The following is a 72,089-nucleotide window of genomic DNA, read 5'->3' on the forward strand; positions in this document are numbered from 1 at the left end:
GGGTTAGGGGTAGGGGTTAATGTAGTGTGTCTGCAGGGTTGGGAGGGTTACTTTTTAAATGTATTCCACTACAGTTTACAGAATACATGCTGTAAAATGTCATTTGTAACGTATTCCATTAGATTACTCAAGGTCAGTAACGTATTCTAAATACTTTGGATTACTTCTTCAGCAGTGGTAGATTTTTTCACTTGTTTTGACTATAAAAACTCTGCCAGTACAGTAAGACAAAATACACATGTTAAAAATACATTCTCTGAAAAACCTAAATATCTTATGCATTGTTGTTTCTAAAACAAGATAAATCTAATTGATCTTGTTTTAAGGATACAATACGAAAATTATAATCAAGAATATGATTTTTGCCCTAATATCAAAGGTCTTACTAGAAAATAAAAGAAATTATGATCTAACGTGAATTTTCTTGATAAAAAAAAATATGATCGTGCCTGGTAAAGTGCATGTAAAATGGCTAGAAATAGCATTTTAGTTTAGTGTAAAACTGACAATTTACACAAGGTTTATTTCTATTTCTTCTGCTCCAAACTTACTTCAGACTTACTTCTTTGTCTGCTCATATGAATGTAACACATCATAAGAAAGTGTTTCACCGCTGTTCAAATGAACTTTGGATCATCATTTATATGTATACATGTTTTCCATCTGAAAGGACTAAATATTAAATGAAACAAATGACATTAAAATGCAAAGTAATCTCGTCAGTAATCAAAATACTTTTTGAATGTAACTGTATTCTAATTTTGTATTTTAAATACGTAATCCCGTTACATATATTCCGTTATTCCCCAACCCTGTGTGTCTGTGGGACTCTAAATAAACACAATAAACACACTGCTGTGATGCCCATAATGTATGTTAGTATTTAAATATGGGTGCAAATAGTATCTGACACTATGTGCACCAGGGTGCAATTAGTATCTACCATTATTTGCACCAGGGTGCAAATAGCACCTGTCTTACTGTATAATTTTCACTTGTCTCCTGTTGTCTAAGACCAAACTTTCACTTTGCCCTATTTTTCCGATCCAGTCAAGCTCACACAAGCTTACTGCACAAATAACTGCGCTAGTGCACTAATAATGTAACGTTGCTCTTTTTTTTTCAGATTTTCTCCCCTTTTTCTACCCAATCTGGAATGCCCAATTCCCAATGTGCTCTAAGTCCTCGTAGTGGCGTAGAGACTCACCTCAATCCGGGTGGTGGAGGACGAATCTCAGTTGCCTCCGTATCTGAGATTGTCAATCCGCGCATCTTATCACGTGGCTTGTTGAGCGCGTTACCGCAGAGACGTAGCGCAAGTGGAGGCTTTACGCTATTCTCTGTGGCATCCACACACAACTCACCATGCACGAGACCCACACATTATAGCGACCACGAGGAGGCTACCCAATATGACTCTACCCTCCCTAGCAACCGGGCCAATTTGGTTGCTTAGGAGACCTGGCTGGAGTCACTCAGTATGCCCTGGATTTGAACTTGTGACTCCAGGGGTGGTAGTCAGCATCAATACTCGCTGAGCTACCCAAGTCCCTGCAACGTTGCTGTTAATTACATTAGGAAATCGATTTAGCTCTTCAAAGATCTTGGACTGTTTCTAAGAAGTTAGTAGAGTAAAAAGAACGTATGTGTGTGTGAGAGAGAGAGAGAAAAAGGAGAGAGAGTCAGCGACTGATTGTGTGTTATTACCTGTATCATTGGCAATTCTCAACAATGATCAACAGTAATGCTGAAGCATTTAACTCTATTTCTCAGCTGTAGTGTTGTAGTACTCCACTTGTACCTCCCACTACAAAAGTCATAACTACGAGTATGTCACTCACGTTCAAGTGTTTTGTTGACAGAGAGAACATGAAACATGGAGGATGCCAGGATCATTGTTGCATATTTCTTGGGGAACTCTGACACTGTAATAGACTGTTTGATATTCAGCTTACTAAAGATAATGGCTGTGTCCGAAACCAAAGGTAGCTGTCTTGTTGCCTCGCTGCCCTATCAGTCAATGACTCAACAGACAGCGTTTGCATATGAAGTTACCTCCAGAAACTGGTTTTGGACAGGCTACTGAGGTAGCATAATGTCCTTGTTAGAACACCAGCAATTGACTATCACCATTTGGTGTCCACTAAAGGGGCTTTATTCAGTTAAACCGAACCACAATGGTCTAATAGCCTAGAACAAAATCAAGAGAGTTTTGGTTATACCCAAGTGCATATTTCAGAACAACAATGCTACTTTTGCGCTAGATATGGAATCAAAGTGGGAAAAACATAAATTTATACACAAATTGTTTATCAATTGACATAGCCGCCATTTTTTTCTTCAGCTCAACCGTGGTGGATCCGCACGCACAGGATTGTGGGATTTCATAGGCAGTGAAGGATACATCTATGCTGCCTTCAAAAATCGATCAGATGAAGATATCTCAGTAGACAGGAAGTGAAACGAACATTGGATTCGGATGTGCCTTGGTCCCTTCCTACCTCCGTATACAGTCTCCGGAGGCAGCGTTTTCCTGGTTTAAGTTTAGCTTTTTTTCTTTCCAAGTAACAGTGCAAATGATTGTATTGGACTACAACACATTAACACTGGCTGGAAGAACATTAAGAAAAAAAGAAATAAGTTCCCCAAGGGAACACCAATCACCATAATGGTGACTTTAAAGAAAACAGCTATTTACGAATAATAATAATAATAATAATAATAATAATAAAAAAATTAAATAATAAAAAAAAAACGAAATAGTGCTAAGAACTCTATTAATTCTGAATTAAAACTTCTGTACATGTCCCCATAAAATCCTGATGCAATCCAAGCATATAGTACTTATTCAAGCGCAAGGCCTGATCTGTATTTCACAATTTTAGGATCCCACAATGCAGGGCAGTTCTGTTATTTTACATTTATACAAGTGAAGAATGAGGGTGACAGGTTTGGATGCAGCATTGTTTTTATGTGTCAACAGTGTGAACACTGACAATAAGCCACAGATCTGTATTTCACTTTGTGTTTTAAAATATATGGTTCAAAATGTTACTAGCTTTCACCAAGATGGCACTAGGATTTTTAATGTTCATCTTCCCAAATTTCTTTGCAAATAACAGCTTTTTACCATTAAACTCACTTCACAATGAGCCAGAGATCTTATAGTACTGAGATTACAACCTTTGTGTTTCTATCATTGTAGAGAGCATAACGATCAACTAGCATTTTATGACAGATTGCTGATGCTATACAAATGAATGGAGAGAGCTGTAAACTGACAACTTCCGGTTGTAAAATAGTCTGTTACTGCTCTTATAAAACAGCTATTTTTTCATAGTAAACTCCACACTTAGCTCACTCCAAAAGGGTTCTTTATTATGAAACATTTTGAAGATTAGTGGACAGGCAGTTAATTCATTAAATGATGAGCTGTTTCCTCACAAAAGCAGTTTATTCAGCATTGTGAAGCATCTCCTCCACAGACATCCATAAAAAATAAGATGACCAGATTTCTGAAATGAAAAACTGGAACATTACTAATTCAGTGGTAAATATGTCATTGAAATTTCACACGTTACTTATCTATTAATTTAAGAAGGGGGACAGTTCGGATGTTATATATTTTGACCATGGTGAATGTAGTAATGCCATGAACTATAGTATATCATACTCTGTTGAATATGTCTCAATGAAATTCCGATTCTGAGGAAAACTTGATAGTTTTTTAATGTTTTCTGTTACATATGAGTTCATTATTTTCTGCACTGTATACAGTAGATAACATTGTAGCATAAAAGTGAACTTTTCATTTATAAATAATAAATGAATAAAGGAACTATTGCAGCTGACAGCACAGCACAGGGACACCTGCCCTTGGTCACACTCTTTACATCACTCCTCTTACTGTTCTAAAATTCATTCTCACGTCCTCTTTTCCTTCACCTTTACCTGGCATTTCCTAAAAGTAAGACGGTAGGCAACTAATTTGCTTGCTGGCAAACTGGCAGAGGAATTTCAAAAGAAATTAGCTCACTTGACTACCATTTCCCTCAGCATTACAACTGAAATCAAATGAAACACATAATATGGACAATATCAGGGCCTGAAATTCATTTCTGAAGGGGGGATTGCCCCAGTTATATCAGTTATCTCATATGGACCTGTTTTTCTTAATTATACTTTTTATTTTGATCAACTTATGCATTATGATGCTTCTTTTCAGTCACTTATTTCCCAGCAAGGCGCAATGTAATCTATGCTGCAATAATGTGATGACTTCAATTTATTGTTGTTCTTTGCAGATACTTTATTATTAGGGTGGCCAGACGTCCTGTTTTTCCTGGGACAGTCTGGTATTCAAGCACTTTTTCTAGTGTCCTGACTTATTCTGAAAAAAATCGTGTTTTGTCCCGTATTTCCCCTCTCCTAAAATTTCTCTATCACCTATGTGGTTTTCTCAGTCACGTGAGTATTCTAATCAAAGGTTGCTAAGTATACGGCTTGTAAAACCAATAAAATCACACTGTTTTATTTGAAGTACATGATTGGATTAAACTATCCAATTACAATCCCCTATCAATAGACGTCCAGTTAGTGAACTGATTGAAAAGTCAGTTTTAAAGAGCACACAGATTAAATTTGGCTGGAAAAATGTCAAGGAAGCGTGCATGAACATTTAATGAGGATCTCCAAAAAGAATTTAAATTTCAAAAAAAAAAAAAAAAAGTTACAGACAGAGCCTAGTAAAGTGAGGTGTGAGATTTGTGGAGCTCACTTTTCCATCGCCCATGGAAGCTGCACTAACATCGTGCAGCATGTTCATACAAAAAAGCATGTGGATGCTGCTAGAAGTGTGCCACACCAAGTGTTAGTGATTTTTTTTTTGTGTGTGAACAAAGCTCTGAATCTGACAAGGTGCACATGAGTGAAGGACTTTTTGCTTATTCTGTTGTGCACGGCCATAGTTTTGCACATTCATGACCTGAGAAAAGTCTTGCAGGCTAGGCTGGAGGAATCATTCATACCCTCTGACATTAAAAAGCAGTTGGATGCCCTGGTTCAAGCTGGTGACATGCGAGCGGATGATTTCTTTTGTGCAGTAAGAAACTTTTATTCAGCATCGGTGGATTACCTCTGAAATTGGAGCCACTCATTGGAGAACACAGAAAAATTTGAGTGGGCCCTAGGAGACATCCTAGAGTGGAAAGACATTCAGAGCAGCCTCGAACTCTTCTAATCCAGAATCCCCACTCTCAGTTTGATTGATTAAACCATGCTTTTTGATGAGTAGGCTTGTGTGAAAAACATTGTCACTTGTCGCATCACTGAGTGGAACATGAACAAGACGGACGTGTCTGAGAGATGGACAGACATTTTCGTGAGCTGGAGAGCAAGACCTCAACTTGAGTCTTGGCCAAGGTCGTGGAGTTTGTTTTATGCCTGCCTGGGACATCTGTATCTGTGGAGCATGTGTTCTCATTAATGAACGCAACATGGACACCGGATAAATCTCGACTCAGTGTAACAGTCATGAGGGCAATGCTTTTCGTACATCTTAATTTTGGACTGGACTGCTCTGCACTTTATGATAAACTCTTGAAAGACAAGTGCACACTGAGAAAAATTGCTGCCAGCGAAAAGTACAATGTGACAACAGTTACAGATGCACCCTCTAATTCGCATTGATCTGGCCTAGGCAAGAATACGTCAATTTAATTTTTGCTGGAATGGGGCTGTCCCGTTTTCCACAAGCAGTAATCTGGTCACCCTATTTATTATACATTTAATTTATTTTTTCCATGTTATTAATGTTGTATACTTACTTTAAATGCATTTATTTTATATAATATATAACAATACAACTTCTTTTTAACATAACTAGTCTGTGCATCACCTCGAAGTTGATGATTATTCTTTTGCTCCCTGTTTCAGTTTTAATGACAAAACAGGCACGAACAAGTAATCAGTAAAGGAAGACGAATGACTTAAAGCTGCTATAGCGAGCAGCCCTCTCTGTTGGTCAAAATAAACAGCAAACAGTTAACCTTGTTGCCAGTAGTCTTCAAGAAATCAGAAAAACCATGCAGCCCTAATTACATCTGTAAGGTGTCATTTATATAGTAAATCTTTATATATTACTTAAACTAAAAAGTCTTACTAAATTTTGTCTCAGCCACAGATATGTTTCTACTTCCTTAAATACAAATTTTAATTGCAATTCTACACCCTACTAGCTACCTCAATTCAAATTCAACTGAATGGTGCATAATTCTGCTTTATCCATCCACTAAAAATCACCTTAGGACCGGTTATTTGAAAATAACTGCAAAAATCACTCATAACTATGAAGTAAGTTCTGAGAATGCAATTTAATTCAAACATTTTTAAGCATGTCATACAATCGCTCCTTAGAATAAATCAGTTGTTGTATTTGTAAGATGCTTTGGATAATAGAGTCAGCAAAATGAATACATGTAAATGTCCAAAAGAGTCCAAATACATTTTGGGGACACCGTACATCTTTTATTATGCACAAATCTAAGAAATCTATATTAGAAAAAGGAAAGTCTCAGCCAACATTTAAACAGTTATTTAAAAAAATCAAAGAATTTAAGTGATTACCTGTCTGCTTCCTTTTCACTTTATTTAAAAAACATGTTTTTGTGAAAAAAATAAAATAAAAAAAATAATAATCAAGCAGATCATGTTTATTATGTATTTTCAGGAGATGCTGCAGAGGCCTCCTCCACTGCTCCTCTGTGATCTCAGACTGTTGATCTCCATCTGCAGGCGTGAAGCCTCCTGCTGGAAGCCCTGCTGTAGAAGAGCCTCCTGTTCCTGCAGTACAATAGAAAAAAAACACTATTGAATAAAATAGCTGACACAGATCCAAACTCTAACTTTGAAGAGGGAATTGCTCACATGTTCACTGAAATGACGAAGGCCGTGTTTGGAAAGGAATACTACCATACTACTCTTACTATTTCTGACTGGGCCCATTTCACAAAAAAATCTTAAGGCTAAAAGCAGCTCCTAAAGCAGAAATGTAGGAGCAACTCCTAATTTTAAGACTCGTAAAATGCATTTTAATGCTAAAAGTAGGTCCTAAACCCACAACAGAGGACTTCTAAATCCCTAAGAGTGACTTACAAATGATCCAAAGCATGTCTTCTGTCATCAATCCACATTAAAAAATAATGTATTAAAATATTATGACATAAACCTTTTAAAAATGTATCGCCTGGATCGTAATTGAGTGGATGTATTTTAATAATATAACTTTATAATAATATAAACATTATTATATTGACATTGACCTTTAAAATAGGTATCGTAATAGCGGTGATTTCATTAATGCAAAGTTAGAAATGCAGTTAACTCTCCAACGAACCGAAACAACCCAGTTACACCAGAGATAAATTGACAGCTTTGTGCTCTCTGGCCACAGGCAAAATTAAACCGTGTAGTGCGGATGAATTAGAAATTTCTGTTATCCTTCTGCAAAATCATCTATCATCTATCAAACTAAACATGTTCTATCCAGACCACACATTATATTTGATATATATTTTCCACTATCTGTCTATCTTATATTATATATTATATATATTCTGCTATCTGTCTATGAAGAATCTGCTGACAAATAGTGCTTCCCTGTCTACCAATCACTTCAGGCAATTTTAAAGAGCGTACTCATAAAATGTGACTTCATCCACAGCAATAAGGTCAACTCCGCCTAACTAATTTCTTTAGTAAAACTTGCTCTTAGCAGTTCTGTGAATAGCTTTTAAGCAAAAACTCTTAGCTTGGAACTCTTTGCAGAACTCCAAGTGATAAGATAAAAATCTTTGTGAATACGGGCCCTGATATGGAAGCAGTAAGGCCGTGTCCACCCAAGCATTTTTTCCCTGAGGCTGGAATATTTTTTCAGTTGTTTGCAATGGGAGCGCCACGTATTTAAAAAAGCCAGCAGCGTGACAAGGCTTACGCCCATACAATAATTCAAATGGGGAGAACCCCATGGAGGTTTACGGGACTTCTCGAACTATGAATAACAGGGGTTCAAGCCACTTATCCAAATTCCGAGCATCTTCGTGCACAAACTTACAAATCGTGTTTTTAAGGGTTTTATTAACACGTTCGACCAAGTCGTCCATTTGCAGATGATACACGCGTGTCCGAATCGATTTAATACCCAATAATTTGTACAGCTCGCGTATTGTATGTGACATAAAAGTAGTGCCTTGATCAGTTAGGATTTCTTTCGGAATACCTACTCGGGAGATAATTCTGAAGAGTGCCTCCAGCACTACGTGCTGAGATGTTGCGCAAAAGGCACTGCTTTCGGATATCATGTTGCGTAGTCCACCAGAACCAAAACAAAGAGATTCCCGCATTCCGTCCGCTCTAATGGCCCGACGAGGTCCATACCAATTCTTTCAAAGAGGACCTCGATCAAAGGAAGTGGTCACAAAAGCGCTCTTGGGGTGGCCGGCGGATTCACCAGCTGACATTCACTGCATGTCGCACACCAAGCCTCGTCTTGAACCAGGCATTGATAGATGGAGGTTTGCTGAAACCCGAATCCACCAAGCCAAGGAGTCGGTTTGGGAGGGGCTTCTCCCCGTTTCCGGGGAGGAGGAACAGGACGAAAAGCAGGGGGAGGAGGGGAGACAAGAGAATGAGTAAGAGAGAGAGAAAGGATCTAGGGGATCCCGTTTAGAGCGTCGCCAGGCGGTGGCGGTGGCACTGACCCCCTCCCCCACTCAAAAAGCTCCAGGAAGGCATCCAGATCATCTTGGTGGCCCATCTTGACTAGCGGAACCTGGGGCTGTGCGGTCAAGGGGTCGTGGCGTCAGCACCCTCCTAGTGCAGCAAGCTCCGGAACATCTGCCGGTCCTCTGCTTGGGCTTGGAGGAGCGCAATGAATTGCTGCTCCTGTTCTGTGTGCAGCTCGAGGAGGGCCTGATGTTGTGTCTGGTGGATGCTGGTGAGGGTCTTGACAGCGTCCTCCAGAGGTGAGGGATCCATGGCGGCGTTCTTCCTCCCTTATTCCCAGGTTATGGCACCAGTGTAACAGTGTTCACAGTTAGGGGAAAGGAGGAAGTTGAACCATATATTTTAAAACCCAAAGTGTAGTATAGATCTGTGGCTTATTGTCAGTGTTCACACTGCTCACATAAAAACAATACTGGATCCAACCCGGTCACCCTCATTCTTCACTTGTCTAAATGCAATTTTAAAAAGTACAGTTAAACCTTTAAAGAATACTGTATAAATGTAAAATAACAGTGTTGCACTGCATTGTGGGATCCTAAAATTGTGAAATACAGATCAGGCCATGCGCTTGAATAAGTACGATATGCTTGGGTTGCATCAGGATTTATGGGGACATTATTTTTATTATTATTATTAATTTTTTATCCTAAATATTTGTTGTTTTATTATCCTAAATAGTAGTTTTATTTAAAGTCTCCATTATGGTTGTCATGTATATTGTGTATATGCTTATGTTGCAGTATTGGAGTGAACCTGTGAGGCGCTACTTCATTACTGTATTGATATAGACAGACACAGAAATAAAGCAGTTCAGTTCAATCATCAACGGTCTCGTCATTATATACATTACATGGTGTCAGAAGGGACAAAACTTGGAGTTTTGCACTAACACTAAATTATGGAGCAGTTGAAACCCCCGGGAGCTCCGAGCCTAGAAGGCAATCGAGCCGAGAACTGGAGAGGTTGGATCCAAAGATTTGAGTTGTATCTTATTGCGAGGATGTTTGTTGTAGTGATGGGTCATTCATGAATGATTCGTTCATTTTGAATGAATCTTTAATGTGACTCAGAAGAACTAGTAGTCTCAGAGAGTGATTCGTTTATTTTGTGTTGACCGCGCATGTGCATTGCGCAACCTTCGTTTATTACGTGACAGCCGTATACACTATGTATTGCTCACACAGGAAACAGAAATGATTAGTTCACCTCTCGAGTCTTCTGGTCTGAGTCGTTCGTTCTTTTGTCATGTGACATAAGAACAAACGATTCGGACAAGATTATTCAATCCAGAGGTGAACTAATCATTTGTTTCTCAAAATTTGGCCTTGGCTACATTATAAATGTTTCCTTATTGGGACTATAATCAAAGGTTGCATAAGTAGACGTATTGGGGGGATTTGGCTATTGAAAATGTAACATTTAATTCTGCTCAAATGAACAACATGAACTAAATGACTTGAAAAAAGATTTGTTCATTTTGCTGAACGAGACTCAAAGATTCAAGTCTGTAAAATGATCTGATCTTCCCATTACTAGTTTGTGGGCTGTCCATCAAGCAAAATGCGGACATAACTATCACACACCCCTTAACAGACAGGTCGGTGTCTCCATCAATGATATTTTAACTGCGGTGTTCTCGCAGATGGTATCTGCTATCACGCCGATGATTTTGGCATATGACTTGTCATTTGCGTATGTCATGTTGATCTCAACACTGTTTATTTTCATGAGTTGCAACATGGGTTTAAATTTAGTGAAGGCGAGCTCTTCTTCGGCGATGGTGTAGGCGGTGTTAAATTTCACGTTCAGCTCTGCCAATTGAACGGAACATCCGGCAGCATCCCGATGATTAAAAGCTTCAACAATCGAACCTGATCCTGAATTCTTTGTCACACACTTGTCCCGGCATTTCTTGTACTTGGCGCTCTCCCCATGTTTAATCAAGCTCTCGTGCTTAAACTGTGGATTCAGTGGTAAACGCAGTGTTACAAGCAACCTCTGTCCCACAGGCTTTACAGTGAACGCAGTGCATTAAGCCATTTTCATAGCGGAGCCACTCAAAGTCTTTCAGCCACTCTCTCCGAAAACTGTAAGCCTTCTTTTCCACTGGTGGATCCACATTCACCACATGATCGCCATCACCAACTCCAGGAGTTACATTATCTGTAACTTTAGGCGGCTTACAAAAGAAATCTCTGTGTTCTTTTCATCTTCTCTCTTCAGCTCTTTACATTTCACGCGCTAGTTAGCTCCCTGACACTTGACAACGGAGCGCGGTGAAAGGGAGTGATTGACGGCTAATATTAACCAATTTAAAATCTGCATTAAAGGAATGTAAAGATGAAGTTTAATTGGTTATGTAATGTTGAATAGAACGGTGAACCGGTCACTGTATCAGCTCACAGCAGGCACATAGTGCAGTAATTAGCGAACGTTTTGTAGAGAAATGAAAACAGGTCGCACCACAACAATTATTTGCATGCGTGCAAACGCTCCCAAATATATTTTGAGGTCACAGATTAAATTTTGGGAGCATATGCGACCAAAATGGTCGCAATTTCGAGCCTTGTCTAAGAGATCTGGATGCTTTGAAGCAGAAATGAAATGTGTAAGTCATGATGCAAACTAGTGAAGTATTCAGGCCACAAGATGTCGCCATTGGGTCAGCAATGCCTTGAATGCCATTACAAAGACAAGGATTACACTCTGGAATTTCAAGTCATAGAGCAAAATGCATGTGCAATTCTGGGCAGAGAATCATGCAACATCTTGGGTTTAATAAAAAGGATTTATGAAATAAAAGAAAACATAACAGACATTCAGTCAATTTGAGGATTTATTCACAGGACTGGGTTGTCTTCCTGGAGTCCACCACATTCAGATAAATCCTGAGGTCACGCCAGTGATTCATCCTCCCAGGAAAGTGCCAGTGGCCCTGAAAAAAAAACGTTGAAAAAGAACTGAAACGAATGGAAATCTGGGTGTCATCAAAAACAAACCGAGCCCACAGAATGGGTGAATAGCATGGTGACAATTGTAAAACCCAACAAGAAGATTAGGATCTGCATAGACCCTCAAGATCTAAACAAAGCAATAAGAAGGGAAAACTACCCTCTAAAATCAATTGAGGAAGTTGTTGCAGAAATGCCGAAAGCCAAGATATTTTCAGTGGTAGATGCCAATCAAGGATTTTGGCAGATTCGGCTGGATGATGACAGTGCTAAACTATGTACCTTTAACACGTCTTTAGGGAGGTACAGTTTTACAAGACATTTGTACAAATGTTTGGCATTTCATTGGCTCCAGAAGTGTTTCAAAGGTGCTTGTTCCAGCATCTGGATGGATTGGAAGGAGTAGTAAATGTAATGGATGACATTCTCATGTGGGGAGAAGATAAAAACTCATATGACAGGAGACTGAGAAAGCTGTTAGAAAGTGAACTGAAACTGAACAAAGACAAATGTAGGTTTGGTTTGAGTGAAATCAGCTACTTAGGGCATGTGCTGAGCAAAGATGGATTGAAACCGGACAAAGAAAAAGTAAGAGCTATACTTGAGATGCCTGAGCCACAGGACAAAACTTAGGTTCTTAGGCATGTTACAGTACTTGGCAAAGTTCATCCCAAATCTCTCAGAAGTGACTGCACCACTCAGGAAGCTGCTGGAAGGAGAAACACAGTGGCATTGGGAGAGTGAACAGAAAAATAGTTTCAATCGCCTGAAAGTGCTAGTGAGTACAGCACCAGTGTTGAAATATTATGATGTGAACAAGCCAGTTACCCTGTCAGTAGATGCCAGTTCACAAGGTCTGGGAGCGGTGTCCTTCAAGAGGGACTATGGCTCAAGAGCACTAACAGACTGTGAACAAAATTATGCGCAAATTGAGAGAGTTGTTGGCAGTTGTGCATGGATGTGAGAAATTTCACCAATACCTGTGTGGACGCTGTGTTCAGGTTGAGTCAGACCACAAGCCATTGGAGATAATATTTAAGAAGTCCCTCCATAATGCTCCATCCAGACTACAGAAAATGCTAATGAGACTACAAAGGTATAGCCTTAGATGTTTCCATGTTGCTGGAAAGACATTGCACATTGCAGATGCATTGAGCAGAGCTTACCTGCAAGAGCGTTTGATGTGAGTTTTATAGTGCACCAGCTCCTTGTTTCAGAGAAGAAATAAAAGAACAATTTCAGTCAGCAACTGCAGATGTCGAGGAACTGAGTTTAGTCATAGAAGCAGTTCAAAAAGGATGGCCAAACTCAAGGAGCCAAGTACAAAAACCCATTCAGCAGTACTGGACATTTAGAGAGGAACTGACTTATACAGATGGATTGTTGTTCAAAAATGAAAAACTGATAGTATCAAACAAAATGAAAAGTGAAATGCTAGAAAGAATCCATGAAGCACACATGGGTATCGTAAAGTGCAAGGAACGCGCTAGAGATGTCTTGTTCTGGTCTGGAATGGCAAAGCAAATTGAGAATGTTGTGAGTACATGTGACGTCTGCAATAAGTACAGAAACAGCAATCCCAGAGAACCTCGTGTCACATCCTGTTCCTGAAAGAGCATGGTCAAAGGTAGGAGTGGATTTATTTCACTACAGAGATGCTGAATATCTTCTCTGTGTGGACTATTATTCCAAGTACCCTGAAATTGCAATGTTAAGTGATATTGACGAGTAAGCAAGTAATTGCCGTTCTAAAGTCAATGTTTGCCAGACATGGAGTGCCAGCTGAGCTCTTTTCAGACAATGGTAGACAACTTGTAAGTGCTGAAATGAAAGCATTTGCAGCCAGCTGGTAGTTCATACATACCACCTCAAGCCCTGGATTTCTGCAGTCAAATGGTCAAGCAGAGAGAGCAGTACAAACTGTAAAAAATTTGTTGAAGAAAGCACATGATAGTGGCAGAGATCCGTACATTGCTCTTTTGGAGTACAGAAATATGCCGTTGGATGGAGTAGGCCTTTCCCCTGCACAGTTACTCATGGGAAGAAGACTGAAGTCAAAGATACCAGTGTCAAGTAAACTACTGATGCCAAGAGTTTTCAAACAGGTGCGTAGCAGACTGAGAAAGAGACAAGTCAAACAAAAACACTATTTTGATCGTGGGACAAGAAAGCTACCTGGAATGAAGAAAGGACAAAGAGTGAGAATTAGACAGGATAACAAGTGGCAACCTGCAGTGATTCTTGACAAACATGAACAGTCAAGGTCGTACCTTGATCAAACACCAGACAAGCACATCTTCAGAAGGAACCGAAGAGACTTGCTGAAAACAGAGGAGACAATGTGTCCTTCAACTCAGACTGAAACTGTTTAGGACCTACCTGTTGTTTCATCAGGGGTAGAGTTGAATTCAGAGCAAGAAAACAATGTGGACAGTAATGCCAGTGCAAGCTCATCAGCTTCTGTGAATGCAAATAATTTGCCAGTGAGAAATGGACAGTTTTTCACAAGTAATGAGAGAGTGTCAACATTTGGTAGACCTATCAGAGTGCCTAGTAGGTACCGGGAGTAAAATAGAGTAAATTATCGACTAAATGAAAATGTCAATGATGTCGACTGTAAATGAGTCTTGAGAGTAACTGAAGTTTATTTTTTTATGTTATGTACAAGTTATATTGTAATTATTTACTAGTTTCTAGTAGTGTTAAAAAAAAAAAAAAAAAGGGGGGGGGGGGCGGATGTCATGTATATTGTGTATATGCTTATGCTGCAGTATTGGAGTGAACATTGTGAGGTGCTACTGCATTACTGTATTGATATAGACTGACAGAAGTAAAGCAGTTCAGTTCAACCATATGCGGTCTCGTCATTATATACATTACAGTGGTGATTGGTGTTCCCTTGGGCTGGGACCTTATTTATTTTTTCTTAATGTTCTTCCTGCCAGTGTTAATGTGTTGTAGTTCAAAACAGTCATTTGCACTGTGTTACTATTGAATGAAAAAAGCTAAACTTAAGGTCAGACTATTAGTCTGATCATAACTTGCAAATGCCCCTAAATGAGGCAATAGTATTATGTCATTATACAATACAGAAGTAATTGAACTATATGCATTCAAAGAGATTTCTACAATGCTGATTTTTATACTGAGTCTCTACTGTTAATGGTGATTTTGTGAATTGTCAAGAGATATCAACAGCATACAAAACTCAACAATGGTGACAATCAACAATCATACTTTTAGATAAAAAGTAGAACCTGAACCTTAAAAAACAAGCAACTAAAACTGCGACAAAAACAACAGCAAAATAAACCATTTAATAGTAAAAAAGAAATTCATGTAATTTCTTCATGTCGCAGTGCATGCTGGGAACTGAAGCGACAACATAGTACTGTAGAACTGCACTGTAATTACTTTGAGTGAGAAATATTCCTCAGATGGAACAATGTGACCTTTTTATGCTGTTGCTTACTTATATGCTTTGTTTGTTTTCGGCACTGTCTTGAGCACAAAATGTACTTGACAAGAATGTACTTCTGTAAGCGAGAGGAAACAGCCCCATATGAAGACTGAGAAAGTTCAAGGTAATGGGTGTAACCAGCCTTGTGTGACAAGAACCATATAAAACCCTTGCTTGTTTTTAATAAATCGAAGAGCTGCTTGTGACATTCTGTTTCCGTGTTTTTCTTCCCACTGGTGAATTCATCTCCTGATCGAAGAGTGACTGAGAGGAAGCCAGAATAAAGCATCTGAATCATATTTTACTAACAGTCCTGGTGTCTGAAAGTGGGGTATCTCCGGACAGGTAAGATCTTTTTATAATTTATCTCCCTGTCTGTGAGATATCTATTAAACATTGTTATAGAATGATTAAACTAAAACTCCTTGTATCTCTTCGATGGTCAGAATCCGTCTGTGTCACAACTGCAGTATGTGTCACTAGTCGTAGAACGAACAATTCCAGTTAAACTCCTTGTATCTCTGCGATGGTCAGGATCCGTCTGTGACACAACTGCGGTACGTGTCACTAGTTGCAGTACGATAATTCAGATCTCACGAGAGGTGAGGATCTTTGTTGTTGAAGACAGTTTAAAAGGATGAAGTGGATGATGTTCATACCAAAAATCAAAACAAGATACATTTTTGTTGTTTGAACAAAATGGGACAAACGAAAAGTAGACCAATAAGAGGCAAAACACCTGTACATTGGATTTTTAGAAATAACAAATGTTTTGGAACCGAACCGTTTGTCAGTAACCTGGCCGGATGGTCAGAGGGAAAAACGCAATTCGATCCTTTTCCACGAGAGGGGTCGTTCAAAAAGATAGATTTAGACAATGCCAATTCAATGGTGAACAAAGGATGGGGCAACCCAGAATGGGATTATAACTATATGAAAAATCATTTGAGGTGACCGAGAAAGAATTATTTGACGAAGTCCCCGAATTGGCTAGCACACACGATCTACCGGAAATAAAATTTAAAGCAGCCAAATCCACGAAATTAAGATCACAAGAAAAAGGGAAAGACGGTAAGATAATGTTAAAACGAACACTAGATTTTAAATGGGTTAACCCACAGGTGTTCAGACATATGACAGAATTTCTAATCAAATTATCAGGCTGTAAACAAGATCTTTTGCCTGATTTGTTCAAAATGCATGCTTTTGTAATCACACCAGACTCTCCATTTTGTTTACTGGGCCGAGATCTATAGCATAAAATAGGTGCAAAAAAATAGTTTTTGATAATGCTTCTCTGGAACTCATGTTTCCTGCTCTGTATTCAGTCACTGTGCCTACAGGAGGTGTGGGGGAGAAAGTGAGCGGAATGCAACAATAAGCAATAATTAACCCCAGACTATGGGCTCAGCACAAAGTCGAAGCTGGCCTTATAGATGGAAACCATATACAGCTAAATTAGCTGTAACCACTCCAGTATACTGTAAGCAAAATCCACTATCAATTGAAAAGAAAGAAGGTATTAGGCCAATCACTGAGCAATTGATTGAACAAGGTATTCTAATACCAACACACTCTCCATACAATACTCCAATAAATCCTGTGAGAAAGGCTAACGGAACTTGGAGATTGACACAAGAATGATTTAATTGAACCACATTATCCAATAGTCCCAGATGTATAAACAATTATTAATTCAATACCATCAACACATGGTCATTTTACTGTAATTGATTTATGTTCTGCCTTTTTCAGTGTATCTGTTTCACTTGTGACCCAGCCATTGTTCACATTCACCTATGGGGGCCAACAATATAAATGGAGAAGGGTAAAGAGATTCTCCGGCTGTCTTCTCAACTGTTCTGCACTGTACATTACAGGATGTGAAACTGCCACCTGACACATGCCTGTTGCAGTATGCCGACAACATCATGGTTACTGCTGAAACATCAGAGGATTGCAGAAAAGCATCAGTTATTAATTGAAGCTACAGTGGGTCAAACAAAAGGTTGAATACCTTGGACATGTGCTAACAAAGGGGACTGTATGCATGTCTGCAGATCGAATCAAGACAATTTCGCAACACTGAACAATGATGATGCAATCCAATGGACTACGGAAATGGACTTGGCATTTAAACATCTGAATTAATGCCTTGGGAAACCACCAGCGCTTGGTCTTCCAGACTACAGCAGGCATTTCCATCTGTACGTGCACGAGGCTGGGGGGACTGCTACAGCAATCCTTGTCCAGGAACACAGGGTTCTTACCGCCTGGTGGTGTATTTATCTAAAACTCTCGATTCAGTTGCAAAGGGCTTCCCTGGTTGTCTGTGAGCAGTGGCTGCAACAGCGATGATGGTACAGGATGCAGAACGAGTTGTGCTTTCACATCCTCTGACTGTGCGCACACAACTCACTATATTTCAACATAATACATGACTGCACAAAAACGGTCTGGTTGTGAAGCTATTTTAACATCTATTGCTAATTTGACTCTAAAACCAACCAGTGTGGTCCATGGACCAGTGATTCATTTACATGATTTGTTGGTTCAGGGCACTTTCGAGCATGACTCACATGATTGAACGGAGAGAATACAGGTTTCCACTGCATGCAGTGTTGTTTCTGCATCCGCTCTTCAAGAGGGGAGACACTGGTATGTAGATGGCTCATGCTATAAACCAAATGAAAATGTGTACTGGTGTGGTTACACAATTAAAGAGCTACCCAATCAAATTATTGAAGCATATTCATTACCATACAAATAAGCACAAGCTGTTGAACTAGTAGCGTTAACAAGAGCCTGTCAATTGGCAAAAGACCAATGCATAAATATATATACAGATTCAAAGTATGCATATAGGGTAGTGCATGATTTAGCAAAATTATTGGAAGAAATTATAAAACTTCAGATGGAAAACCAGTATCACGTCACAATGTGGTAGCTGATTTGATTAAAACAGCACAGCTGCCTTCCAAATTAGCAGTAATCAAAGTGGCAGGCCATACCACTGGTGACTCAGAAGAAGCAAAGGGAAACAGGCTTGCAGATGAAGTAGCAAAGTGGGCAGCAAAAGAAGTAATTCATAGCCCACACATAGGTGAATGAGATACCAAAGTGAGCATCGTACCAATGATGCATTCCACTTTCACTAGTGATCTAGACATCAAAATTTTGCAAGCCAACTGTAAAGAGGAGGCGAGAAGCAGCTTTTCCTGGTTCAGGTAAGCGTTTATTTTCCTCACTGCAGCAAATACAGTCCTTCAAGGCTTTTACGCTGTTCAATAACTCAGTCTAAAAAGTCCACAAGCTACTTCACAAAATAACTCAACTTTGCAACAATAAACTCTTGGCTTCACAATCAGTGCCCAGGCTCTCTCTCTCGTCTACTTGCGGTCTGGCTCTATTTATGCCGCTCTCCCCGTACTCAGACAGAGACAGGTGTTAGACATAATCTAGCTCAGGTGTAAGCGCCCTTACCGCTTTCTCTCTCCGGAGAGATGCTTGACCATGCCCCCGCTGCCACATATCCCCACCGCCCGACTCAGGCCGGGGCGGCATCCGGCCTGCCTACCACTCCCCCCCATTCCTGGAAAGGAAGTCGGCGACAGCCATCTGCGCCCCCGGTCTGTGGACCACCTTGAACTTAAACGGCTGAAGAGCCAGATACCAACGGGTGATCCGGGCGTTAGTATCTTTCATGTGGTGGAGCCACTGGAGTGGGGCGTGATCCGAGCAGAGGGTGAATGCCCGCCCCAGCAGGTAGTATCAGAGAGTGAGGACCGCCCACTTGATGGCGAGACACTCCTTTTCCACGGTGCTGTACTTAGTTTCCCTTAACGAGAGCTTATGGCTAATGTACAGCACCGGGCGCTCCTCCCCCTCCACCACCTGCGAGAGTACGGCCCCCAGCCCCCTGTCTGAAGCGTCTGTCTGTAAAAAAAAAGGGAGAGAGAAGTCAGGTGAATGTAAAAGCGGCCCCCCGCAAAGTGCGGCTTTAACTTGCGTGAATGCCCGTTGACACTGCTCCGTCCACTGGACCGGATCTGGAGCTCCCTTTTTAGTGAGATCAGTCAGCGGGCTGGTGACGTCCAAATAATTAGGCACGAACCTTCTATAATAGCCAGCCAGCCCCAGGAACAGTCTCACCCCCTTTTTGGTCTTGGGTCTCGGGCAGGTCGCAATCACCGCTGTCTTGTCAATTTGGGGACGCACCTGCCCGTGGCCCAAGTGGAACCCCAGATACCGTACCTCCACCCGTCCAATCGCGCACTTCTTCGGATTCGCTGTGAGTCCCGCTTGGCGCAGCGATCTCAGAACCGCCCTCAGATGTTGCATATGCCGCTGCCAATCATTGCTATAAATGATGATGTCATCTAAATAGGCAGCGGCGTAAGCTGAATGCGGTCTGAGTATTCGGTCCACGAGACGCTGAAACGTAGCCGGGGCTCCAAACAAACCGAACGGAAGTGTCACAAATTGATGTAATCCAAACGGTGTGGAGAAGGCGGTTTTCTCACGGGAAATTGGTGTCAAGGGGATCTGCCAATAACCCTTCGTCAAATCCAATGTCGAATAAAAACGAGCAGTGCCCAACCGATCAAGCAACTCATCAACGCGAGGCATTGGATATGCATCAAATTTAGACACCGCGTTGACTTTCCTATAATCCACACAGAATCACACAGACCCGTCGCTCTTAGGCACTAGAACAACTGGACTGGACCAATCACTGTGGGATTCTTCTATTACCCCCATATCAAGCATCGCATCCAATTCTTCCCGAACAATTTTCTTTTTGTGTTCGGGTAGTCGGTAGGGGCGGCTATGTACCACGACCCCCGGCTTGGTCTCATTGTGGTGATGGATGAGGTTTGTACGTCCCGGTAGAGGGGAGAACACATCTGCAAACTCCTGTTGCAACCTAGCAACCTCCACGAGTTGGCTCGGTGAGAGGTGGTCTCCGCAAGTGACCGGGGTGAACTGTTTATGTTTTGAACTCACCTCCGGTCCGAGCTCCGCCTTCTCGGGAACTACCGTAGCCAACGTCACGGGAACTGCCTCCCTCCACAATTTCAGGAGATTGAGGTGGTATATTTGACGTGCATCCCCTCTATCGGTTCGTTTAACCTCATAATCGAGATCTCCCACTCGTCGTGTGACCTCAAAGGGTCCTTGCCACTTGGCGAGTAATTTAGAGCTCGATGTGGGAAGCAATACAAGCACTTTATCTCCTGGTGCAAATTCCCTTAGCTGAGTTCCCATGTCATACAGACGGTGCTGTCGTTCTTGAGCTTGGAGCAAATTTTCTTGTGTTAGTTGCCCCAAGGTGTGGAGTTTTGCTCTAAGATCAAGAACGTACTGAATTTCATTTTTACTGTTTGAAGGTCCTTCCTCCCAGGCCTCTCGCATTACATCAAGCACGCCGCGTGGGCGTCGCCCATACAGCAGCTCGAATGGGGAGAAGCCAGTGGAGGCTTGCGGGACCTCTCGTACTGCAAATAACAGGGGGTCGTGCCATTTATCCCAATTTCTAGAATCATCGTGCAAGAATTTACGAATCATGTTTTTGAGGGTTTTATTAAATCGTTCCACCAGGCCATCCATTTGAGGATGGTATACACTGGTGCGAATTGATTTAATATTTAATAACTCGTACAGTTCGCGTAGTGTTCGTGACATAAATGTTGTGCCTTGATCGGTGAGGATTTCTTTCGGAATCCCCACCCGGGAGATAATTTTGAAGAGTGCCTCCGCAAAACTGCGTGCCGAGATGTTGCGAAGAGGCACTGCTTCCGGATATCACTGCTTCCGGATATCGCGTTGCATAGTCCACTAGGACCAATACAAAGTGATGTCCGCGTGCTGACCGTTCTAATGGCCCGACGAGGTCCATTCCAATTCTCTCAAAGGGGACCTCGATCAGAGGGAGAGGGCGCAATGGCGCTTTTGGGGTGGCCGGTGGGTTAACCAGCTGGCATTCACAGCATGCCGCACACCACCTGCGGACATCGCCGCCAATGCCCGGCCAATAGAAACGGGGTATTAGACGGTTCAGTGTTTTCCTTTCTCCTAGGTGATCTGCCATGGGATTATAATGAGCCGCCTGGAATACCATTTCCTGACGGCTCCTTGGAATCAACAGTTGGGTTGTATCCTCTTTGGTCCGAGTGTCCTGTGTCACTCGATACAACCGCTCATTTATAATTGCAAAATAGGGGTATGAAAGTGTGATGTCAGGCTGGAGTCATTGACCATCGATGACTCTCACTTGGTCAAAGGCGTGTTTGAGGGTTTTGTCTCGCGATTGCTCCAAAGGGAAATCCCCGTCAGGAAATCCCCGAGAAGGGGAGGGGCTGCAGCCTCTCCCCCTCTCTCGTCATCATGACATGGAGCTGTCGAGGATGGCCCCGGCTCCGCCTCCCCTGCCAGAGCATCGCACATCACACATCTCCCTATTTTCATACAGGACCCACGCTCTGGCCCAGTCGGGGGCAGCCTGTGGGAGGTCAGAGACCCGTACCACTGTCCCCAGCTCCATCAGAGGGCACTGATCTCGGAAGTGGCCCGGGTCTCCGCACCTCCGGCAGGCCGGCCCAGGCGCTACGCCCGCACTTGCGTCGGCGGGCGCCCCCCCCCCGAGAGGGAGAGCGGCGGGGCATTGGTATAGGGGAAGGTGTCGCCTCCCACACCCGGGGAACTGGTCTCCGTGGCTGAAGTCCTCCTCGTCTGCGTGGGGCAGGAACGGGACCTGGAGAGAGAGCAGAATGAGAGGAGATAGGGGACTGCACATGTAAAAGACAGAACATAAGGTAAACAGGATGTGACTTTTGAATAGCCATCTGAGGCACTTGTCTCTTCGAGACAAAAGAGGGCAATGTGAGAAAAAGGCCTCAGATGGAACAATGTGACCTTTTTATGCTGATGCTTGCTTATCTGCTTTGTATGTTTTCGGCACTGTCTTGAGCACAAAATGTACTTGACAAGAATGTACTTCTGTAAGCGAGAGGAAACAACCCCATATATGGAGGACTGAGAAAGTTCAAGGTAATGGGTGTAACCAGAACTTGTGTGACAAGAACCATATAAAACCCTTGCTTGCTTTTTATAAATCGAAGAACTGCTTGTGACATTCTGTGTCCATGTATTTCTTCCCACCGGTGAATTCACCTCCTGATCGAAGAGTGACTGCAAGGAAGGCAGAATAAAGCATCCGAATTGTATTTTACTTGCACTTCGAAAAACAGTAGCTGTCAGTATTTGATTAATACAGTAAAAAGCTGCATTTGAGCTTTACATTAAGTGTGCAGTATATTTGCAGTAAATTGCTGGTGAAATTGCTGCCAGTATTTTACTGTTAATCTAAGAGGACATTTTTTACAGTGTACTTGACATATTTGTTCTGTGTTCTAAAAGAATAAAAATCAGATTAACCACAATATATATATTTTTAATCAACAGTGTTTCCTTTATATTTTAGGAGGGGTTTCCCTCACAAGGGGAACATAAAATTTGAAACCCATATGCTAGGCTGAGATAGATTTTCTAGTGTTTGATGGAAACAGTTTATTAGCAAAAACGATGATGACATTTTGACCATATGGGCATGGGTGTGGCCCAATGAAAGTCTGAATTTGGCACATAGTGTTATAAAACACTAAACTGCATTTTTGGAAATACTTCCCTGAGATGTTAACAAAGATGTGTTGCAGGGTGACTACATTTTAATGTCTCTAACCAGGACCATCATTTTTTTTTATTTTTAGGGGGGTGTTAGGGTTTCATGAAGACAGACAGACAACGTGTTCCCACTACTTACCTTAAGTTTAGCATCCATCACTCGTTCATTGTCTCGCCTCGTTCTCTCCTGTTCTTTCTCCATCCTCTCCATGAGCTGCTTCACATGCTCATCATAGGTTCTTTGCATGTCATAAAGCATCTGATGCAGTAACTTGTTTTGTTCCTCTAGACCTTTTTGCATCTGTTCTAAAACATCCTTCTGTAAACTTGCAACTATAGAGACAGACAGACAGAGAGGAAATGAAGGAAATCAAGCTGTTGGATGATCAAGTCAAATTCCAACATTTCAACCTCACTGAGATGCTGTGCTCTGGTGAGAACTTGGAGAGCTGTGCATCAATGAAACCAACAAGAGTGTTGTAATAAAGAGTGGGTTAAAAATTAATTATAATAGTAATAAGGGAATTTCCTACTATCAGAGCAATTCAAGCTTAAAGAGCAGCAGAGAATGAGTATGAAGCTGTTCACACAGGATGTTTTTGCATTCAAAACAGCTAGATCGCAACAGATTGGAACTGAACGCAGGGGTCTCAAGATTTTTTATCTCCGATTTTATTTTCCTAACTAAAATTTTTACGCTAATTCGAATTTTCCTAATATTCAGAATTTTCATAAAATCTACTTTTTCAAACTCCTAGATTTGTGTCCAACTCACACAAACTTGGTATAAACAATCTACAGGCCCATATGCATCTTCTTAACAAAAAAACAAACAAAAAAAGGTTTGACATAGCACTTCAGAGTTATAAGCCAAATAAAATGATTGGGTTTGGCCCATTTTCAAACTTTATCTTCAAAATGCAAAGTCAAAACTTAACTAATCTAGGTAAACTTTGTCAAAGACATTTTAAGAATGCATGCTAAATTTCATCCAATTCTGCCCATAGTGGGCACTTAAAGTAAAAGACTACAGAACTCTGCAACCGTTTCCTCAAAGAAGCTGGAATGTGGATTTGAAAAATCAACACAAATTGGCCACCAGGAGCCAATCTAAAAATGTCAATTTCAGCAGCTAATAAGTTGCATTGTAAATAGCCATTTATGAAAATTGGTATCCAATTACAGGTTTCCAAAATTTTTATTGCATTTAAAAGCCATGATCTGCATGCGTACATAGAAAAATATTGTAGATGGAATACAATAACGGGTCTTGTGTGAACGGCCCCTACCTCAGACTGATATACAATTGCTGAATTAATTGCTGTAGACAGCAGGTTAGTGGTAAACTATGGCAACTATATGGAAACATATCAAACATATTACTTTAAAAGCCACTTTTTGTAATGTCTTCAATTCAGTCATTTTTTCATCTGTCCAAATTAATCATCATTTGGTAGCTTTTCTCAGCAAAAAAAATAAATAATAATAATTTTTTTTTTTTCGATTGTTTAATTTGATTGATTAAAAATGTTAATCAGTTAATTATATTATATGCCAGTTAATTAATCAAAAGCCATACCTCATGTTTTGGACCTGGTATGGACCAGATGATTTGTAAATGTCCTGATGTATAAAACTACAGGTTTTAAAAAACACATACTTTCTTATTCACAGATTAACCGGCATGTTGTTTGGACGGTGTTTAGAAGCTTGAAAAATCAGCATGTACATCTGTACAGTCAGATTTCATTAATGCATATATTCAGTGTGAATCTGATTTTTACCCTGTTGCTGGTGTTGCGCTTCAGTCAGAGATTCAGCAGCAGCAGCTAAAATGATCATTCCAGAATCCTCCTTCTTTTCCAAATATTTACTCAACACCTCCTCACTCTGTAGAAACCACACACATTATTACATATAATTTTTTTTAGGTCTCAGTCAGTTTATCTTAAATGTGTTTTACCTTGTTTATGACAATCACTTTATTTGTTAATTATCTGCCCAAGATCTTAGATTATCTTTGCCCATCTTTAGCAAATATTTTTATCTGCAGTGATCAGTACTGTTCTCAGTGACTGACTTCAAGATAAATAATAATAATAATAATAAATGCAAGTATTCATCAGTGTGTGTTCATATTTATAAGTGTGTGTAATTTGTACCATTATTTGTGTGCGTGTTTGTGATCTGTACTCCTCAGCCAGCTGTGCAAATGTGTCTCTGTACTGTCTGTATCCACAAGGTTTCAAATACGATCTGTCACGGAGGGCATTTTCCAGTGGCTCAAACACACAAAGCAGAACTCTCTGACACTTACTCACAGATGCTGCCTTATTCTTTTCACACAAATTTTCATATTCTTTTTTAATCTTCTCCTGCAGAGAGCAAAAGTGAGAGGGATAAACAGAGTGAATTAGACATGTACAGGTACTGTATACAGCTACAATTTTCATACTGTATATAATTGTATTATTGTGGGAAAAAGTCTATATAACCTATTGGACAAATTGTTCAGATTTTTCAGAATGCAAAAACACTAAGTCAGTGACTGACAGCTTTTCAATGACTGACCCACAGCTATTGGTGTTTAAATCACCAAGTCAAAGGCCAAACTTTCAGCCTCACTGAGATGCTGTGATGGGACCTTTAGCGAGCAGTTAGAGGTCTGCTATACGTTCGGGTCAGTTTTTCAACTTAGGGTTAGGGTCGGTATTAGGTATTCAGTATGACCTTGACAATCTGCGCCCCAATGTTGATGCGCATGGTTCAATCACATTTGGCAGAGATGACAAGGCGGATGCTATATCACTGGAGGTCTCTGATGGTGAAACCTGGTTACACTCGGCTGCAGGATGGAAAACCAGGCCAGAGCAGCCTCTGATGCTGAGTTGATGGAAGTTCTCACGTAGGCGATTTAGAAACTTAAGCTCAACTGGCCCATACCCAATGCACCAGAGCATCTCAACTCAATGAATGCTCTTTACTGAGTCGGCAAGACTCCCAAGTCCTACCACCCAGTGCTGTTCTTCCCAGAGTTGCACAAACAGCTGGTTAAGACATAGCCCTACTCAGCGAGAGTGTATGTCTCCAGTGCTGCAGCCTTAATAATGTTGATAGCACTGAGCAGAGAGGCTATTTAGAGCTTTCCCCAGTTGAAGAGGCTGTGGCATCCCACTTGTGCCCTCCTCCTCTGGACTAGTGAGGAAATCTAAGCTGGTGCTTCTGTACAAGCCATGTTGGCTCACATCCTCTTTGGTCAGATAGGCTTATACTGTGATGGGCTAGGCTGGTTGACCCTGCACACAATGGCAGTTCAGCAGGTCTACCAAGTGGACCTTTTAAAGGACCCCGAGTCCTATATTGAGCTGCATGGACTTAGCACTCCAGGCTACCAAGATCGCAGCTCAGGCCATCGGCATATCTATGGGTTACCATATCTATGGGTTATCTGACACTCCAGTGTTGCAGCAAGGACTCTTTGAAAGCACAATGAGTGCCATCACAGAGAGATTCCAGTCAGCCAAGAAGCAGTTGGACACCTTGCCGAGGCACCACTGCAGCAAAGGCGGCTCAATTGTGGTCTTCTTTAAGGCAGTGTCCCATGAAGCAGAGTGTTCCTGAAGCACTGGTACTTCACCAGAGACTAAGCTGATGGTGAATCCGCAATGGCAGTGGCCAAAAAAGAAAATTGTGCTTTCAGGACCTTGTCCCAACAGAAAATCTCCTTCTGGGTGAGCAAAGCGTTCCTGATGGTCCGTGGACCTTGAAAATGGCACTAAAGCCTGTGGACACTTCCGTGTCCCAAAACGATTCTCATGCTCTCCCCGCCAACGTATGCCAGGAACAAGAACACGATTTTAGTCTTATTACTGCTTGTACTGCTGTTGGCAATGTGTCCTCAGGCTGCCATACCCCAACACAATTGCTAATGCCGGCAGTCAGGGAGGAGACGCTGTGTCCATTGACTCATTGTGCAGACACATGGTGCAGTCATCCGGGGTATCCAGCTGGGTACTAAGCACAGTCGTGCATGGCTCTGTGCTTCAGAGAAGGCCACCTCGCTTCAATGGCTTTGTGACCTCCACTGTCACAGTGCGGGACACTGATTTTACACCTAGAAATACGGTCTATATTTGACAAGGGTGCAATAGTGAGCATGCCGGTTTGGGACAAACAGAAAGGCTTCTAAAGCTGTTATTTTCTGGTCGCCAAGAAAGACGGAACTGGACACTCAGAAAGTCTCCATTAATAATGGTTACTCAGAGACATATGTCTAATGTCCATCCGTTTGACTGGTTTGTGTCAATGGACCTAAAGGATGCGTACTTTCATGTACAGATAGCCCTTTGCAACAGGTCATTCTTGAGAGTGGGTGGTGTTTTAGTTCGAGGTCCTTCCCATCTGTCTGTCCCTGACTCTTCGCACATTTACCAAATATTTTAATGTGGTGCTGGCTCCCCTGAGGCTGATCAGTGTACTATCATATTGAACTACCTTGACAATTAACTGCTGTTAGCATAAATGGAGGAATTGGTGTGCAAGCACAGCTTATGCACTTGGAGCTTTTGGCCCTCAAAGTCAATGTTGGAGGGTCGCAACGGCGAGAAGGTATGGTACGGTGGTACTGGAACAGTTTGCCAGGAGGCGGAGGAGCCCGCTGCCGTCTGCCAGGGGGCGGAGGAGCTGCTGCCATCTGCCGGGAGGTGATGTCCAGTGCCATCGACCGGCGTCGCAGAGGACCACTGCCCAGCTGGCCGAGGACCAGGTGACAGTGTGTCCAGGGACCGGCAAGGCACTTTCTCTCTCTCTCTCTCTCTCATTCTGTCTCTCCCACTTGCTCTTTCTCTCTCCCCTCTCCCTCCCCTCGTCTCTCTCTTAGTTTCCCAAGAGGCGGGGAAGGCCGGCTGAAAGGGCAACACCTCCCCTCCAGGAAGGGGGGAGTAGGTCAGGTCGGAGGTTTCCCTAGCCTGAATCTGGAGGTGGAGGAGTGGGATACCTGGCGCAGAGTTGTTCAATCAGCGGGTGAGAGATAAGGAGGGGCAGGGACACCAGTTCGGGAGAGAGCAAGAGACGCACGTGTTGTGCGTGTGTGTGCGTCTTTGTTTCATTTGCTGCAAAGCACTTTTATGTTATGTTCTGTCATTAAAGTTTACGTTGCTCTTCAGCCGGTTCCTGCCTCCTCGCCCATGCTGTGAAACTCGTTACAGACTTGTAAGGAAATGTCTCGGTTACAAGTGTAACCTCAGTTCCCTAAAAGGAGGGAATGAGACGCCACGTAGCTTTGCCACACAACTGATTTCTTGCTCATAAGGGACCAAGAGACTGCTCCTCCCTTCAGTCAAAATATCCTGACAAAATGGTGCTTTGCTCTGGTTGAAATGCCTCCAATGATGTGTGCACAAGGGTCGGAGTGTCAAGCACCATCTGCCAGTAGATTGCTGTGATTCTACATGGGCTTCAGAGATCGTGACTCCTGGGAGGAGCTTCCATAGCGTCAGCTACTGATGCAGCATCAGGGAACCAAGGTTACACTTGTTACTGAGACGTTCAGGCTTTAAATTTGAAGGTACTGATCAAGTCGGGTCACACGATGGATAAACAATCTCTTTTTGAACTTTTGATTAAAACTCCATAAAGATGAGTGAGCCAAAGAAGACTGATATACTCAGAAACAATTAATTGATGATCTGGTGGGGACCACCTTGAACCACCAATGTTCCAGCTGGTTAAAGGGGGACAAGCTGATTTTTGGCACATGGTAGCTGGTCCAGGCTTGCCTACAAGCTCAGCCAGGTCTCCACTGATTGGTCAAAGAACTTGCTCCTTGTTCCAAAAATAAGCTTCGCTTTTAAGTCAGATGCTATGGGAGCTCCTCTCAGTAGTAACAATCTCTGAAACCCCATAAAATCACAGCAATTACATATTGGCAGGTGGTGCTTGGGTGTTCCCCTCCTATGCACGCAAATCACAGGCATGTAAACCAAGGTTAAATTCGTAACCGAGACGTTGACCACCGTAAGCTGTCAGATCCGCTTGGGCCAGCAACTATAATCGATACACCAGCTTGACGACTTTAAGCTAGTATGATGAGCTAGTAGCTGGTTTGTTGGTGGTGCAAGATGTCTACCAGATCAGTATTATAAAGAATCAAGAATATCATGAAGAAAGTTTGTAGGGTCTGTGGCAGAACAACATGCCCCTCCCTCTTGTCATTGTCACCTCACCTTTGAGGGCCATCCTTTAGCCAGGCTCACAATGGGAGTGGGCAGGGGAGAGGAGTGGTGAAATTTAAAAGCCTTATTTGGGCAGCAGATGATGAGGCACACTTGATATGAATATAGCCTCATCACCGCTGCCATTAAAACATAGAGTGTGCCTCTCCTCCTGAAGCTGGCTTCTATCTCCTTGTGCGCACACACTGGCATCCTCGTAGATCCAGGAATGGAGTGGGTAGAGTCCGGTGCAAGTTTGATGCTTTGCCAAGGATTGGAGCACGCATCCCAGCCGACGGGCTGGGAGGCCGGTCCGCCATTTCCCTTGCACACCACAACCCCAGGGAAGTCGAGCCGTTCTGAGGAAGTCACCGCACCTTGCGCCACGGATCCAGGATGGGACTGCATCATGGCCGCCGGACCCAGCCCATTACACCTGGAACTTACTCTCTCTTCACTCCCCGCCTTCACATAGCCCCATACACAGTGAGGATACCAGATTCCCCTTTATTTTGGATACTTTCCTTGATGTACACTTAATGAAAATCCTCTCATCATTTACTCACCCTCATACCATCATAAAAGTACTCCAGACGACTCTGGTGGTTAAATCCATATCTTCTGAAGCGATATGATAGGTGTTGGTGAGAAACAAATCAATATTTAAGTCCTTTTTCCTTCACTTTCTTCTGTTTTTGATTCACATTCTTCGTGTATACTACTGGGCAGGGAAGAGAATTTATGATAAAAAAATGACTTAAATATTTATCTATCACCCACACCTATAATATCGTGTCTGAACACATGGATTTAACCACTGGAGTCATATGGATTACTTTTATGCTCCCTTTATGTGGATTTTGGAGCTTCAAAATGTGGGCACCCATTCACTACAGAACTGAAATATACTTCTAAAAATCTTAATTTGTGTTCTTTATAAGAAAGTAAGTCATACATATCTGGGATGCCAGGAGGGTGAGTAAATCATGAGAGAATTTTGATTTTTGGGTGAACTATCCCTTAAATATTCTATCATGACTATCATGGTCGTGCACACCAATTTCCTTCATTTTTCAAAAGCATGTATAAATGAGAGTAATACCTTCAAACCTGTGAAAAACAATCACTAACTATACTCTTCTATCTTTCTGTCTCTATAATATTCTGTCTGTCTCTCTCTGTCCTACTGATATGTTTGCAGGTACCGCAAGCTTTTGTTGGTAAATATGTTCTATGTCGTTGAAGGATGTGCTCATGAAAACTTCAATGGCTTTCTTCTCTGCACTTTTGTGGATGTTAGACAGCTGTTTTGGATCAACTGGAATCTGGATTAAACTGAATATCTCAGTCCTGTAGGTTTGCAGGGCCTTATCCACTGCTTGGACATTATGGATCCAAGCTAGGGACACCACTGCTTTTTCCAGACATGGAACATTTCCTCTGCGGATTTCCTCCACATACACCTCAGCCAGAGTACCCAGAACTGCCAAAAAACAAGATACATTTTTAATCGGTTATTCAGCCTTTCATTTGTTCCTTATATCACATTCATTAAGGAGTGATCTAAGACTGTCATGAAATTCTGCAGTTTCATTCTTTAAAGATTTTGGTTTTAGGTACTCAGAAATAATGCTATTCGGAAACATCTAAAAGATACACCAAAAAGAAGATCTAACGTTCATAACAAGATACTGTAGATTCTGGAAATAAAGTTACAACTGAATATGTCACACCTGGTCAAAATTATATTGAGTGAAAAAAAAACAAAAAAAAACACACAAGTCACATTCGTGTACAAATTGCAGAGAAGACACTCTGTGAAGATCATCTAAAAATCTTTACACTGTACTAGCATGTTGTATTTGAGCTTGTTTTAATCAAGAGTAATCGTGTGTAGCTTTTTTTTTATTCATTTTCTGTTAGTTTCATGAAAAACATTTCTAAAAAACATCTGTTAATAACATATGTGACTGTGCGCTCTCAGCTTTCTCATACAAATTAATCTTGTAAGTGAAACTATATGCTAGTTGTATTCTATTCATTAACATTAATGACTGTCATAAAATTTGCAATTAATTAAAAATAGACCAGAAAATTGTCTAGAAATATAGAATAGAAAAATAGACTACTTAAATGCTATGGTACGTTAAGTTTTTTTTTTTTAATGACATGGTCTGGGAGGTACAGATTCTGACCAGGTCCGGAGACTGTGCGACCTTCCGTGACAGTTTTCGACTCTGAACTGCTGTAGATGTATTCGCAGAAATGTTTTGCCTTCTGCAGGAACTCTGGATCCAGCTCTGCTTCAGTCAGCTTCTCCATTCTTCTCATCTCCTTCGTTCCAGCAGGCCGAGGAAATACAAAACACTTTCTCACCGCAAAGAAATTCCGCAGACAGCGGCGGGGCAGGTTATACTGCTCAATCTGAGGTGAACTGCCTTTAAATAAAAAATAAATGAGAAGTAAAACGGCAACAATTTTAAATATACAGTGTGAAACAAAATGTTTCTGGTTGTTGGGAAAACTTTTTGTGCATTCATATGTGGTTTCGGACTCTTTTGAACAGGGGCATTTTAATACATTAGTCAAAAAGATTCACAAAACGGGTTTGAACTTAGGAGCTCAGGTTGGCAGTTTGAATCAGAGTCTCTTTCTCAGTGAATCATACAGTGAATCAGCCATCAGTGAGTCACAACTGGACAATTATAACATGCAATCGCTGATGGTGATGCCATTTTGTTAATGAATTAATGATCCTTTTGTTATATGAAAATGTTCCCCTTTTAGTGTTTATATTGTAACATGTTGTAAATCCCAGCTCTGTTTGTGTGAGCATCTTGAAGGGCACAAATGTAAAAAGAGTCCCCAGAGTATTTCAGGCTTGTTTATAATTCGAAGTCCCATGTTATGCACCAAATATTTTATTTTATTTATTTTTTTTATACTAGGTGTTGTATAATTGGTGTTGTATGAGTACATTTCTGCAAATTCTAGGTGAAGGGTGACTATTTTGACGATGCTAAAATATAACACAGTTTTGATTTATTTGGGATTTTGTTTAGTCACAACATAATTCCCATAGTTCCATTTATGTTATTCCATAGTTTTGATGGCTTTACTATTATTCTAAAATGTGAAAACAATTATAAATAAAGTATATAGGCAGATTAATCAGTTATCAGCTTTCTTGTCCACTGTCTTCACTTGTTGTGCAATAGTTATTTTTAGTATTATTTTATTATTAATTTATTGTACCAGACAAATGGATTTCAATGTCATTGTAGTCTGCTTGATACAGCATCATTATAGAACTACAGAAGTGAGTGAAAGGAGAGTGTGTCAGTGATAGTATGTACATATGTGATACAGTTTCCCTTACCTGTCTTGAGTTTTAAAGCTCCCTCCAGATATTCATCAGATGTGATCGTTTCATCGTCCTTTATTAGTTCCAGAGTGAAATCACGAACAGTCCAGACAAAAGTTGGAAAAACACTCATGAATTCTGCAGAATCATCCTTATTGTTTCTCACCGACTTCACATGGATGTGCTCTCTCAGCTCTGTCACATAACTACAGGCAGTTGCATTTAGGAGGAATTGCACTGTGTGCTTGTTAATTTATATCATTTAGTAAATACACCAATCAGCCACAACATTAAAACCACCTGCCTAATATTGTGTAGGTCCCCCTTGTGCTGCCAAAACAGCGCCAACCCACATCTCAGAATAGCATTCTGAGATGATATTCTTCTCACCACAATTATAAAGAGCGGTTATCTGAGTTACCATAGACTTTGTCAGTTCAAACCAGTCTGATCATTCTCTGTTGACCTCTCTCATCAACAAGGCATTTCCATCAAATGAAAATCCTGTGTGAAAATCCCAGGAGATCAGCAGTTACAGAAATACTCAAACCAGCCCATCTGGCACCAACAAACATCCATGAGATTATCTAATCAGCCAATCAGTGTGGCAGCAGTGCAGTGCATAAAATAATGCAGATACGGGTCAGAAGCTTCAGTTAATGTTCACATCAACCATCAGAATGGGGGAAAAAATTTGATCTTAGTGATTTGGACCGTGGCATGATTGTTTGTGCCAGATGGGCTGGTTTGAGTATTTCTGTAACTGCTGATCTCCTGGGATTTTCACACACAACAGTCTCTAGAATTTACTCTGAATGGTGCCAAAAACAAAAAACATCTGGTGAGCAGCAGTTCTGTCAGGGTTTCTGCAGGTTCGAAGGAATGAAATGTAAGACTTTTTAAGGGCAACTTAAGAAAACTTTAAGACCACTTTCGCAAAAAAAAAAAAAAAAAAAAACATTAATTCATTAGCTGGTAAATACAAAACCATTGAGGCTACTTGAATGTATCTGGACATGTTTTATTTATTTTTTTATATATATATTTTATTGTGCATTTATGTGTTAAGTTAATTCAACATTAAAACTCTAAATGAAATCATTAAGAATGCATGTAGCCTAAAATATGTAGCCTATATTTTGACCCTTCTCTTTAGTCACTTGCTTTCTAGCAAGATATGACACATTAGACCAATGCTTTGGCAACGTCACCGTTTATGTCAAACACGGAAGTGGTGGCAAAACATGCATAAAAAATAAACTTTTATTGGATTACGTTGTTGAAAAATTATTCCGAGGGCTCTCGTTGACTGCTGTGGCTTCAAGATCATCAACAGAGCTGACTGGACTGAGGAGATCATTTCAACTCATGACTTTGCAGCATAAATTTATAGCGAACATGATTACATGTTTGTTATTAACTCATATCATTATAGTAATTGTATCGCTAAGAACATGTTTGTATTTATTATGGTTTTGTGTCATACTTTCATTTAATCCTCTAATCTGTCAAATCTAACACAACAATCAACGGGCTTTCTGCCACCACTTACTGCGCATGTGCTGACATTTTTGTAAATAAGAGGATTGGTCTATAGACCTTATTCACAGTAGCGCCATGTTTGATTTTTAATGGGAATTGAAACGAGGCTGTGAGGGATAGACTTACCATTTCTTCAAAGGTATGCACAGTATAAATCTGTAAAAAGCTCCAATATCCCATCTGATTTTCCACAACTCATGTTGTCTGGAGTTTTTTGTCTACTGAGTGTCCTTGAAAAGATTTTTTCAATGTTTTGTACACAGAATGATCCAAAAACACTTTAAACTGCAGTACATCTCATCGAAGAGACTGTACGTCTATACCGCACAGCCTTGTTGTCATTGTCATTAAACATCAAAGATATCGCTGCTGCGAATAAGGTCTAGCATCTGCTGAATAACATTTATATTTTTTTTCTTGGCAGATACCTTTAACAAGTAGTTAAAGGGCAGTTCTTTCAAAAATGTAATTTCTGTCATCACTGCTCACCCTTAAGTCTGAATTCATTTTTCTCTGCCATGGAACAAAAAAGGAGATGTTAAGCAAAACGTTTAGTCTCAGTCACCATTCACTGTCACTGCATCTTGTTTTTCATTCAATGTAAGTGATTGGTGACTGAAACTCCCTAATTTCTCCTTTTGATATCCACTGAAATAAGAAAGTCATACAGGTTTGCAACAGCATGAAGGTAAGTGATGACAATTTAAATTTTTGAGTAAAATATCTCAAATATCAGTTACCTTAAAAATTGCTGTTTAAAGTTGACAAGATGTATTGAAAATGTTAACAGATTAAATTATGAAAGAGAAACTGAGACGCTGTGCTGCTGCTTTCCCCCGATTGGTCTGAATAACTCACAGCATCATGCAGCTTGCTCTGTCTTGTCTGTCCGTGCGCTGTCAGTGTCCCCTTTGCTCCGCGACGTTATCACTGCGTGAGAAAAGGGACATGTGGCGTGAGAGCGTGAGAACAGTGTCAATTACGCTGGCAGCCCTAGATCTCGAGAGATGGAGATGAGAGATATAACAGGTGTAACGCTGCAGCTGAGTAGTTCTGTTAGCTTTACAATTATTGTCAAAGGTATAGTGTAAAATAAGGAAGCGCAACGATTTGAAAGGCGTCAAAAGACCGCTCCAGCCTTGCGTGCTTGCAAATTTTAACACTGACAGCTTTGTTGCTTTTAAGCAGGAGCGACAGTGTTAGATACGCAATATAACGGCATTTGCATTTCGGATTAACGGGTTTATGAATGTTTATACATGTGTAACATCGTAAGTTCAGTAAAAATGCACTTCCCTGTGCGTGCTCACACTAAACTCAAGCGTCAGCTGCTAAACGCACGAGAGAGAGATGATTTTTACTCGCGCAGATTCTGCTGTTTTAAGCTTCTCCTCTATTCACGCCGCAAAAGACCTCATCAAACGAAATTTAAGACTTCTTGTAATTTAAGATATTTAAGACTTTTTATGGCCTTACATTTCAAAAAGTAAATTTAAGACTTTAAGGACCTGCGGATACCCTGTCTGTGGATGGAAATGCCTTGTTGATGAGAGAGGTCAACAGAGAATGGCCAGACTGGTTCGAACTGACAAAGTCTACGGTAACTCAGATAACCACTCTGTACAATTGTGTTGAGAAGAATAGCATCTCAGAATGCCATTCTGAGACGCAGGTTGGTGCTGTTTTGGTGGCACGAAAGGGACCTACACAATATTAGGCAGGTGGTTTCAGTGCAAAAACCGGTGTCTTATTTCCCAATCTAGTTTAAAAGAATAGTTCACCAATAAAGGACAATTTTGTCTTCAATTACTCACCCTTATTTCATTCCAAACACTTTTGACCTCTCCTTAGCGCATTCAGTTTTTCCTTTGCAGGGTTTAAGCGCAAGCCATTGTGAATGAGCTTCTCTCATGCAATCTTGAATGCACAAAGGAGAGCTATTGACGGAAATCAGGATATTTCATGTGCAAACACGCCACCTCTCTAAGTCAACTGGCCTCAGATTGTGCTTTATTTACAAAACTATGTGCTATGTGCCCAGTGCAATTAATATTGTGCTATTACCGCCTGCAGAAAGTGAGCAGTAAATAGAATTTTATATAAAAGAAATTATTCTACCAAAGTCTCATTAAGTACTCACTCTCATATCGTTCCAAACCCATATGACTTTCTTTCTTATGCGAAACACAAAATGAAAAAAGAAAATGAATATCCCGGTCCATCTTTTGAATACAGCAGTAGACAACGACTCACTTTAAAGCTTAGAAAGGGACTCAAAGGTATCATAAAAGTAGTCCATGCAAGTCATGCATCATATTCCAAGTGTTCTGAAGACATACAATTTAGTCCAGATTTTAGCACAGATTTTAGGATTGTTTACATCTGCATAATTCCTAGTGAATCTAAACCAGCGCAGTCAGCATGTGCAAATAACAGAACTTTAAGTGGCTCATTTTTTGTGAATTCCCCTCTGTGTTGAAAGGATACTGCAGTTTTTCCAGTGCCATATTGTCTATGACTCCTAAGCTGTTGTACACCAGAGTGCTGCTGAGCAGAAGAGCCAGACAGAAGATCCAGGTGTCGTGTTTTTCATCCCCCTTAAACATTCGGCCACAGGAAAAATTTACTATCAATGGATTATTTGCAATAATTAAACAGTCCAGAGTCAATAAGTCTGCTTTTACCACTGTTACCACATGAATGCCTCTAAAATGCTTGCATATACAACTATTTCCTCATGTCACTGATTAAGTTGTTGTTATATTTCAAAACTTTGCAACAAGATCATGATAAAGTGATAACTATTAGCTGTGCAGTTATAGAAAATGTATCAACCCCATTTAAAGGAATAGTTCACCCATAAATGAAAATTCTCTCATCATTTACTCACCCTCAAGCCATCCCTGATGTGTATGACTTACTCTCTTCAGCAGAACACAAATTAGGATTTTTAGAAGAATATTTCTGCTCTGTAGGTCCTCACAATGCAAGTTAATTTTGACCAAAACTTTGAAGCTCCAAAAAGCATATAAATGCAGAATAAAAGTAATCCATAAGACTCCAGTGGTTAAATTCATATCTTCAGAATTTATATGATAAGTGTGGGTGAGAAACAGATCAATTTTTAAGCCCTATATTACTATAAATCTACACCTTTGACCAGCCCCGGCCAGTAGGTGGGGATATGCTCGAAGAATGCAAATCACCAAAACACATAAGAAGAAGAATATGGAAGTAAAAGTGAAAGAGTTGATTTATTGTATAAAAAAAAAAGTCACAGGATGTTTTGATACATATTATATTTATATATTATATAAAGCTTTATTTTGTGTGTGTGTGTGTGATTTATTCTTGTGCATCTCTGAGCAGTTTGCAACTTTGTATTACATCACATCTCAATTGCTGCCTTCTTAGGATGAATCGCATCTGTTGTATTCCTCATTTGTAAGTCAACCAGCAAACAAACCTGCAAACATCACAACAATTTAATCTGTTTTACAGCCACACAGCCTTAGATGTACGTACAGCAACTGCAAAAAAATACATTCTTGGGCAACAAATTAAATTTCTCAGTATCTCACGAGAGGATGCTTGAACCGGCTGTTAAAAACAGAGCTTTTAAATAAAAAAATTGTAATCCTGCTACTATTCCCATTTTTAACAAAATGTACCTGTAATCTGATTACTTTGTTTTTAATGTACCTGTAAGGGATTACAGTTAACTGTTTTTTTGTATCCTGATTACGTAACACCATTACAAGTATTCTGTTACTCCCCAAGTCTGGGAACAATGTGTATTGGGAAAAGCACAAATAAAAAACTATTGAAACTATACAAATAAAAATTATTTGACTTTTATCTTACAATGTTTTTTAAATAAAAAACTAAATGGCATATTGGGTGAAACTAGAGACTCTAGTCTTTTGGCTCAAACAGGTTTTAATGTAAAAATCTAATTAGGTGCCATGTTGTTTTGTCACTTGACTCTGGGCATTGAAAGTTTAACCCTTTACTGACAGCTCAGAGTGTCCTGAACTGAGATCCGTAAGTTTAAATGAAATGAAATTATGCATAGCATATAGCAAAGGCAAAATATAATGTATGCGCATGAGGATGCAGGGTTGCACAAGGTTAAATCTAAGTGGACTCAATCCTTGAAGAGGCTGAAAATGATTATAAATGTATTCATTGAGAATTTCAAGGTTAGATTGCTGTGATCGTGGCAGTAAATTCTGAATAATTTAGTAATGATGTATGTATAATAGCATTGTGGAATTTAGTTCTAAACACTCTCCACACTCTCCTGCAGTTGTTTAATACAGGTTTTATTGGGGTGTTGTCCCCTGTTGTTAATGCCTACTGATAAAATTACAGTGTCTGTGTCTGGATTAGAGGGTCATTTCTCTAGAATTTCGGAAATGTGTAAAAAGTTCCCCCCTGGGTAACTGTCAATTTGTACTCTATCATCATCAAAAGAAGGAATTCTAGCCAAATTGGAATCTCCAATAATTAGAAGAGGTGTATTGACTGTTAAAGACCAATTATGCATATTAGGGTGTATGTTTTGCTTTTGAAACATTTCTCTCTCCTTTCCCCCCTTCTTGTAATTACCTTGCACTGTGTTGAATGATGTGGGATGGCCTAATTAAAGGTGCACTCAGTAACTTTTGTCTTTGTGTCATCTTGGACTTACACTGACACCTAGCAGCTTGGATGCAGTATCATTTAAAATCTATAGTTTTCAGTTTCAGATGTCATTGTAGAAATGTATATTCTCAGTCAGTCATGATTACTTTAATCAATCAGTGAAAGTGTCAAATAACAGGATGGTTACTGAGATTAAGCGAGTAATATTCAGCTGGTCATCTGATTCTAACATGGCATCCCCCATGTGCGGACCCTCTCCATGTAGAATAAAACATCTTTTATAAGGTTACTGATATGACTGAGTCTTCATTTTATTGTGAGTGCTCATGATTTCCTACATATATTGCAAAATTGCAATTCACATCTTTAGAGGCCTTATAAACCCTCAGTTGTAGTTTGCAGTGTGTGAGAAAGGAGTGAGCGAGTGAGCGAGCGAGTGAGTCTAGATAGAAAGAAAGAAAAGAAAAAGAGAGAGAGAGAGAGAGGTTTAACACGCACTTTTATTTTACCAACAATTATAAACAATCATATTTGTTCACAACAATGTAATGATGATAATAATAATCACAAAAATCATAATAATAATAATACAAATAAAAAATAAATCATAAAATAAAAAACAAATAAAAATTCAACACCAATTCATCTTCACAAACTGTACATAAGACATTGTTTATCCCCCAAATTTCCATAACAATTGGTAAACACCCAACCAATTTGTAATATGCATATTCCACTCTAAGATGAGAAACCATTAGGCCCAAAAACATAAAAATGTGATTTACTGCACCTTGTCCTGATATCTTATTTTCCCTTGTTTTCCAGATAGCTAATTTGGCATTACCAAATAAGAAATTAAGTAAAACCAAAACATTCTTTTGCTTAACTGTGTACTTTGGACCAAAGATAAACAACTGAAATGAAAAGGTTTCACCAAAAGCTCCTGAAGTTTGCAGACGACACCACTGTAATCGACCTCATCCGAGTTGACGATGAGTCTGCATACAGAAGGGAGGTTAAACAGCTGGCTGTCTGGTGCAGTCAAAACAACCTTGAGCTGAACACGCTCAAAATGGTGGAGATCATTGTGGACTTTAGGAGAAACACCCCAACACTGACCCCCCTCACCATTCTAAACAGCACTGTGGCAGCAGTGGAGTCATTACGGTTCCTGGGCACTACCATCTCACAGGGCCTGAAGTGGGAGACCCACATTGACTCCATTGTGAAAAAGACCCAGCAAAGGTTGTACTTTCTTCACCAGCTGAGGAAGTTCAACCTGCCACAGGCGCTGCTGATACAGTTCTACTCAGTGGTCACTGAGTCTGTCCTCTGCACTTCAATAACTGTCTGGTTTGGTTCAGCTACGAAATCAGACATCAGAAGACTACAAAGGACAGTTCGGACTGTTGAGAGGATTATTGGTTGCCCCCTGCACCCCCCCCCCCCCCTTCAAGAACTATACACTTCCAGAGTGAGGAAAAAGGCTGGAAAAATCACTCTGGACCCCACTCACTCTGCCCACTACCTTTTTGAACTGTTGCCTTCTGACCGACGCTTCAGAGCTCTGAGCACCAGAACCGTCAGGCACAGGAACAGTTTTTTTCCCCAGGCTATCCATCTCATGAACAGATAAAACTGCCCCATTGAGCAATAAATAATGTGCAATACACAGCTTAGTCTTTTTACACATCCTACCTCTTCTGCCATTACATTCCTTTGCACTGTACATAACCGATTTGTATTTAGATTTGCACTACGTATGTGTATGTGTGTGTGTGTGGGTATGTATGTGTATGTATGTATATATATTCATATGTGTATATATGTGTATATGTATGTATATGTATGTGTATGTGTGTGTATTTGTGTATGTGTATATATATATATATATATATATATATATATATATATATATATATATATATATATATATATATAGTGTATTCTATATATACTTTTTTCTTTTCAATATTTATCTATTTTTTATTCACTTTTAATTATTTTTTAAAAGTCTTTTTGCTGTTTTTTGTATTGTTGTGTACTGGAAGCTCCTGTCACAAAGACAAGTTCCTTGTATGTGTAAGCATACTTGGCAGTAAAGCTCATTCTGATTCTGATTCAAAGATGTAACCAGTTGTGTTAACAAGGAAAAAAGTTCCATCAATCTTAAACAGATGAAAAACAGATTCAATCTCTGAACAAAAAGGACCACCCATACTGACACTAGGCTCAAGATGCACCACATGTCTGTTTGTAGCTATAGATCCATGTACAATCCTCTACTGGAGGTCACCAGCCCGCTTGTCAATCGGACATTTGTACAGGATACGCCAACTACCTTTAGGGGAAGAGTCAGTGCCAAAAACTTCTGTCCATCTCGTTGAAAGAACCCCAGCCAAAGAATGTAAATTAGACACCTTTACGCAGGTGACATAAAGGGCTTTCTTTCCTACTGACTCAAAGTCATCCATTTGTGGATTTCTAAAAGACAGTATACATCCCTCTTCATCCTGCCAGTCCCCCACAGCAGCTCTTACAACCAGAGAGGGAAAAAAATACTCACATCCCTTTCTCCATTCATCAATTATAGTTGGATTGTCCAAGAAAGAACTATAGTTAAAATCCAGTTCCCCAAGCACCTCTGTGGTGAGTTTTTGTAATAGTCGAGTTGACCTCACCCCAGCTTTCTTGCCCAAAGAAACTGGTATGCAGTATATGACCCAGCTTTGTGCACCTGGCAGACAGTAAACGTGAACGTAAAAATGATGAGGATAAAAGTATCGAAGGCAGGAATGAGTTAAAAAACAATGGTTCCTCCAACAGCCACATCTCAGCAGGTACTTCAGGTGATCTTGAAAAATCAAAAACCTTCCAGGCTTCCAAAACAGATTTGTAGAAAGGAGTAAGATCTGTAAGCTCAGCCTCTTCTAGCTTCATCAGAAACAAATGCGTACAAAGTCCCATTCCACCAGCTCTTTTCAAAAGTACAACTGTGGTGTCAAACCAAGCACTATCATTGTTACAGTGCATCCGGAAAGTATTCACAGCGCTTCACTTTTTCCACATTTTGTTATGTTACAGCCTTATTCCAAAATAAATTAAATTCATTATTTTCCTCAAAATTCTACAAACAATACCCCATAATGACAACGTGAAAGAAGTTCATTTTAAATCTTTGCAAATTTATTAAAAATAAAAAACAAAACAAAAATCACATGTACATAAGTATTCACAGCCTTTGCCATGACACTCAAAATTGAGCTCAGATGCATCCTGTTTCCACTGATCATCCTTGAGATGTTTCTACAACTTGATTGGAGTCTACCTGTGGTAAATTCAGTTGATTGGACATGATTTGGAAAGGCACACACCTGTCTATATAAGGTCCCACAGTTAACAGTGCATGTCAGAGCACAAACCAAGCCATGAAGTCCAAGGAATTGTCTGTAGACCTCCGAGACAGGATTGTATCGAGGCACAGATCTGGGGAAGGGTACAGCATTGAAGGTCCCAATGAGCACAGTGGCCTCCATCTTCTGTAAATAGAAGAAGTTTGGAACCACCAGGACTCTTCCTAGAGCTGGCCGCCCGGCCAAACTGAGTGATCGGGGGAAAAGGGCCTTAGTCAGGGAGGTGATCAAGAACCCGATGGTCACTCTGACAGAGCTCCAGCATTTCTCTGTGGAGAGAGGAGAACCTTCCAGAAGAACAACCATCTCTGCAGCATTCCACCAATCAGGCCTGTATGGTAGAGTGGCCAGACGGAAGCCACTCCTCAGTAAAAGGCACATAACAGCCCGCCTGGAGTTTGCCAAAAGGCACCTGAAGGACTCTCAGACCATGAGAAACAAATATTGAACTCTTTGGCCTGAATGGCAAGCGTCATGCCTGGAGGAAACCAGGCACTGCTCATCACCTGGCCAATACCATCCCTACAGTGAAGCATGGTGGTGGCAGCATCATGCTGTGGGGATGTTTTTCAGCGGCAGGAACTGGGAGACTAGTCAGGATCAATGGAAAGATGAATGCAGCAATGTACAGAGACATCCTTGATGAAAACCTGCTCCAGAGCTCTCTGGACCTCAGACTGGGGTGAAGGTTCATCTTCCAACAGGACAACGACCCTAAGCACACAGCCAAGATAACAAAGGAGTGGCTATGGGACAACTCTGTGAATGTCCTTGAGTGGCCCAGCCAGAGCCCAGACTTGAACCCGATTGAACATCTCTGGAGAGATCTGAAAATGGCTGTGCACCGACACTCCCCATCCAACCTGATGCAGCTTGAGAGGTCCTGCAAAGAAGAATGGGAGAAACTGCTCAAAAATAGGTGTGCCAAGCTTGTAGCATCATACTCAAAAAGACTTGAGGCTGTAATTGGTGCCAAAGGTGCTTCAACAAAGTATTGAGCAAAGGCTGTGAATACTTATGTACATGTGATGTTTTTTTTTTTTTTTTTTTATTATTATTTTATTTTTGTTTATAAATTTGCAAAGATTTCAAACAAACTTCTTTCACGTTGTCATTATGGGGTATTGTTTGTAGAATTTTGAGGAAAATAATAAATTTAATCCATTTTGGAATAAGGCTGTAACATAACAAAATGTGGAAAAAGTGAAGCGCTGTGAATACTTTCCGGATGCACTGTATATAATAGTCTCTGGGCAGCTTGTAAACGAAAAGTCATTAGCCTGGACTTGATAACCACCAAACTGTGCCCCCCTTCTTGTACTGGAAGAAAGAGTACAGAGGAATGAACCCAGTGTTGTGCCAACCAGAAAAAAGTCACCAACTTTCTTTGGACTTCTTGCACTAGTCCAGCAGGTGGTTGTAGCACATTAAATCTGTGCCACAAGGTGGAAGCAACCAAATTATTGACAATCAAGACTCTCCCCCTGTAAGATAGTTTGGGTAGCAACCAGGTCCAGCGAGACAATCGGGTGCATACTTTCTCCATTACACCCTCCCAATTTAACTTTTGAAAATCACTTGAACCCAAATGGACTCCTAAGATTTTTAACCCGTCTTTGCCCCAATTAAGCTTTCCTGGCAGTGATGGTAAACAATGTAAAGCATCTTGACCTGCCCAAAAAGCCTGATGAAGACTTCTCATATAACTGAAGAACTTCAGACAGGGCATTAATATCCTGCCCATGATTAACAAACACAGTCACATCATCAGCATAAGCAGTAAGAGTAATATTTGAATTCTGAAACACATTTGGTATTGAAAAACCACATAAAGTCTTTCTTATATTAAAAAGTAGAGGTTCAATGGCCAGAAATTGGTTTGCTCAACCCACCCCCTACTTTTACCATGCATAAAGCACCAGCATAAAGCAGTTGTATCCATTTTAAAAAACCTTCCCCAAAACCAAAAGCTTTAAGTAAATTGAACAAATAACTGTGATCTACCCGATCAAAAGCTTTTTCCTGATCTAAGGCAACTAACCCAACCCCTAAATTAAAAGTTTTACAAATGTCTAAAATGTCTCGTACTAAAAACAAATGATCCATTATTGACCTATTTGGTACACAATATGTCTGATCTTTATGCACTATTGTATGAATATATTTCTTTAATCTATTAGCAAGACATTTTTATAAAATCTTGTATTCCATAGTCAATAAGGAAGTAAAGGAAGTAAAGAAAGAACAGCACGGCGACAGGTAACGGGCAAAAATCCATCTTTGTAACATTCACAAAATACCTCATAAAGATCAACACCAAGAAGGTTCTAAAAGTGTTTTATAAAACTCTGATGTCAAACCATCAACACCAGGGGAACGCCCCGAGCTGAGCTGTATAACTGCAGATGTGAGCTCCTCAAAGGATAAAAAAAGAGTCCAAAGCAGTCTTTGAATCAGAGTCCAATTTAGGAAGACCTTGAAATAACTGTTCAGCACAGTCCGAGTCACAATGTTCTGCAGTATAAAAACAGGAATAAAAATCCACTGCATGATGACGCATCTCTGCAATGTTAGTGGTAACCCTTCCATCAGGCAGACGGAGGCAAACCATTTGTTTGTGCTGTGCTACTGAACGTTCCAAATAAAAAAAATTAAAAAAAATGCACTTGGGGCATCCATATCATTATCTGAAATAAAAAGAGACCTCACCAAGGCTCCTTTCACCCTTTCATTTAAGAAGGACCCCAACTCACTCTTTTTTGTTGTTGTAAACAGTAAAACAAACCAGGATCATATCTGTCCAACAATTCTTTCTCTATTGAATCTATAGATCTTTCAAGAGTTGAATAGCATTTTTTGTCCTCTTTGTAGAATTGACTGTATATACTGCTGACAGATCATTTGTATTTGTATTTTCCCAATTTCCCACCATTGTCTAAAATTTTCAAAAGTATGTTTTATTTTTTTCCAACATTCCCAGAAAACCACAAAATGTTTACAGAAATTAGCATCTTGCAATAAAGCTTTAAAGTGCCAATATGAAGATTTCCTAGAAAATTGTGACAAGTGACAAACTTAATGACATAAAAACCATATGATGATCTGAGAAATCCACTGGAAAAATTGAGCACTCAATGACCCGATTACTAAAACACTTAGATAAATTCTGTCCAACCGGGCACCACTCACTCTATTATCAGAGACTTTTACTCAAGTATATTGTTGGGCAGTATTATGTTTGATCCTCCACATAACTAAAAGTTCAGTTTCTTTTACTAATTTAGACAGATAAATAGAAGATTGCATATGAGGTTCTTCAGAAGTTCAATCAATTGTAAAATTTTCAGTGCAATTACAGTCTCCCCCAATAATCACGTTGCTATTATTGTAACACTGTCTCAATATTCCACTTAAAATACTGAAAAATGTGATTCTCTCATGCCCCACATTCGGTGCATACACATTTATAAAACAAAAAAGAAAACCTTCAATTTCAGCTTTTACTAAAACAAGACGACCTTGTATTACTTCTTCTGAACTTAAAATATTAACTCTAGTTCCTGGTGAAAAAAGAACTGCCACTCCTGCACTAAAATTTGTCCCATGGCTAAGTATCTGTAGCCCCTTCCAAAAAAATTCTCCAATCAGCTTCATTATCTACATCACTATGAGTTTCCTGAAGCATTACAACATTTAGTCTTTTTAGCTGTATGCTTTCCAAGACCAAATTACGTTTATGTCTATCCCTCCCACCATTAACATTAATGAAGCCCACTCTCAAGATATCCATATATGTATTAAAGAGGGAGAAAGACAGACATATCACAAAAAGAAAGAAACATAGAAAGCCCATGTGATGCATTTCTGGTCAGTCAATCAAAAACAATTTTTCCCTTTTCTGCATTTTCTTATCGCTGTAAGATGCTTCATTAGCCGAAAATGCTTCTTTTCACTCAAAAGATCAAAACCAACTGCTTTTTGAAAAACTGTAACAGACCTAACAAACTTCTCGATGTCTGGGAAAAAATCTTTAACATTCACCGGTTTACCAAAAGTATCATCCAGAAAATGATTTATTTCCTCAAGGGTATATAAGGAAAATTCCTTCGTTTGTACAATTATATCCCAACTGCTGTTGTGCTACGAGAACTGTCCATACATGAAAAACAAAAAACACAAAAAAACACCTGAAACCTGAGGCTGTCTCTGTAAGCACCACATGGAATATTAGACTCAGTAAGTACAGTAGATCATTTACATTGCCCATTGATTTTTTTCTGAAGTTTCCATTTGTTTTCTATTTGTTGTTTAGTTATTTGTGCTGTGTTTTCTCTCAATGTATGTGTAAACCTAGCTTTTGCCCATTTGTTAGCCATCTACTCTGCTAACTAATTATCCATTTTTGGTAAACTGTCCCTGTAACATAAGAAATGTCGGAAAATTGGAGGCCATAACTGCAGCTGTTCACCATATGTTCAGGTGAGGGAGCCATACACATATCAAAAAGGGAAAACCAGGGAAAGCTATGAGTTATATAAAACACTCTTGTTAGCCTATGCGCTTGATATTTGTGTTATTGTAATTGTGTTATTGTGCTACATACCACTCTATCATAGTCTACATTTGATCAAGGAATCGACATAATTATAAAATTAGAACAATAAGTATTTAAGCAGTAAAGGATGAGGGACTGTGACATATTATGACTATGGCTGTTGTGTGGTGAGAAAAAGTAATTGCATCATAGCTGTTTCTGGATATCCGAATTGAACAGTTAGCACCCTGTCAGCGTGATCAGGAAACCAACACAAAGCTTACATTATCCTATTTATTACACAGCTACATAACAAATAAATCGATAAATGAACATGAAATTTTGATTCTAATTTAAAAAAATTTTTATGTGAAATAAAACTAGCACATGTAGGAAATCGGTTGCCTGACAGTAGTCAATTATACAGTGTAGTGGTCTTTGTACAAAAATATATGACCACAGAATGTCATGATTGACCAATCACAAATCATCACCAAATGAACACAATCCTAATATGAGGGGATACCACTAAAAATAATTCTGTTTTGTTGTAAAGTTGGGGCCCCTGACCCATGCATCTTGTAAAAGTGCTCAAAAACATGAGAGCTGAGGAGAACATATTCAGAGTGTCTGGATCCCACCTTATCTATCTTGAATAAGAAAACTTCTGCCTGTAATGCTTTGTAATAATAATGCTGTCATTATAGTGTTCATGTTGTGGAAACCCATATGAAAAGATCCACTTTTTCTTTCAAACTTCTTCAGCTCTGGTATTAAGAGTATAAGCGTATAATCTACCTTATGGAAGGATGTTAGGGACAATTTTCCTTAATTAAAATATATCTCTTTAAAATATCCAGCTTCAAAATTGGGTCATGTAAATAAATGATTACAAATTGAGTAGATGAATCAACCTACTAAATGATGCTGCATCTTAAAATGTACGGTGCCTTTATATAAAGCATGGTGGTAGACTTCTTGAGAGGAGTCTTTATAATTTTGGAGTGTCTATTTGCAACTATTTGCACTCCAATAGTCTGGTGGAACCACAGGAATATACAACAAACTAAACAATAGGTGATGCTGCAGTGGCGTGGGGTGTAAAGACAGTGTGAATGTGTAATGTTATCCTAGCGACCGCGGTTCGAATTCGCCTTTCGCCGATCTCTTTTCCCCATCCGATTTCCTTTCCACTCTTAATATTTCCTTTAATAATACTTAAAATAATAGATAAAAATTCATATTAATGTTGATTTCATCGCAGTGATTTGGTCACGGTGAATGTTGGGGAGTGCAGAGAAGAGTTTGATCCAGAGGCGGGGTCATCGATTGCACTCGTTCCCTCTCGCGGCTTGGCATCGCTTGTGTGAAGATTGCATTACTGTATTACTATATTAATATTGTAGTAACCATGTTTTTTTGACAGAAACCATCATTTTATGGTTAATTTTGTGGTAACTGTAAATTCACAACAAAATACCATAGTGAAACTGTGGTTACTGTCGTAAAACCAAGGTTATTTTTTCTAATGTAGGGTTAGGTTTAGGGGAAGGGGTTAATGTAGTGTGTCTGTGGGACTCTAAATAAACACAATAAACACACTGCGGTGATGCCCATACTGTATGTTAACATTTAAATATGGGTGTATATAGTATCTGACACTATGTGCACCAGGGTGAAATTAGTATCTACCATTATTTGCACCAGGGTGCAAATAGCATCTGCCTTACTGCCTTAATTTTCACTTGTCTCCTGTTGTCTAAGGCCAAACTTTCACTTTGCCCTATTTTTCCAATCCAGTCAAGCTCACACAAGCTTACTGCACAAGTAACTGCACTAGTGCACCTATAATGCAACGTTGCTCTTAATTACATTAGGAAATCGATTTAGCTCTTCAAAGAGCCCCCCCCTTTCACAATCTTGCAACTAATTGTTTCTCTGGAGGATATGCTTCTTTGTCCTTTGTGTCAGAAGAGATAAAATTCACTATATGATTGAATTATATCTTTTATACAACCGTTCAACGAACAAGTAAATAAAAAGACTGTTTGTTATTCAGCTTGCTGAAGATAATGGCTGCATCCGAAACCAAAGGTAGCTGTCTTGTTGCCTCTGCCCTATCAGTCAATGACTCAACAGACATCATTTGCGTATGAAGGTACCTCCAGAAACTGGTATTGGACAGGCTACTAGGGATGGGCGGATTGATCCAAAAGTATCCATACTTCTGATACTGATGTTGTATAAAAAATATCAATCCTCACACAAAAATATTGATATTTTTTAACTAGGGATAATATTATTTGGTTACCATGAACATGAACAATAATCATAAGCTTCAAAGTGAAATAAAAAGGATTAGGCTACATTAGCAAATACTTCAGCAGGACAGGAACTGTTTCTTCTTCCGCTCATTTTAACATGCATGCTGAAAGACACAAGCGCTTGCACCGCCACAAGGCTTATTCAAACAAGAGGGATCAGTGCCTCGTAGAGGTAATGATAGAGAAACAGCTGCTGGACAGTAGTGTAGTCTAGGGCATATGCAGGCATACACTGTATGCCCACCTATCTTTCTTAGGATTTTGTGTATGCCCACCTGAAATAAGTGATGATACGTATGGCCGGCAGAACAACAAGTCTTTTAACCCGGAACTTTTTCAATCTGCTAATGTGATGCCACAACACCGTTGAGTCAATTACATTCTGTGTATATATACACAGTATATATTTTAAAGTGTACAGAGATTCTCTCTAAGGGTGTCCAGAGCTGCAGGAGCGCAACTGATGGCACTAGCAAGACAGACAATCCGACTAAGTTCGGAATGACCAATCGGAATGTTCATTTCAGACACGATTGGATATTTGCTAACAATCATATTTTCAGTTTCAGTAAGGGGCGGGACATTTCCAGCATCTAATGCTGATGCACAAACATCCCTGGAGTAACCGTAATTTGCACTGTAAATTTATTTCTCTGCTAAATGTAAATATATACAATATATATACATTTACGTTTAACTTGTGCAATTAAACTTTGTGAATATACTGAATGTTATTGCACCTGTGCTAGTTTTAGATGTTCTTTATGACTTTTTCTGCTGTTTGTGGTGCCTTTTTCTCGTGATATCAAATAATTTAAATTTATATTCCTAAATAGGAAAGCGATTTCACTATACACAGAAAAGCACATAATCGTACACAAATAAAACAAATAACCAATAATTTTTATGTAGGATATACAGTATATGGTATTACAAGATAACATGTTATTGTGAACATTACTACACTCATATTAGCTACAATGCTTAACAGTTTATTGTGTATTATGAATTAGTTTATTAGTTAGAGTAATGATAAATTATTTTAAAAAATTCATAGTAGCCTAATAAAAGGAACATCAATGACACCTATTAATTTAAATACATATTTAACATCAAGTTACCATACCATTGTTCTTAGTAGTGTACTGTACACCATGCCAGCAAGAAACTTACCCTGGTATACATTTTGTTAGTTTATGTGGGACTATAATTGCAACAGTCCCAGTTTTAATGGAAAAAACAAATCATACACATTTTACATACAGTATGTACTGTATATAAATATAAATTAATTTTAGAGATCGGGTGCATGTGTTTTTCATAAATTCACAGTATGCCCACCTCTTCAGACACTACTACACTAGTAGTAGGTGCTTGCTAAGTATTAAAGCCTCTGATGAATGTACTGTTGCACATGGGCCAAGGTGCATCCCACGAGCAATTTATTCCATTCAATCCTCGACCGTCTGGGGCCCCCTAATCGGGCCCTAAAATTTGGGGTGTCTAGATCCTTCCTGAGCATACATCCAAACCCTACCCTAGTTGTCTCTAATCTAACTCAAAAGGCTCTGTCAAGCTATGAGTGCAAGAGACCTGTGTGTGAGAATCTAGCATAAACTGTCAAAAAAACGTTTCCTTTTTTCTAGAGTCTCGTGCTCTCTATATGTCTTTCGAGGGTCATCGGGCTACCACCGTGTGAAATTTGGGGGCTGCAGGACCTTAGACAGTGTGCAAAGTTTGAAGTCTGAATGTGTCCGTTAAGTGCTTAATTGGCTGACTTGTGAATGAAAAGTGACAGTTATTTTTCTTTAATATTTTTCTTGATTTTTTTTTTAAGTACTTCCCAAACTCTGAGGGACACTGATTTTTAATATATTGTTTATGAGAGCACAAAGATGAAGTATTCGAAGCCCCTAGGTCTTAGCCTCAAATTTAAGGTTATTTTCACCAGGTCACACAGGAAGTGCCCACGTACAATTTATTTGAATGGTGAAAAATAAATGGTTCGTGGACAGCCATTTTTTAGCTAATTATACGTTATTTTGAGCTGCAATTTGCATAAATGGGTTCCACTGGTTATTTTGAGTGATATACTTGATGTTTTATTGATAATATTGCATGAAAATAGCAAGAAAAGCTTTCAAAATGACGTCCACGAACCATGTATTTTTGAATATTCAAATAAATTGCATGTGGGCACTTCCTGTGTTTTTGCCAAGTCATGCAGGAAGTGCCCACGTACAATTTATTTGAATGGTGGCAAATACATGGTTCGTGGACAGTCATTTTTTAGCGAATTATACAATATTTTGAGATGTAAGTTGCATAATTGGGTTCCATTGAGTATGTTGAGTGATATACAGGGTGTTTTATTGATAATATTTCATACACATGCTACTAAAGTCATATAAATAAAGAGTGTGGCAATTTTTCCTCAAAAAATGTCTAAGTCCAAAAGGAAGGTCCCATCTGCAGCTTATTTAATGGAATTCAAATACAGGGTTCATGGACAATCATTTTAATGCAAATGATACAGTATTATGAGTTGTAACTTGCATAAATGAGTTTCATTGAGTATGTGGAGTGCTATACATGGTGTTTGATGGATAATATTGCATGCAAATAGCAAGAAAAGCCATACAAATGACCGTCCACGAACCATGTATTTGCCACCATTCAAATAAATTGCATGTGGGCACTTTTGTCTTTTTGCTGTCTTGTAGGAAGTGCCCATGTACAATTTATTTGAATGGTGGCAAATACATGGTTCGTGGACAGTCATTTTTTAGCGAAATATACAATATTTTGAGAAGTTGCATAAATGGGTTCCATTGATTATTTTGAGTGACATTCTTGATGTTTTATTGATAATTTTGCATGCAAATAGCAAGAAAAGCCATACAAATGACCATCCACGAACCATGTATTTTCCACCATTCAAATAAATTGCACGTGGGCACTTTTGTCTTTTTGCTGTCTTGAAGGAAGTGCCCACATACAATTTATTTGAATGGTGGCAAATATATGGTTCGTGGACAGCTATTTCTTAGATAAATAAACATTTTAGAGAGTTGTTAGTTACATACATGCAATAAAAATGATATTAAAGTCATATAGATAGATAGACAGATAGATACATACATACATACATAGTTGACATATTGAGAATTGCACTGTTCAAAAGTGCTTAAAAATGTGTATGTTTTATAACAAAATCACAGACAGTTTCAATTTTTTGCGTGAAATTTTTGGACTTTCTCTGATTCTCTCAAAAGTCACACCATAGAGAGAGGAGAATGAGAGGAGCACACTGACACTGTCCCTTTGGAGCTCAAGTGCACCTGCTAGGATAAATCACCATACATACCTGTTGTTTCAGCACCTCCAGGGGCCTGGGGCAAGTTGTCAATGCGGTGACACACACACCCTCCTCGGTTACAGTCACTCTCACGGTCAACATGGATCAAAAGCTCATCCAGACTGCACTAACTTAGTTATTTTACACAAAATGCTCTTTATTCCAGGCACTTTGTGCTATTCTTTCATGCCCAGAGGTGTCACATAGCTTGTATAAGGTCATATACACTGTCTCCCCATTGAAATCAACTGAACCTGACCCTTTCCCCATGGACATCAATTAAATCAGAAAAAAAATTCAACATCACTTTTATGACATCCAGGCAGTACATAGAGCTGCTTTATGCCCACCAAGGTGCACCCTCTCGGCCTCGGCCGGTTCGGCGGAGGGTCTGGTTCTTACACCCTCTCCCAAAATTACTTAGTCATTTTTTCAACAAAACTTTTTTTCAACATCACTTTTTTGACATCCAACATTTGCAACGTTTTCAAGCCGGGGACCCTCACTGTTCCCGGCTTGGGCATACGGCCAGAGGACCCAGTTACAATTTATCCCATTCAAAATTTTAGGTGGTTCGTGGACAGTCGAATTTTGAGGTTTTGAAGGGTGTATATTGTTCAGGGAGTGTCATACAGTCACCTAAATGTGATATTCAGTGAATTAACCAATCCCACACATTAAAAACAGATGTCCACCAAGTGACTATTTCAGGCAATGCAAATAAATTGCCCGTGGTCCATCCCACTTACAATCTATCTAATGGGCTTAAATAGGTGTTTGGTGGACATCATTTTTATAACTCCAGGATAAAATGTATGAATCAAAATCACATTTAGATGACTCTATGATGCCCCCTGAACAGCATACACCCTTCAAAACCTCAGAATTTTACTGTCCACGAACCACCTAAAATTTTGAATGCGATAAATTGTACATGGGACACATCTCAGCTCTGGGTTTAGCTAGGAAGTTGAAACTGGTACTTCTGTGCTCATCTCAGAAAATGGACATTTAGTATATTGGTGGACTTAGGGGTAATAGACCTATACAATACATTGAAAATGTACATTTAGTATGTTGGTGGACTAGGGTTATTACACCAGTAAAATATATTGGAAATGGACCTTTAGTATGTTGGTGGACACAGGGGTAATAGACCAATATAATACATTGGAAATAGACATTTAGTATGTTGGTGGACTTAGATTAAATACATTAATACAATAAATTGGAAATGGACATTAAATATGTTGGTGGACACAATAGACCAATATAATAAATTGGAAATGGACATTTAGTATGTTGGTGGACACAGGGGTAATAGACCATTATAATAAATTGAAAATGGACATTGAGTATGTTGGTGGACACAATAGACCAATACAATAAATTGGAAATGGACATTTAATATGTTGGTGGACACAGGGGTAATAGACCAATATAATACATTGGAAATAGACATTTAGTATGTTGGTGGACTTAGATTAAATACATTAATACAATAAATTGGAAATGGACATTAAATATATTGGTGGACACAATAGACCAATATAATAAATTGGAAATGGACATTTAGTATGTTGGTGGACACAGGGGTAATAGACCATTATAATAAATTGAAAATGGACATTTAGTATGTTGGTGGACACAATAGACCAATACAATAAATTGGAAATGGACATTTAATATGTTGGTGGACACAATAGACCAACACAATATATTGGAAATGGACCTTTAGTGTGTTGGTGGACTTAGAGTGAATACATCAATACAATAAATTTGAAATGGACATTTAATATGTTGGTGGACACAATAGACCAATACAATAAATTGGAAATGGACCTTTGGTATGTTGATGGACTGAGAGTGAATACATCAATACAATAAATTTGAATTGGACATTTAATATGTTGGTGGACACAATAGACCAATACAATAAATTGAAAATGGACATTTAGTATGTTGGTGGACACAGGGGTAATAGACCAATACAATAAATTGGAAATGGACATTTAGTATGTTGGGGGTGACAGCGTGTCAGAGTGTCACCTCCTCTCTTTAGGCTGTTTTGTAATTGTCATTGATTAGATCTACCACTGTCGCATCACAAGTGAATTAAATTGCTACTGCACCCACTTGCAAGTCATACATATATTAACATGGTCAAAGGGGACAAATCATTTGTCCTTGGACAGACCCACTGCCTCCCAGACACACACAGAGGGTCCTCAGAAAACAGTGAGAAAGTGGTTCAATTTAGTGGGTAAATTGACAAGTAGTTGTTTTCTGGTCAGCCCCGTCCCCTACTGGATATACTCCAGGGGCCTGTGGTCCCCCAGGGACAAAGTCTTGTAATATAGCGAGAAGGTGGACAAATAGTGTGTTCATGGTCAGCCCCGCCCCCTCCGGGACACACCCCCACGGTCCGTGGACCCCCAGGGACAAACTCCTGTAATAGAGTGTGAATGTGGACAAATAGTGTGTTTGTGGTCAGCACCGCCCCCTCCCGGACACGCCCCAGCTGTTGGCCAATCAAAGGCTCGCTTCCGTGGGCTTTTCCCCAAAATAGCTGGTAAGGGGCTGTTTAGTGGCTACGTGGGTCGTGGGGGCGGTCCTTGGCACCCCGAGGGGGAAGTGATGTAATATAGTGGGCATTTGGCCCTATAGGGTTTTCGTGGTCAGCCCACACCTTCCCCCAAAAAAGAGCCCACCTGTGGTTTATTTGAATGGAGAGGGAGCCCACTGAAATAAGCCTGAGGTGGGACGTGGTGGCGCCACCCAGCGGTCAGCTGCAGGACTGCATGTAAATGCTTTCAGTTTTTGAACGCTCGTAGTGCGGCCACCGTGGGGCGCAGCCACTCGGGGATGCCTCTGGTCATCTGAGGACCCACTGGTCGATGCAGAGCAGGGCTGCGCGTTGGCAAAAATTATCTAGGGGGCGTCGCGCAGCGTCCACAATCCACAGAGCTACCAAATAAGCGCTCCGAGGACCTCCCGGCCTTACTACTTCCCTATAAGTAAGGGAGGTCGGCAAGTCAGATCCGTAACTTCGGAATAAGGATTGGCTCTAAGGGCTGGGCCGGTCGGGCCAGGGTGTGAAGCGTGGCTGGGCCTGCGCCGCGGCTGGGGGAGCGGCTGTTCCGGTGTGCCTCTGCCGTGCCTCCCGCCTGAAGCGCGGCCGCCTCTCCCCTTCCCCTCTAGTCCGTCCAGTTGCCGTTGCCCCCTTCACGGGGGGAGGCCGGGCGGCTCACGGGGGGTCGCGTGGAGGGGGATGTCTGCCGTGACGAGGATGGGTCTGGCGGGCGGTGTGTGCCTCGGTGCCGTGGCGGCGACTCTGGATGTGCGCCGGGCCCTTCTCGCAGATCTCCCCAGCTATGACCCACGCTGGGTCCCCCATCGGCGTCCACGCGTCCTCTGGTAGCCAAATGCCTCGTCATCTAATTAGTGACATGCATGAAGATGAACGAGATTTCCACTGTCCCTACCTACTATCTAGCGAAACCACAGCCAAAGGAATGGGCTTGGTGGAATCAGCGGGGTAAGAAGACCCTGTTGAGGTTTTCACGGACTCTGATTTCACCACTATTGGTGAAGGGCTTCACGACATGCTGTGACTGCCTTTATCGCATGCCTGTGGCGCCGCGTGATCTGCCGGTGCCTGTTTTCTTGTGCGCATGGTTAACATCAACCTCTTAATCTGTATCATAATGCAGCTTTTTTAAAAATGTTTTTTCATGATTTTTTCATTACTATGGGTGAAGGTGGAATCATCTTGTACAACACTTTGGCTTGAGGATTGGTTTTTTGTCATTATCTGTTTTTTTCTTTTAATCTTCAAAATGTATCATATTCAACTCATTTAAGTGTCTATTTATTACATTTTGTGCTGAGGAGCCGAGACAAGGTCCCGGCCATTTCAGCAGGTAGTTCAGTGTTGTGGCAAGAGGGACACAATGTCTCGTTCCCTCCATCAGGGAATGGAGGTTACGAAAGTAACCTAGTGTCACTACATCGACACAACGTCGAGTGAGTGACAGATAGGGAACGGAGGTTACGAAAGTAACCAGGACGTTCCCTATCTGTCACTCACTCGACGTTGTGTCGATGTAGTGACACTAGGGGTCCCTATACAAAATGGCACAACTAGCTGAACTGTGTTACGTGGACTGGCAGTGCGAGACAGGCAGACCACTGTGTGCCTCGTAGCAAGTGCACTAGGCCGTCACGTAACCACCTCCAACGCTCTTATGAGCGTCGAACGGTCCTTCAGGAACAAGTCGACTGCTCAACAAATAGGGACAGGCTAGCCCAGCCGTGGCCTCTTTTCCTCTTTTTTCTCCCCAAAAGAGTGGAATTTGTTAACCGACTGGGGGCCATAAATGTCTATGTCGGAGGGGGGTGTCACTCCCAAGGGGAAGACAACACCCTGCCCACAGAAGGGGGGGGGTGTATTTTGAGTGGAAATACGCCACATGGTCTCACCGAGTCTTGTCGGAAGTATGTCATGTGGAGAAGTCGCAAGGTAGGTCCTACCCAAGGGGGGAGGAGTTTCTACAAACATGGTGACCAAGGAAGACGCAGTTTACCGACAGGGAAACGATATAGCAGAAGATATCACGTGGGGTCACCTACGGTGAACCAGCACATGTGAAGCACCTACCCCAGTACAGGGCCTAATTAACACACGTACTGGGCCGGCAGCGAGTTTCTCCGCAAACTTGTCTGCCACAGGGCTAAGGAGGAAATTCATACAGGCATCACAGCTCGTGAACAGGACTGGGAGTCAAAAGTGCTGGGACGTCTTCACCTCAAGGGAGGGGAAAGGCGCTATGCGCAAGCAGTACACCCGGCCAGCTGTCCCGGAACTTACCTGCTCGTACCTGACAATACACAGGACGAAACTGGCTCAACCCGGAGACTGTAGAACCTCGCAAAGGTGTTGGGTGTTGCCCAGCCCACTGCTCTGCAGATGTCTGCCAAAGAGGCACCACTGCTCAGGGCCCAGGAGGCTGCTACACTCCTAGTACAGTGGGCTTGTAACCCCTCGGGGTGCAGCACGTCCTGAGCGTGATATGCCATCATGATGTCGTCAACGACCCAGTGGGCAATGCTCTGTTTGGAGACAGTGCTTCCTTTCCACTGTCCACCAAAGCAGACAAAGAGCTGCTCGGAGCAACTAAAGCTCTGCGTGCGATCCAAATAGATGTGTAAAGCACACACTGTACACAGCAATGCCAAAGCTGGGTCTGCCTCCTCCTGGGGCAGCGCTTGCCAGTTCACCACCTGATCCCTAAAAGGCTTGGGAACCTTGGGCACATAGCCCGGTCGGGGTCTCAGGATCACGTGAAAGTAACCCGGACCGAACTCCAGGCATGATTTGCTGACAGAGAATGCCTGCAGGTCCCCTACCCTCTTGATGGAAGTGAGCACAGTCAGGAGGGCAGTCTTCAAAGAGAGTGCCTTAAGCTCAACTGACTCCAGGGGCTCAAAGGGAGTTCCCGTAGACCCCGAAGGACTACAGAGAGGTCCCATGAGGGGATGAGGCACGGTCTGGAGGGATTCAACCTCCTAGCGCCTCTCAGGAACCTGATGATCAAGTCGTTCTTCCCAAAATACTTACTATCCACTGCATCGTGATGTGCCGAAAAGGCGGCCACATACACCTTCAAGGAGGAGGGTGACAGGCACCCCTCCAGCCTCTCCAGCAGGAAGGAAAGCACCGATCCGACTGCGCATCTCTGGGGCTCTTCGCATCGGGAAAAACACCACTTAGCAAACAGATGCCACTTCAAGGCATACAAGTACCTCGTAGAGGGAGCCCTAGCCTGAGTGATCATGTCTACCACTGCAGGTGGTAGGCCACTTAGGTCTTCTGAGTCCCATACAAGGGCCAGACGTGGAGATACCAGAGGTCTGGTCGTGGGTCCCAGATGGTGCCCCGTCCCTGAGAAAGAAGGTCCTTCCTCAGGGGAATTCGCCGGGGGGGTTGTCGTGAGGAGCGTAAGGTCCGAGAACCACGTCTGGGTGGGCCAGTAGGGTGCTACTAGGAAGACCTGCTCCTCGTCCTCCCTGACCTTGCACAGGGTCTGTGCAATTAGGCTCACTGGGGGAAATGCATATTTGCATGGGCCAGCTGTGTGCCAGCGTGTCTATACCGAGGGGCAAACAGGTCTTCCTGTGCTCAACCGACTTGACTCCAAATCAGCTAGACCACCTGGGGGTGGATTCTCCACTCTCCCCTTAGCGTAGCCTGTCGTGACAGCGCATCAGCCACGGTGTTGAGGTCACCCGGGATGTGAGTGGCTCGCAGCAACTTGAGGCGCTGCTGACTCCAGAGGAGGAGACAGCGGGCGAGTTGTGACATGCAACGATAGCGTAGACCGCCTTGACGGTTGATGTACGCTACCATCACCGTGTTGTCCGTCCGGACCAACACGTGCTTGCCCTGGATCAATGGCCGGAACCTCCACAGGGTGAGCAGTACTGCCAACAACTCAAGGCAGTTGATGTGCCAACGCAGCCACGGGCAAGTCCAAGACCGGCGACTGTGTGCCCGTTGCATACGGCGCCCCAGCCCGTCTTAACCACGACACGCCTGGAGACCTGCTCTAGCGGAACTCCTGCCCATAGAAATGCAAGGTCAGTCCAAGGGCTGAAGAGGCGGTGACAGATCGGCGTGACGACCACACGATGTGTCCCATGGCACCATGCCCATCTCGGGACTCAAGTCTGAAGCCAGTGCTAAAGCGTTCTCATATGCATCAACCTCATATGCAAAAAGAGCTTGCTCTTTTCCCAGTTTCCTGTGCACACACAACACATCCTGAGAGTGAGCTAGGATTAGCCAGTCGTCGAGATAATTGAGGATGCGGACGCCCACTTCCCTTAGCGGGGAAAGAACGTGAGGGGACAAGGACAGGCCGAAGGGAGGACCTTGTACTGGAATGCCCGGCCCTCAAAAGCAAACCGCAGGAAGGGTCTGTGTCGAGGTAAGACTGAGACGTAGAAGTACGCGTCCTTCAGGTCAAACCGCCACGAACCAATCTTAATGCCGGACGCTCGCTAAAATGCGTTTTGCATCAGCATCTTGAACGGGAGTCTGTGCAAGGCCCAGTTCAGTACTCGTAGGTCCAAGATTGGCCGCAACCCACCGCCTTTCTTCGGTACGGCGAAGCAGGGTCTGTAAAACCCCTTCTTCATCTTGGACATAGGGACAGGCTCTATCGCAAGAAGGGTAGCGATCTCTGCATGCAAGGTAGCAGCGTTCTCGCCCTTCACTGAGGTGAAGCAGACGGCGCTGAACCTGGGCGGGCGCCTGGCGAACTGAATCGCGTAGCCGAGTCAGACAGTCCTGGTCAGCCATCGCGACGGATTGGAAAGCACGAGCCACGCGTCCAAACTCCGGGCGAGGGGGACCAAGGGGACAATCACGTCAAACGTACCGGCGGGTCGAGGGGGCTCAAATCCTGTGGCCGTGCTGAGTCCAGACACATCGATGCACTTACCTGGCTCCTGAAGCCCACCATAAGATTGGTCGAGGAGGGGGGAGGAGGAATATTGTCCCCGCAGTCCATCGGAACCAACCCGGTGTGGGCATGTTTGTGCCACAGCTGGGCGCACAGGGGCGGGGGTCCTAGTGTGATTATTAACCTCCTGAGACCCAAGTGAGACTGCTGTATGCATTTACCACTTCCCTATTTGATTTGTAACTAGTAGCACCTAAACAAGCAAAAAAAAACAAAAAAAAAAAACATTCTTGAGCAAATAATTTTCTTAAAAATGTATGTCCACAGGTGTGGACAGTGGGACTAAGTTGTGAAACTTTAAATAATTAAGCTATAGAAAGTCAGAGTTTTTTCATCAAATTGTTTATTTCCAGGAGTGTAGGTTATTCATGTTGAGACATTACAGACATCACAGTTGATTTTGACCCACAGATGTGTTAATGTTGAAAGTTATTAAAAATAACAAGTTTTTTCAACTTTTGAGGGAATAATGTCCCAAAATCCATGTATGTGGACATCATGTTTATCAGTGTGCTGATGCGCAAGAAATGAATTATTTTTTAAAGCGGCATTAAAAACTAAACTAGAGATGCTACTCTTTACACCCAAAAAGTTTCAATAATAATAAAAAAAAACGAGAGGTTTCTTACCATAGGCACTTTTGTTGGCTCTGTGTCCGTAGAAGCGCTTCACTGAAATCTACATCATATTGTTGTGTCACATGACTCGGTGTGCCAGAAGTTAAATCCTTAAATGACAATCTAGATTGTTGTGAACAGTATTCAGTCAGCTTAAATTAACTAAAATTATGCGTTGCGTCTAGCAAAGCCAAATTACAACATCCACACATGTGGACGCAGTGTCGCACAAGGTTAAACTGCAAAAGTTGCGATTTGATGAGATAAATATACACTCACTGAGCACTTTATTAGGTACACCTGTAAAGTATACTTCACCTCATGCCATTATCTAATCAGCCAATCATGTGGCAGCAGTGCAATGTATAAAATCATGCAGATATGGGTCAGGAGCTTCAATTAATGTTCAAATCAACCATCAGAATGGGAAAAAAATGTGATCTCAGTGATTTTGACTGTGGTGTTGGTGCCAGACAGGCTGGTTTGAGTATTTCTGTAACTGCTGATCTCCTGCTTATCGATGTTCTAGCGGAAGTTCTTGACATGGGGTGAAATGTTCATGGAAAGATGCAGTTTGCGCTTGATTTTCTTGAGGAAAAAAATAAATAATGCCCTCTAACATGATTGGCTGGACATTTTTTTTGTAATTGATACAAGCGCTTTAATTTATGTTTCATAATTTAGTATAAGCATCGGTAAATCGCGTTCAGTTGATAGCGTATAGTCCATGGTAATGCTGTTAAACCCATAAATAAACACATCGTGGCAGGTGCGTACACAATACAATGGAGAAAAAAGAAAAAGCCCACTGTCGTATAGCTTGCAAATCTGTAATATCTTACAGCGTTTTGGTCAAAGACCTTTTTCAGGCATTCTTTTAATTTTTTTGAAGATTTTTCCTGTTGCAAGGGAAGTATATCACTGTTAAAGTATTGATTTACTCGAGAAGTTTCTTGAATGACGCTGGCGATACGCTCAACTGAACCAGAAAATTAAAGGGGAAATATTATGCCCTTTTTACACAATGTAATAGGTGTCCCCAGAATGTGTCTTTTAAGTTTCAGCTCAAAATACCTCACAGATCGTTTATTCTACCATGCCTAGTTTATACCCCTGTTTTGTAGCCCTGTTCTAAACGGGCTGTTTTAGTGTCTGTAGCTTTAAATGCAAAGGAGCTGCTTCTCCCCACACCCAATTCTGGAAGTGGGCTGTGCCTTTCCCCGGCGACAGCATTACAGGAGAACTTAAACAGTTAAAAAATTATAAATAACACGGAGAACACACTAGTCAATCATCTTAGTGTATTCTGCATAACAAAGGTCGAGTTATGAAATATGAAAAACAGCTATAGTTGTCGAAAATACCACTATCGTTTCATAATCGTTTTTGAAATAATGACCGGTTTTATTACACGGAAAATCTTCATTGCATGACCACTCAAGCGGGACTGTGGAGGACACCAATCAGTTTATATCGTAACCGAAACAGAGCTACAGCTTCATTGTTATGGAATAAGGTAGTTAGGGACTAGTTTCTACGTTACACTAAGCACAATGTTTTCACAACAAGTGTTTTTCGTGCAAAGTTCAAACAAGCAAATTCAGAAAGCCAAATTGCAAACATTAAAAAAAATATACGTGTGAAACTTACTGATTGCAAATCTGAAGCTGGGTCACAGAGAGTTAGTATCGATCCATCCTTGATCCTTAGCTTTGAAGCAAATCCAGCCTTTTGTTGACCAACATTGATGAAGCAGTCTGACTTGGCACAAGCAGCTCTAGCGAGGAGATAAATATGGCGGACAGTGCGCTGCTCACTCAGGTTTTAATGAGGGCAGATCTCTTCGCCAGCTGTGGGCAGTACCTTTCCCCTTTTGATGTCATAAGGGGCTGCAAACCTGAACGGCTCATTCAGAGACATGAGAGGATGGTCTTTTACCATATTTTGTGGTTGTGACACACTGGGGACAGATAAATATGTTCAAAAAATTGAAAAAGTGGATTTTGCATAATATGTCCCCTTTAAGGTTATTGGTGGTGGACATCCTCCTGAAGGCGTGAACTGAAATTTTTTTACACTAAAACTTCATGTCAAACCATTTTTATTGACCTCTTGGACTGTTTAATTCACAAAAGAACCTCTGATGATAGCAAAAGTGATGACTGTAAGTTCCTCACTTTCTTTTTAGAATGAACATGTGAGTGTTTGCTAAATCAATATTTTACGATGTGAATGCACTCCATAAAAAAAAAAAAAAAAAAAAACTTGTATTATTGTTCACATAGATGTTAAAAGCTTCCTATTCTCATGTACTAGCGAGTCTGAAGCCTTCCTTATATGATGTTTTCATGGGCGTGGATTATGATAATTGTGAATGAAAGTGTGCATACGCTCTATTTATGGACTTTTGGAATTCACTAACATACACACGTTTTACTAACAATTCTGGGGAATACAAAGCGTTCGTGAATCCAGCGGAACGTTTTCAGGATGCTCCATTTTACATGTAAATTACACCCAATTTTTTCATATATTTACGAAATTTTCATGAATAAGGACAGTTTTCATGCCAACGAGCAGCAGTTCTGCAGACGGAAATGCCTTGTTGATTAGAGGTCAACGGAGAATGGCCAGACTGGTTCGAGCTGACAGAAAGGCTACGGTAACTCAGATAACCACTCTGTACAATTGTAGTGAGCAGAATAGCATCTCAGAATGCACAACACATCGAACATTTAAGCGGATGGGTACAACAGCAGAAGACCACGTCGGGCACCTTATTAGGACCATAGTCTTCCTAATAAAGTGCTTGGTGAGTGTATAGTTTGCTTGTGCTGCGCACTTGAAATGTGAGTGCTTGTGAATGTGCGGAGCCAGTGTTGTGGTGATGCTGGCTGCTTATCCTTTTTACAGCTCCTTGGCTCATACACAGAAAACACCGTCATGAGAATTGTAAGCTCTCTTTGTATCAGATGACAGCGAGCAGAGCACTAATTCACTTTGTAGCATGAGTCACATACAAAGTACATATTTATTTAATTAAATAGCAGGCTTTTGTGGTAAAATAATCACATTGGGTGATGTAGCGACCTGCTTTTCTGGATGTGAGAAGCTACCGTCAAACAACTGAGAAAAACTTCAAAATAAAACCTTCCGCCAAAATAAAAGCTAAATTTAACTGGAAAAAAGTATGACAGAAACATATCACTACTGCAAAGTTATGTCATATTCACTGTAATACTACTACTACTACTACTACTAATAATAATAATAATAATAATAATCAATACCAATTGTTATTTTCAAAAAAATCTCTCACATCGGGGAAGCCTGGGTAGCTCAGCGAGTATTGATGCTGACTACCACACCTGGAGTCGCTAGTTCGAGACAGAGTGACTCCAGCCAGATCTCCTAAGCAACTAAATTGGCCTGGTTGCTAGGGAGGGTAGAGTCACACGGTGTAACCTCGCTATAATGTGGTTCTCGCTTTCTGTGGGGCACGTGGGGAGTTGTGCGTGGATGCCGCAGAGAATAGCGTGAAGCCTCCACACGCATTATGTCTCTGTGGTAACACGCTCAACAAGCCACGTGATAAGATGCGTGGATTGATGGTCTCAGATGCAGAGGCAACTGAGATTCATCCCCTGCCACCCAGATTGAGGCGAGTCACTACGCCACCACGAGGACTTAGAGCACATTGGGAATTGGGCATTCTAAATTGGTGAGAAAAGGGGAGGAAAAAAAAAATCTCTCACATCTGTGAGGCTCCGTTATGCAGCACTTTATTTGACCAAAAATAACTTCTATGTTGTATTTTGGATTGTGCTGTGAGGTTCTGTATAAAAGAGTTGTATTTGATAAGAAGAATACAATTATTTTGAAAATTACTTTTTCTATTTTTATTTGATTAAAGTTTTAACGAATTAACTTTAGACATGATTTTGAGAATAAAACTGAAATAAACTGATGATATGGAATTCAAGAGAAAAAAGTACCGAAAAGGAAGTATCAGTACTCTTACTTGTTCTCAAACAAAATATAAAAAATAAATGGTATCAGGACATCCTTACTTCTTATATAGGAATACAGATCAATCATGAAAAAGAAACTTTAAGATGAAGTTACACTGTTGGTGGGAGACTATCTTTGGGTTCACACTGTTAACATGCATGTATTGGTTGTGATGAACTGTTTATTGGCTTTTGTATGACAAAATGCTTATGTTCCTAATTTTGTAAGTCACTTGGGATAAAAGCATCTGCTAAATGACTATATGTAAAATGTAAATGTAATGGCTGTTGACATGAGTTCAACACATAGATATAGATGGGTTTCCTTTAAAGTGTTTACCCTGAAAATGAAATTTGCTCAGAATGACAACTTTGGACAAGCCTTTTTTAGATGTGTCTGTAGATTACTTGATTGGGTAAAATTCTTCCCACAGGACGTGCAGTGGTATGGCTTCTCTCCAGTATGCACTCTTTCATGTGCTTTCAGGTTTCCTGACTGAATAAAACTCTTTCCACAATGTGAACACTTGTAAGATTTTTCTCCAGTATGGATTCTTTGGTGCTGTTTCAAGTCACGAGCTCTGCTAAAGGCCTTACCACACTCTGAGCATACATGAGCTTTCACACCAGTATGTATTATCTTGTGATCATTAAAATAGTTCAGTCGTGAAAAACTCTTTCCACAAACAGAACACAGGTAAGGCTTTTCATTAGCATGAGTTTTCAGGTGCATCTTTAGGTGTGAGTCCAATGTAAATTCTTTGCCACACTGATCACAATTAAATGGCTTTAATCCAGAGTGAGAGTGCAGATGAGTTGTGAGATGGCTTGCTTGTGTAAAACTCTTTTCACACTGAGGGCATGTGAAAGGCTTCTCTCCAGTGTGAATTCTTATGTGTTTTTTGAGGCTCTCTTCTTGTGTGAAACTCTTTCCACACTGATTGCATGTGAAAGGCTTCTGCCCAGTGTGAAAGTTAAGGTGCCTCTTAAGGTTTCCTTCTACTGAGAAAGTCTTTCCACACTGAGTGCATGTGAATGGCTTTTCTCCAGTGTGTGTTCTTCTATGATTTTTAAGGCTTTCATTTTGTGAGAAACTTTTTCCACACTGAATGCATGTGAAAGGCTTCTCTCCAGTGTGAATTCTCAGGTGCCTCTGTAGATCTCCTTTAACTGCAAAAGACTTTCCACAATAAGAGCAGGTGAAATCATTTTTGTTTCTTGTTCTTTGAGTTCTTTTTTGTGAGCAACTAGCAGACTCTTCACCGGTTATGAAATGATCAGATTTCTGTTCATGATATTGTTTTTGATCCATGACATTCAGTTCTTGACTTTCCTCTTTCACTGCCATCAAGTCTGAAATGAACATTAAATAGTGACAAATGTGAAACAAAAATTGAAAACTCCAGTTTAATGACAAGCATCCACTGAGGCCAAATACTGTATCTATTTTTTCATTATCTCTGATATGCTGAAGAGTAGTTCTGTTATTCTCATGTTAGGGGAAGATGGGGGATGACACACCCTGGGGTAAAATTACCCCCCACCTTAACTTTCTGAACTTTTCGGAAAGAATGGACACTTTCCCAGTTGGGCCAGTGCTGCATTTATAACGTTATTGCAAGCACTGCAACAAGCAAGAGAGCACAAATATTACATGGAGCAAACACAGTCTCCGAGCACTCAGAGACGAACGAGCATGATGCTATTTAGCGCACAGAGATGAGCGAGCACATAATATACTGGAATGCTGGCGTGAGCACACAAGAGCATGCAGACACTGAGCGTGCTCTCCTCTAACTGTCCTCGCTCTGTTCAAAGTGTTTTAGTAGCATCAATTCCAGTGGGTTAAAAAATACATTAATTCGGCATACTCATGGTGTTTAATATGAAAAGAAGCAAAATCACTACGGCTTTTATTATTATCAGAGCTGTTCTGTAAAGCTCTTATATGGGGTTACATAATGCCTTAAGCTGACTTCAAAACAGCATGATAGTAGTAAAAATTTTGCCAGGGCAAATAAAAATCTAAACCAAATCCTTAAATAGAAAAAATCCTTAGTGTTGAGCCCTGCATAATAACAATTCAAATCAAATAAATAGAAATTCATATTCATAGCATCCTCTTAAGTATCAGTATATTGTGTTGCACCAGAATCATGTAACTAAGATTTCATGATGGTCAAGTCTGCAATTCTTATAGCACACACCTGATTAGTTTCGGTAATTAAAGGAATGTTCCAGGTTCAATACAAGTTAAGCTCAATCAACAGCATTTGTGGCATAATGTTGATTACCACAAAAATTAATTTAGACTCATCCCTCCCAAAAAAAGCAAAGACTGATTTACAGTGAGGCACAATTGAAGTGAATGGGGTCAATTTTTGGAGGGTTTAAAGACAGAAATGTGAGGCATGTGCTGGGTTGTGCTGCCTGCTTCAGCCTGTCAGAGGGGGATTGTGCTGTAGCCCCCGTTCTGTGCACGTCAGTGTATATATATTTATACACACACACACACACACACACACACACACACACACACAGTGCATTCAGAAAGTATTCAGACACCTTCATTTTTAATATATAAATATTATTATAGTATTATAAACATTAAGGCGTTTGGAAATTGCTTCCAAGCATGAACCAGACTTGGAAATTGCTTCCAAGGATGAACCAGACCAAACCTGGAGTTTTTTTTTTTTTTTTTTTTTGAGGTCTTGGCTGATTTCTTTTTATTTTCCCATTATGTCAAGCAAAGAGGCACTAAGTTTGAAGGTAGGCCTTAAAATACATCCACAGGTACACCTCCAATGGACTCCAATTAGCCTATCAGAAGCTAATTGACTAATTGCCTAAAGGCTTGACATCATTTTCTGGAATTTTCCAAGCTGCTTAAAGACACAGTTAACTTAGTGTATGTAAACTTCTGATCCACTGGAATTGTGATATAGTCCATTAAAAGTGAAACAATCTGACTGTAAACAATTGTTGGAAAAATTACTCGTATCATGCACAAAGTAGATGACCTAATGACTTTCCAAAACTATAGTTTGCTAATATGAAATATGTGGAGTGGTTAAAAATTATTTTTAATGACTTCAACCTAAGTTTATGTAAACGTCTGACTTCAACTGTATATACAGTACTGTGCAAAAGTTTTAGGCACTTGTGAATAATGTTGCATAGTGAGGATGTCTTCAAAAATAATGACATAAACAGTTTTCATTTATCACTTAATGTCATACAAAGTCCAGTAAACATAAACAAAGCTAAATCAATATTCGGTGTGACCACCTTTGCCTATAAAACAGCACCAATTCTCGAAGGAACACCTGGACACAGTTTTTCTTGGTTGTTGGCAGATAGGATGTTCCAAGCTTCTTTGAGAATTCGACACAGTTCTTCTATCTGTTCTCAGTTGCTTCTGTCTCTTTATGTAATCTCAGACTGACACGATGTTCAGTGAGGGGCTTTGTGGGGGCCATGACATCGGTTGCAGGGCTCCCTGTTCTTCTATTCTAATCTTTTCTTTTTGCAAAAGTAATGTTTGGGAGTCTAACATTTATATTTCCTGTTGACACACTAAAGCTGAAGATATAAATAACCATCTTAAGACAAATGCTTTTGTGAAACATCTTATGTGCCTAAGACTTTTGCACAGTACTGATATATATATATATATATATATATATATACAGGTGCATCTCAATAAATTAGAATGTCATGGAAAAGTTCATTTATTTCAGTAATTCAACTCAAATTGTGAAACTCGTGTATTAAATAAATTCAATGCACACAGACTGAAGTAGTTTAAGTCTTTGGTTCTTTTAATTGTGATGATTTTGGCTCACATTTAACAAAAACCCACCAATTCACTATCTCAAAAAATTAGAATACATCATAAGACCAATTAAAAAAAAACATTTTTAGTGAATTGTTGGCCTTCTGGAAAGTATGTTCATTTACTGTATATGTACTCAATACTTAGTAGGGGCTCCTTTTGCTTTAATTACTGCCTCAATTTGGCGTGGCATGGAGGTGATCAGTTTGTGGCACTGCTGAGGTGGTATGGAAGCCCAGGTTTCTTTGACAGTGGCCTTCAGCTCATCTGCATTTTTTGGTCTCTTGTTTCTCATTTTCCGCTTGACAATACCCCATAGATTCTCTATGGGGTTCAGGTCTGGTGAGTTTGCTGGCCAGTCAAGCACACCAACACCATGGTCATTTAACCAACTTTTGGTGCTTTTGGCAGTGTGGGCAGGTGCCAAATCTGGCTGGAAAATGAAATCAGCATCTTTAAAAAGCTGGTCAGCAGAAGGAAGCATGAAGTGCTCCAAAATTACTTGGTAAACGGGTGCAGTGACTTTGGTTTTCAAAAAACACAATGGACCAACACCAGCAGATGACATTGCACCCCAAATCATCACAGACTGTGGAAACTTAACACTGGACTTCAAGCAACTTGGGCTATGAGCTTCTCCACCCTTCCTCCAGACTCTAGGACCTTGGTTTCCAAATGAAATACAAAACTTGCTCTCATCTGAAAAGAGGACTTTGGACCACTGGGCAACAGTCCAGTTCTTCTTCTCCTTAGCCCAGGTAAGACGCCTCTGACGTTGTCTGTGGTTCAGGAGTGGCTTAACAAGAGGAATACGACAACTGTAGCCAAATTCCTTGACATGTCTGTGTGTGGTGGCTCTTGATGCCTTGACCCCAGCCTCAGTCCATTCCTTGTGAAGTTCACCCAAATTCTTGAATCGATTTTGCTTGACAATCCTCATAAGGCTGCGGTTCTCTCGGTTGGTTGTGCATCTTTTTCTTCCACACTTTTTCCTTCCACTCAACTTTCTGTTAACATGCTTGGATACAGCACTCTGTGAACAGCCAGCTTCTTTGGCAATGAATGTTTGTGGCTTACCCTCCTTGTGAAGGGTGTCAATGATTGTCTTCTGGACAACTGTCAGATCGGCAGTCTTCCCCATGATTGTGTAGCCTAGTGAACCAAACTGAGAGACCATTCTGAAGGCTCAGGAAATCTTTGCAGGTGTTTTGAGTTGATTAGCTGGTTGGCATGTCACCATATTCTAATTTTTTGAGATAGTGAATTGGTGGGTTTTTGTTAAATGTGAGCCAAAATCATCACAATTAAAAGAACCAAAGACTTAAACTACTTCAGTCTGTGTGCATTGAATTTATTTAATACACGAGTTTCACAATTTGAGTTGAATTACTGAAATAAATGAACTTTTCCATGACATTCTAATTTATTGAGATGCACCTGTATATATATATATATATATATATATATATATATATATATATATATATATATATATATATAAACTCGGCAAAAAAAAAAAAAAAAGAAAAAAAAAGAAAGAAACATCCTCTCACTTTCAACTGCTTTTATTGTCAGCAAATTGAATATGTGGTGTTGCCACCAGCTGCATTAAGTACTGCAGTGAATCTCCTCCTCATGGACTGCACCAGATTTGCCAGTTCTTGCTGTGAGATGTTACCCCACTCTTCCACCAAGGCACTTGCATGTTCCCGGACATTTCTGGGGGGAATGGCCCTAGCCCTCACCCTCCAATCCAACAGGTCCCAGACATGCTCAATGCGATTGAGATCCAGGCTCTTCGCTGGCCATGGCAGAACACTGACATTCCTGTCTTGCAGGAAATCACACACAGAACGAGCAGTATGGCTGGTGGCATTGTCATGCTGGACAGCCATTTCAGGATGAGCCTGCAGGAAGAGTACCACATGAGGGAGGATGTCTTCCCTGTAATGCACAGTGTTGAGATTGCCTGCAATGACAACAAGCTCAGTCCGGTGATGCTGTGACACACCGCCCCAGACCACAATGGACCCTCCACCTTCAAATCGATCCCACTCCAGAGTACAGGCCTCAGTGTAACGCTCATTCCTTCGATGATAAACGCGAGTCCGACCATCACCCCTGGTGAGACAAAACCGTGACTCGTCAGTGAAGAGCACTTTTTACCAGTCCTGTCTGGTCCAGCGAAGGTGGGTTTGTGTCCACAGGTGACATTGTTGCTGGTGATGTCTGGTAAGGACCTGCCTTACAACAGGCCTACAAGCCCTCAGTCCAGCCTCTCTAAGCCTATTGCGGACAGTCTGAGCACTGATGGAGGGATTGTGCGTTCCTGGTGTAACTCGGGCAGTTGTTGTTGCCATCCTGTACCTGTGCCGCAGGTGTAATATTCGGATGTACCGATCCTGTGCAGGTGTTGTTACATGTGGTCTGCCACTGCAACGACGATCAGCTGTCCTTGCTGTCTCCCTGTAGTGCTGTCTTAGGCGTCTCACAGTATGGACATTGCAATTTTTTGCCCTGGCCACATCTGCAGTCCTCATGCCTCCATGCAGCATGCCTAAGGCACGTTCACGCAGACGAGCAGGGACCCTGGGAATCTTTCTTTTGGTGTTTTTCAGAGTCAGTAGAAAGGTCTCTTTAGTGTCCTAAGTTTTTATAACTGTGACCTTAATTGCCTACCGTCTGTTAGCTGTTATTGTCTTAACGACCGTTCCACAGGTGCATGGTCATTAATTGTTTTTGGTTCATTGAACAAGCATGAAAAACATTGTTTAAACATTTTACAATAAAGATTTGTAAAGTTATTTGTATTTTCACAAAATTATCTTTAAAATTCAGTGTCCTAAAAAAGAGATGTTTTTTTTTTTTTTATGCTGAGTTTATATACAGTATATATAATTATGTGCTATGACAACAATATAGGAAATAAATAGAAACATTTACCAATTATATTATATTGGGAGATGCATCATTATTCTATACATGCTAAACCTGTACCTAAATATGTTGCAATTTTTAAGTAAATGCAAATTGCTATCAAGGGGGCATCTGCCCCCATCTTCCCCTAGTATCACAAAGTCTGGTAGATTCTTGTATTATATGTTTGTAACGGCAAGATCTAGCAAACTACCTGCTTTGTTACCTCAATGTTCCTCAAAACTGTAAATGTGAAGAATCATGAATGACCACTAACCTCTTTGTTTCTCGTTATTTTCATTTTTCACTTTGCGTGGTTTTGGATCACTCTGCATGTCTTCTTTTTGCTTTTCAATGGTGGATTGCAAACTATTAAAGCACACTACCACCACCTGCTGTTAGCTCAGACCAGAGACTTTCTGTTTCCCTTTCTCCCTCCCCTCAGACCATCAGAGCTCCCAGTTCCAGTTGGGAGGTGCATGTTCAGCTCCTCCAGCTTTGACTCAGATCCCTTCACAATCCCCCCAAAAAAAAACACTGTGGTTACTCTGCACATGAAGATAACAGCACTTCACGAAGATATCTGCTCATGATCTAGTTGGGTGTCGTTGCTCCATATATGGCAAGAAAACTCAGTAAGCCAATGAGAATCAAAATGAAATGTGAAAGTGAAAGTTGTTCACTTGCTCTGACTAGAACATGATTTCAAAGAAATTGTTGTATTGCTTACTGAAAATTAGCTGAACATGAGAGTTTTGGCTGAAGGAGACATTTAGTATTAGTGTACAACAAATCCAAATATATTTACAATTTAGCGTACAAGCAAATCTAAATTGGCAATAGGCTCTCAGTAGAACTACTATTATGTTGCCTCAGCTTGTGATGCCAAATTCAATGTCATTCCCTCAGCAAC

The 72,089-nt window shown here is 40.8% G+C and overlaps 2 protein-coding genes across 2 annotated transcripts; both read right to left on the reverse strand.

The window, feature by feature from the left end:
• Window positions 1-6,723: 6,723 nt before the first annotated feature.
• On the reverse strand, window positions 6,724-36,599 carry LOC127440580 (guanylate-binding protein 1-like). The gene is made up of 8 exons (XM_051697266.1): window positions 36,481-36,599; window positions 32,467-32,657; window positions 31,283-31,525; window positions 30,293-30,570; window positions 25,038-25,250; window positions 24,660-24,765; window positions 23,015-23,208; window positions 6,724-6,840 (listed from the first exon to the last, which is right to left on the reverse strand). The coding sequence occupies exons 1-8, from the start codon at window positions 36,597-36,599 to the stop codon at window positions 6,724-6,726; spliced, it is 1,461 nt and encodes a 486-aa protein (XP_051553226.1).
• Window positions 36,600-63,698: 27,099 nt separating this feature from the next.
• On the reverse strand, window positions 63,699-71,659 carry LOC127440843 (gastrula zinc finger protein XlCGF8.2DB-like). Its single transcript, XM_051697818.1, has 2 exons — window positions 71,454-71,659; window positions 63,699-65,775 (listed from the first exon to the last, which is right to left on the reverse strand). The coding sequence occupies exons 1-2, from the start codon at window positions 71,509-71,511 to the stop codon at window positions 64,781-64,783; spliced, it is 1,053 nt and encodes a 350-aa protein (XP_051553778.1). The 5' UTR covers window positions 71,512-71,659; the 3' UTR covers window positions 63,699-64,780.
• Window positions 71,660-72,089: the final 430 nt, after the last annotated feature.

The sequence above is a fragment of the Myxocyprinus asiaticus genome, chromosome 5, assembly GCF_019703515.2.
Source record: "Myxocyprinus asiaticus isolate MX2 ecotype Aquarium Trade chromosome 5, UBuf_Myxa_2, whole genome shotgun sequence".
Classification (NCBI taxonomy): domain Eukaryota; kingdom Metazoa; phylum Chordata; class Actinopteri; order Cypriniformes; family Catostomidae; genus Myxocyprinus; species Myxocyprinus asiaticus.

Excerpts from the sequence above, each read along its gene's own strand:
- LOC127440580 (XM_051697266.1), bottom strand. The coding sequence starts at position 36,599 with ATGTTTAAGGGGGATGAAAAACACGACACCTGGATCTTCTGTCTGGCT. Across the intron at positions 24,766-25,037 it reads AAACACGCACACAAATAATG|AGTGAGGAGGTGTTGAGTAA; the intron begins GTACAAATTACA and ends TGGTTTCTACAG. Across the intron at positions 23,209-24,659 it reads AGCGCAACACCAGCAACAGG|TTGCAAGTTTACAGAAGGAT; the intron begins GTAAAAATCAGA and ends CTGTCTCTATAG.
- LOC127440843 (XM_051697818.1), bottom strand. The coding sequence starts at position 71,511 with ATGCAGAGTGATCCAAAACCACGCAAAGTGAAAAATGAAAATAACGAG. Across the intron at positions 65,776-71,453 it reads AAATAACGAGAAACAAAGAG|ACTTGATGGCAGTGAAAGAG; the intron begins GTTAGTGGTCAT and ends TGTTCATTTCAG.